The 65,142-nt window shown below is 39.5% G+C and overlaps 1 protein-coding gene across 1 annotated transcript; it reads left to right on the top strand.

The window, feature by feature from the left end:
* Positions 1-4,436: 4,436 nt before the first annotated feature.
* LOC122027430 (probable E3 ubiquitin-protein ligase LUL4) lies at positions 4,437-10,261 on the top strand. Its single transcript, XM_042586385.1, has 3 exons — positions 4,437-5,107; positions 9,377-9,860; positions 9,985-10,261. The coding sequence occupies exons 1-3, from the start codon at positions 4,614-4,616 to the stop codon at positions 10,096-10,098; spliced, it is 1,092 nt and encodes a 363-aa protein (XP_042442319.1). The 5' UTR covers positions 4,437-4,613; the 3' UTR covers positions 10,099-10,261.
* The last annotated feature ends 54,881 nt before the right edge of the window (positions 10,262-65,142 follow it).

Genomic DNA, 65,142 nt, shown 5'->3' with positions numbered 1-65,142 from the left:
GTTTGGTCTGTCATCTGGCCAGAAGTCTAGATGAACCCGTAGTTGGAAGGCATGGCCGTGCCATTTAGCATGGGTAGATAGTGCTATCTCTCTGTTAGATCTGAAGTAAAGTTGTAGATCTTGAAGTTGGCTACGTTTTAGTATAAAGATCAGCTAAAAACTCCAACCGAGCGCAAAGTTATGGTCATTTTATGATCGGTCTGCAATCTATCCAGAATTCAGCACGGCTCTGTTTTGGCGTGGCACGACCCTGTGGCACGGCTGTGTGGCATCCACACGGCTAGCTTCTTCATGGCCTCGGCTCTGGTCACACGGTCGTGTGGATTCACACGGCCTTACCCGACTTCCTCTCGTGTTGAGTCACACGGCCGTGACCTTCTTCTTCTCTGCCAAAGTCACACGACCGTGTCCTTCTTCGCCTTTGGAAAGTTGGCATTTTGGTTTCCTTGTGATGCCAAACGATGTTACATAGATTGCTTAGTTCCTATCCTCTATGTTCATGTTCTTGTAGGAAGTTAAATGCATTACCGACTCTCCCCTGCAGTGGATAAGCCGACATGATCTCCTACTCCATGTCTTATGCTGCTAAATGGAAGTGATTCCAATGAAGTCCGTTAGCGGGGCAACCTGTCACTAATGCCCCTCGGTTATACAACACTGAAACACACTAACACACAATAACATAGAAATAGAATAGTGATTATGCTCGATCCCCTACTTCCTTGTGGAGATTTGTGTCTCCTTTCAAGGTGATACCCTAGACGTCTGTTAGCGAGGCAGCCTGTCACTGACCCCTTCGGTCATACGGTCTAGGGTATCCCCCTACGGGATTAACAATTTTACACAACCATTTGATAAAACATGCAAAAGATATATATAAGCTTCACACACACATTTCATCAAACATGAACAAAATATTAAAAATTCATTGAATAGAAACATAGCAAATCCACATAGTTTTACATCTCCATCACATCACAAATACTCCCTAATCCTAGAAAGGAGATCTACTCCATTGAAAAGGAAGAACAGTCCCAAAACATAAAGTAAAACATACTTATAACCCTAGATGTGAGAAGAAGGGGAAGAAGAGATGCTTACCGATGTTTCCGATGTCTTGGGGTTGCCTCTTTGCTTCGGAGATGGGCGGATCGTCAAGGGATGGAGGTGAATGAAGCTTTAGGATTTTCCCCTAAGGGGAGAACCCTTCCCCAAGGAGAGGGACGAAGTCTCAAACCCAAGATGAGTCAAAGAATGAGGCTCTTGACCCTTTTATACCTCCTCCAAACTGCCCAGAAAAACTAGGATTATAGGGGTCCGGTAAACCGGGGGTTTCACCCATTAAACTAGATTTTCTCATGATTTACCCTGAACCAAAGTTATATCTCTTGAAATCATCTATAATCTGATATTTGGATCGAGTCCTGGATCGAACCGAGCCGAAAGTTATGGCGATTCAAAGTTTGGTCTGTCATCTGGCCAGAGGTCCAGATGAACCCGTAGTTGGAAGGCATGGCCGTGCCATTTAGCATGGGTAGATAGTGCTATCTCTCTGTTAGATCTGAAGTAAAGTTGTAGATCTTGAAGTTGGCTACGTTTTAGTATAAAGATCAGCTAAAAACTCCAACCGAGCGCAAAGTTATGGTCATTTTACGATCGGTCTGCAATCTACCCAGAATTCAGCACGGCTATGTTTTGGCGTGGCACGACCCCGTGGCACGGCTGTGTGGCATCCACACGGCTAGCTTCTTCATGGCCTCGGCTCTGGTCACACGGTCGTGTGGATTCACACGGCCTTACCCGACTTCCTCTCGGGTTGAGTCACACGGCCGTGACCTTCTTCTTCTCTGCCAAAGTCACACGACCGTGTCCTTCTTCGCCTCTGGAAAGTTGGCACGACCGTGCCAAATGGCATGACCGTGTACTGCCTGGCCACAGGATATTGACACGGCCGTGTGGTTCACACGACCGTGGCTTGATTTGCCTCTTGTGGAGGAGCACGACCGTGTGGGTCACACGACCTTGGCTTGATTTCTTCCAAAGTTGTTCTCGTGTACGTTTTTGCTCCATTTTTACTCCAATATGCGTCCTGTAAATCAAAATATACAAAGAGCAGATATCCGAATAGAATATAATGGAGGTATGACATTATAATGAAATAGGGTGCAATAAACATAGATTATGCTAATGAAATATAAGTAAATGTACGTTAAGATATGCATAAAAGTGTATATAATCTACGCACATCAAGCCATTGATAAAAAAATAGTTAAATAATTTTAATCGTTGAAAAAAATCTAAAAAAACCCCACTCTCTCAATAGTTAGGAACTTCTGGTTAATCGACGATTCCAACTGATAAAAAAAAGATTTTTTTTTTAGAGTGAACTGGTGGGCCGAACCAACAATTAACTGGTGGGCTGAACTGACAATTACCTGGCAGGCCGCTAGTTTTTGACCCTTGGAATCGGAACATGCCTAGCATCCTATCGGGCTGGTTTTGATTTGGCCTGGTGAACTGGGTCAATGAGTAATCGAACCGTTGATCTGATTACGGATCTAGTCCGTGGTCAGGTCCACTTACATGAACCATTTTAGATTAAAAGTAATTTCCTGAAAAATTATTAGATATCTTTCCATCTACAGCATAGTTTGGTCATCACTTGATAAATTTATAAAAATAAGTAAGGTTTATTTCCGATAAAGTCAGTGTAAAATATTCTCACGGGTCTCTTCGGTTTTCTAATTTATTTTCCTATAAATAACTGTGGGATCAATCGGATGCGACTTTCGGTTCAACGTACAAGTTACAAAATTAAGTTGGTCTTAGTTGACTTGGTTTCTGAGTCAATCATATACAACGTGGCCGTTAAATGCCATGCGCTCGTTGACCAGGAAAAGCAAACATGCGAAATTTGACGAGTGTTGAACACTCGTGAAAGGAAACAACGCATTGCATAGTTAAATTGGTACTAAGATCAGGAGTTGCGGCTTCATGTTCGAATCGAATAATTCTCATAATTTATTTCCTTCTAATTAATGTGTAATCTGTCTTGTAATATAATTCGTATTACATTACAAAGTTGATTATTTTATTTGATTTAATTTTAAATTTATAATGTAATGTAATCTGGATTACAAAAGATAATGAAATTTTATAATTTGGATTACAAAGTAAATACTAGGTTATCGGATTACATTATGAGGTCACCGTTTAACCAAAATTTAAATGTCGAATATACTCCTAGTCCACTATGACCGATATCCACTGTCGTCGGCTGCCGCTGCCCACCGCTGTCGGCCTCGCCTGTCGGTCAACCATCGCCGGTCGCCGCCGCCGGCGACCACCGTCGGCCGTTGCCGCCGGCGACCACCGCGGGTCGTCGCCTGCCGACCGCTGACCGCTGCCGCCGCCGTCGGCGACCACCGTCGGCGATCGTCGCCGGCGACCACCGGCGATCGTCGCCGGCGACCACCGGCGATCGTCGCCGACGACCACCGTCGGTCGCTGCCGACGATCGTCGTCGTTGCCGGTTGCCGGCAGAGGTGTCGCGGCCATCGATAGAGGTCGTAGGATATTTTTATTATTTTATAATAATACGAATTATATTCTTTATAAAAAATAATGGACACCAAACAAAAGAATATAATCATCATTATAATCAAAGATTACATACATTATATTATCAAACGTAGTAATGTAATCAAGATTACATTACATTACATTACAAATTTGATTATATTACAAGTAAGATTACATTACACCCAACCAAACGTAATCTAAGGGTAATCTTCGAAGGGTCTGGAACGAGGATTATCATATTTTACCATAATAAAGTCAAGATCGGTTATCCCGGATTTATGATGCAGTGGTAAACACATGTTGAAGTATCTTATGCACTCAGGGTTTAAAAGCCAAGGAGGATAAGAAATTCATCTTCTTCGTTTGAACTACTGTGATCGCTAGGTCTTTGTATGGATTGCCATTTGTATTTTCAAATTTACTGTGATAATAGCAAAGGGTAAGCTTAATAATTTTGGGACTTCATGCTTGATGATTCTCAATGATCTCATCTAAACTAGTTTAGTTATATTGCATTGATGAATCGATAAAGATCTTGTCAAACTAAGTAAAAAAAATTAATAAAAAAATCATTAAAAAAACTGCATAGGTCTAATTTGATAAAAATTTAAATTTATACGGTTTATAATAAAATTTTGAATATACAAATAATATTAATATAATTTAATACTGTAGTATCAAAAATTCGATATTTTTTATTAATAGAATAAAATCTCTTCTCATCATTTATTATTATTTTTTTAAAGAGATATGAGAGTTTGAATTGACAATCAAATGCTATAGAAGGTTCTTTCCTCGGTTAATCAATTAAAGATGATGACGTAAGGAAAATACCATCTGCTCTTTGTTGACAAGTCAATCTCTTATTTTCCAAGGTAATAACCGCAAAAGATTCATCTCCCCCAATCCGCCTGCTGAGCTTTTCAAGGCAGCAGATTAACCTCCCAAATCCAATTCCAAATTATTCCCACAGACGCTCTCCTGTTCTTCGTTTCTTCTTGCTCCTCGCCTCGATCGAGACAGGAAGCGGCATGGGGCAATCTTCAAGCCAAGGCAGAAGAAACGATCGCTATCCACAATCCCCGTCGGTTTACTCTACTCCTCCTAATCCGCCTGCTTCTGCCCCGAACCAGTCCGCCTCCATGGTCCCCTACGCTTCCTCTCATCCGCCGCCGCCGCTGCAGCCGCCGCCTCCTCCTCGCTTCTACTACAGCACGCCTTACCCTGAGTCCTCGCCCGCAAACCCTGGTTCTTCTTACTACCACCAACCTAACCCTTGGATGCCCCGCCCTTGTTACCCACCATACTATGCCCCCGATCGGAGCGGTGGCTGGTGGCAGCCGAACACTTACTCCCCCGCGATGACTAGTCAGCCGTCAGAGCCGCCCCCGCCGTCTGTGGAGCAGGCTAAGAAGGTGAAGAATGATGTCAACGTGCACAAGGATTCGATCCGGCTGGTGCCTGATGAGCAGAATCCAGATCACCTTCTGGTCTCGTTCACCTTTGATGCTGTGGTCAGTGGGAGGTATCTGTTTCACCTCGTTATCCTATTTTTAATTCTGCTTATTTTTGTTGAGTTGTGGTGGTTTCGTAGTAGTCAAAGTATCTGTTTGTTCCTTCTATTCTATTGTTCTTCGCATTCTCATGAGTGATTCCAGCCAACTGCGCTTTTTTGCCATTTGCTCTGGTTCAATGTCCTGGCTTCCATCATATATCCATCAGAAAGAAAGCGAAATTAGTAAATAAACTATAGTAGGATTAAGGGAGAGGGATTGTCTCAGCTGAGATCAAAACCATGAACCAGTTTGTTGAAAATTGAAATGTACTTCACTTTCTACGAGCATCTTACATCTTAGAATTTGTATGGAACAAAGAAAAAGCAAATAAATCTTTTTCTTGTTCCTTTTTTCTCCTTTCAACTATCATGAATGACTTTTCTCCTCATGATCTCATCCAGCTTTCAACTGAAGGAAGTAGAAGGAATGGAACTGAGATTCTTACAAGTTACAATCACAAAACAGGTTTGGTTAGACCAATTATCTTTCCTCAAGTCAAACCAACCATCTTCATCTCATGCATGATATTTTCCCTCTTCTCTAGGTACTCATAAAGCAATAACAGTTGTCCTAAGACACATCATGTATAAAAATTAGTTATCACATATCTTTTAGGAATGTGTATTATATCTCAATCATAAGAGCTACAATTACCAAGTTGACCATACAACTAGTGTTCATTTTTTTCCCCTTTTCTTTTCTTTAAAAGAGATTACCTATTCCTATTAGACCGACACCCTACAAGACCCTGATGTTATAGTTCCTCAAGGGTTACTTAATACTACTTTGTTGTTTTTCTAATGGTCTAAGAATTGTTGTTCATGGATCTTCTATATACCTAGTCAACAAGATCAGTTCCTTTTATCATGAATCTATTTTCCTTTGTTTCTCTAAAGAATCCACTTAGTTTAATTATTGCTTTTATTATACCCATGTAGATTAAATCATCCATTTTCTTGATTGATGCACTAAGTAGATCTATTGTGTTAAATTAAGAGCCAAAAGAAGTTGTGGTTACATGATTCAGAACATGATCCTAAATGTGTGTCATGTAACCAAGAATTTGGCAAATAGGAAAGGTTTACACTGCTTGGTCAGGTTAATTAATCTCCACATTTTATGAATTATGTGTAGCCTCCACTCTGTTCTCCAATGGATTGCATACTTAGTCTTAAATATATGATTGGTGATTGAAACCTGAAATATACTCAATGGCTTACTTGAGTTCTAAATTTAGAAATTCCTCTCAATGAAACAATAACCCACATATGGCCTCCGATTCCCAAATAGATATGGTGGAAGTTGAGACAATCACCTTATTCATCAAATGGCCTCATCCTGTTACATTGTCAAGCAACTTGGTTTTGATATTCATTCTCTATAACCCAAATTTTGTTTTCTAGATGATCTTTTGTGAGATGGTTGATCTGTCTACTTGTTGCACTTTATTTATATGCAAAGCTGATCATGCATATAAAGTGCTGTAGAAGGTGATTTTAATTCTCTTCCTTACAAGGCAGAGCCCCTCCTGTATATTTGAGTCCCTTCACTCCTCACTCTACAGGGTAAGTGATTATTGATAGCCAGCTGCCATTGAAGAGGTCGTAGATTGAATCATAGTGAGCAAAGAACCCTATCTACCATCTTTGTTCTAGAGATTATATAGATAAACCAAAAAAATCTCTTAATTGTGGCTTGAAGTAACTGCTTAATGCTCATCTTCATATTATTTAAGTGCCTTTGATACAGGTATAGATCTGGGTGCTTGACACCTCATTTTCTAAAAGTCATAGATGCGATTGATGGGATCTCAATGTCCAACTTATAGCATCAAGTTTTTGATAGTAGGGGGATAGATAAAGAGTTCCAATACCAAATGATAGATTGTTTATTCAAAAAGATAACAATCCTATATAGTATAGGACTTATCTACCATAGGTTGTCAGTGTTAAATAGATTTAGTAGTTACATAGTTATGTTAATAACATAGGCTCCTAGTGTAAAGCACATTTAGTTATAAGCGTTAAGAACATAAATCTATATGCATCTTTTTTTATGTATTATGTGGTAGATTTACAATTATTGTGTATAAGTTGCTTATGTTGATTAGTTCGATAAATTGTGGTAGATGTAAAAGATTCAATTTTATATGAATTGCTTAGGTTGATTAACCCAACATGTTAAGTAGTAGATACAAACTTGTACAAGTTTTTTTCATGAGCCTTGATCCAAGGTGTTTGGGCATGCACAAATGATATGGATGATGGGCTTCTTATCAGTACCTACATCTGTGCTGTGCTCATAGAATGACATTTGTGCTTGGCCTAGGTTGTCATGGCCAATGCATGAGAGTGGGAATATGCAGAGTGTTTTGCATTGAATGTGATGCCACTAGCAGATTCATTTAGCTGTTTTTTTTTTACTTCACATTCCATGACATCCTAGTGCACAAGTGATACATGTATTTTGTGTTTTCCAATGTATCAAATTGCATATTAGATAATGTAATTAGGGTATACAATTTGCACAAGCACTTGAATGTACAATATCATGCACGCAAAAGCTTTGGCATGTTTACCCTTTAGGCCTGCATTCAAGGTCAAGAAACTTAACTTCCAATCCACTGTATAAAATAGGACATATTTCAAGAGAAATCACATTTCTGTTTTCTTAATGCAAATTCTTCTCAAACTAACAACTCAACTACTTAGGATTTTACTTTAAAATATGGGTTAGGGTTCCTTGTTTAGATAATTAACTTGGCTGATAAGATAAGAATCCTATGATTAGTCAGTGAGCCTATTTAGTGCTAGAAATCCATGAAAAGGAATATCATCCACAAACCCAACACTCTGAATTTGGTTGAATGATATTTACCCTCTTGGCTTTTGCTTTATCTCCATTCTCTGACCATGTCATTTGGTCAGTCAGTTTGTTACATGTCAAATAGTTTCTTGTCTCTGCATTTTCTTAATTTTCAGCTTGCATCCATATTCTTTTTGTTCTATTTATTTAACATATATTTTAGGATTCTCCACTCTTCAAACCTTGATTTATTTGAAATCAAAAGACTGCATCAGCCACTAGTCTCCTGTATTCATTGGAAAGTTTCACTTAAAAATCACTAATTGATTGTTTTACAGTCAGATGGCTTAAAGATCACTCATTGAGATTTTTTTCAGGGAAATTGAAAAAAAAACTCAATGTAGGAAAGGATTTTCTTTTTGGTCTATTGTGTTTTACTCACGGTTTCCATTTTATCTAAAATTATTCGTAATATTATTGCTATAAAATGGGTTTGTAGATTTAGTCCTATCACTCAATGTTAAGGGATAATAAGTATTTAAACTATTAAAGTAGTGGCACCACATTTAATGGTCCACTAGTGGCTCTAGGTTGGATATTTCAGTCAATTCAACGGCATTGGCCAGTGCATTTTGTAACCATTATTTGTTACTCGATTGTACTAATTGGCACTGCTATATGTTGGACCATCACCAAATAGTTTGAGTCCGAATTGCTGGGTATTCTGTATTCTTGTTATGGTTCTCATGAGTAAATAATTGGACTAGATTCTAACAGATTATTGAGGTAAAAAAAATATCATGTTGCAAATTTAAATGATGATCAAATCATCAGAATGATCTATTTTTTGTTATATTATATTTTTATTTTTATAGCACTTCATTTATGATCAGCACATAAGTGCTACCTTCACATAAACACTACCTGTCCTAATTTCTAACTAGAGTAGAGTGCACAATAAGATTCCCTTTAGAATGTTACTTGAACATCTTAGTAGTCTATGAAGTATAAATTTGTGGACATTATAATTGCTCCAGTTGTGATTGTCTCAAGTCTACTATTTGGAGTTTCCGTACGTGATTGTTTTTTTTTTTCCTTTGTTGAACTCTATGCAAGGCTATATTCCCTTCATAAATCTTAGTCACAATATTTTTTTCATAAACCTTTCATAGAGCTCAATCAAGGAATAAAATTCATAGCTGACCATGTAACATGGCTGACTGACTGACCACAAATAATTAGGATCCACATGGTTTGATAATGATGATGAAGAATACTTCTGAACCTTTGTAAACTTATCATGGAAAACAAAATATGGTTTTATAAATTGCACATATGCACACAACATTTGTCCAATTATTTGCATTCATATTTAACTCTTATCAATTTTTTTAGTTTGTTAAAATATTTTTCATTGTTTTGTTTCTTATCAGCATCACTATTTGTTACTTCGCTAAGGAAGGACCCGAAGGTGATATTGTTCCTTTATATGCTGATGCTTACACTCCTAAGAAAATAGCCTTTGCAGAAGGTCATGGGTTAAAATTCATCCAACCTTCAGGATCTGGAATTGACTTGGGATTCTTCGATTTGGATGAGCTTGCACATCCTTTACCAGGAGATGCATTGCCACTAGTTGTATCTGCTGAATCAAGTCAAATGCCATCAAATTCTCCCCATTCGCAAATTACTCAAGCTGTCATAGAGAAGAATAGTAATGGGACTTTTCAAGTCAAGGTAGTAAAGCAGAAATTGTGGGCTGATGGTGAACAATATGAATTGCAAGAAATATTTGGTCTTGCAAGCTCCACAGAACCAAAAGTCGTTGGTGGTGTGGACGAATCTGATGATGGAAAGGATTGTGTAATTTGTTTGTCCGAACAAAGGAATACCACTGTACTTCCTTGTAGGCACTTGGTAAGAAATTTGGCAGCCTTATTATACTTTTTACTAATTTCTGAGCACTATTAAGTTCTTAATACAAGATGGATACTATCTCACCTTTCAGGCTAGATTTTCTGATAGTTTTTACTTCTTCCAGTGCTTGTGCAGTGAATGCGCCAAAGCTTTAAGTCGGCAATCAAATAAATGCCCCATATGCCGGCAACCTGTTGAACAATTTATGGAGATCGATGTTAATACTGTGAAATCGTGAACAGACTCTTTCAATATGTTAGTTCGCAAAGTTCTCTCCAAGTGTGTGTGCATACTTCTAAATAAAGTTAATTTCTTTGATGTGTATCAATGTTTATACCTTCATATAAGAGAAGTGTTGTAAGTATATTATTTATCTTTATTTGAAATATTATGCTTTGAAATGGTTAGGAAGCAACTTATAATATATATATATATATATATATATATATATATATATATATATATATATATATATATATATATATATATATATATATATATATATATATATATATATATATATATATATAGTATTATAATTATGATAAATTAAACTCTGAAAATTACTACAATCTAAGGTCATTTAGATACAATATTTCATAATAAAATAAGAGAAATAAATTAAGAGAGTTTGATTATATTTAAAGTTGATCAATAGATTGATAAATAGCTTCTTCAAATTGTAGGTGCAAGGACTAGAAAAACATTTAAAACTAAGTTCGCATGAGTAATAATTATCTAAGAAATGTGACTGTTGCTAAAGATGAAGCCTAGCAGTTAAGATTCATATAGTCGACCTAAAATGTGAATTATAATTATATATATAGAGGTAGTTCTAAACTATGATAGTAAGAGATATTATATTTAAGAGGTATTTTAAATATAATTAGATATTGTATTTGAGAGGTGTCTTAAAAGTAATAACCTTGAATATTATGTTAGACGTTTACTTTGTTGGACTCCATAGTTGTTTTGATGTGATTAACTAAGTTAGGTTATGTCCTATTTGTTATTTGATCCCTGTGTCTAAGTGTGCAGGAGCTTAGGAGCGTAGGAAGTCGAGCGGAAGACGCAGCTAGCGAGAAGGACTATATGAGAAGGGAGCCGACGAGCTCGGTGCGTTCGAAGGACAAAAGAGCTACGGAAGAGTACACCGGTGGACGAGAAGAACGTGTGCGATGTTCGAGGGACAAGAAGCTGGGATGGAAGCCTGCTCGAGGAGAAGGCCGAAAATTGGGTTCGGGTGAGCTCTATTTCGGTTGGCCGAAATCACTCAAGCAATCGAAACTTCGGAAGTTTTCGTGAAGATGAAGAAAAGTTAAAGAAGCCATTGGAGGTGCCCTCAACAGTGTTGATGGCGCCCTCAACATGGAAGGCACCTTCAACGTTGAAGGCGCCCTCGATATTGTTGAGGGCGCCCTCAACTGGGTCAACTTGACCGTTTGCACGTGGATAAAGTTTTATCCGCACACCTCGGCTGGAGGCGCCCTCAACCTCGTTGGAGGCGCCCTCAGGGCTCGAGATAAGTTTTCCAGGAGCTATATAAAAGCCCCTGGAGCTAGGAAATTATTCATTCAACTCTGTATCAACTTCCTAGCAACTGTTTGAGCTTCTAGTATGTAAAAGGCTTCTCCGCCTTTAGAGAAGGAGACTTTCTTAGTGCTCTTTCCAACCATCTTGGATTAACAACCACCTAGGTTGTAACCAAGTCAAAAGTCTGGATCTTTTCTCTTACTGTTTTATTTCTGTTTTATTTTATTATTGTTGCTATTCTTGAGTTGCAAGAACGAGGAGGGTTTTGTTTTATTTGCAGGCAATTCACCCCTCCCCTCTCGCCGGCCCAACTACACCAACATAATTAATAAGTTTTACTATTTGAGTGTACATTCTTTATATATATGTGATTTGATCTTAAATTAATTTATCAAAGTCCATAATACAATGTATAATATGAGAGAAATTGTAATTGGATCACAATTAGTGAGTATCTCATTATGTGAAATTATGAACATATTGAAATCTTTCCTAGTCAATAAATTGATAAGACTATATATCATCAATTCTGTGAGACTAGTACATATTATACTCCTTGATTTATTCAAATAGTTAATCCTCACTTGCTAGAAATATAGAGATGTTGAGAGCTAGCATATGAATGTTAGCTAAGGATAACTAGTTCATTAGATATGACCTATTATGAGACTTCATATATATGTCAATGAAGATCTCATTATAGCTTGAGTACAAATTTCTTTAGATTTAAGGTATTTAAATCATCTTGGTCATTGATGCTTATATTTTGACATCTTAGCTAATGTCTCCTAGGAGGTATAGATTTGGGATAATTGGGTATAAGTTAATGTGTCTAAAGATATTTGAATGACACATAGATGATTTATCACTCCTTTCATAAGAGATATATATCCTATGATCCCTTGTTAGGATTATTACTTAGATGTCTTTGGCCATAACAAACATCTCAAGAGGATGATCTACTTGAACATGTGTTTTAAGTAATTTGAATCCATAAGATAAGGAACTATATGTTGGAGCAGCGGGGCCGACAAAAGGGGGGTGAATTTCCTACAAGAAAAAAGATAAACCCTTCTCGTTCTTTTGATTTGATTAGTAGCACAATACAAATAATAATAATAACAGAAACAATAACTTAAAAAGAGTAGGTAAAAGACCATAGTTTTACTTGGTTACAACCTAGGTGATTGTTAATCTAAGACATTGAAAAAACACAAGAAGATCTCCTTCGTTGAAGGGAGAGAAGCCTTTTACACACATTGACAGCTCAAGAATGACTAGGAAAGTTAATATCGAAGTTGTTGATGATTTATTAGTTGCAGGGGTCTTTTTATAGCCCCTAGAAAAACTCTATCCGCAGCTTGAAAGCGCCTTCAATGAGATCCAAGGCGCCTTCCATCGAATAAGTTTTATTTGTTGCGGATAAAACTCTATCTGCGGCTAACGGCTATCGGAAGACACCTTCAAAGGCTGGAGGACGCCTTTGTACTGTTCATTGAAGGCGCCTTCTAGCCATGGAAGGCGCCTTCCATACGGCAGATCAGCTTATTTGTTGATCTCTTCGCGTGGGTGATGCTCTGGCTAACCGGAGTTGAGCTCACCCGAACCCAATTCCAACATTCTCCTCGAGCATTCTTCCTCCCTGGTTTCTCGTCCCTCGGACCGCCGCACGCGTCTTTTTCGTCCGCCGGTGTACTCCTCCGCAACATCTCATTCTTCAGATGCACCGAGCCCGTCAACTCCCTTCCCGTTCCATCCTTCTCGTTAGCTGCGCCTTCTGCTCGACGTCTTGTGTTCCTAAGCTCTGCACACTTAGACACAAGGATCAAATACAACAGGACCTAACTGAACTTAGTTGACCACATCAAAACTATCCCGGGGTACTAACAATCTCCTCATTTTTGATGTGCATCAACTCAAATTCAAGTTAGGGTTAAAAATACAATAATATAGTAAAGCAATGAATTAAACAAGTTAATTGTAAAAATAAATATAAGGATAAAAATTATGGGAATTAAGCGAGTTAATAAAAATCGAACTTAGTAAAAAATAAAAGAATGTCCTTACTTCTCTTTAACTTATACCTATTTCTTCCGCTTTGATCACATCAAAAAAAGAAGAAAACATAAACAGGTAGAAAATTTTGATATAAATTTCTAGGGATACATAACAAGAAATGTTAGTTTAATGGTATAAAAAGTAAAAGTTTTCAAATTTCTATTGACTTTGAATTTTTAATTTTTAATTTTTAATTTCTTTTAACAGATAATATTATATTTTATCACATAAAAATAAGATTTTCAAATTTTAAGTTTGTAAAATAATTTTAAATTTCAAAGTATGCTTTTCGTTAAAAAAAATTACTCAACAAATTTTTTAATTTTTTTTTAATTTTTAGATTAAATCATCGGATAGTATAAACGAATAGGAAAAAAAATATTTTTCTAATTGAGAACATTTCAAAAAAGATGAATTTTAATCTTAAAAAAAATTTTGGAATCCAATATAGGTTCCTACCTACTGGATTTATTAAAAATTTTGGAGATATATAATTTCTAGAGATTTTCCTGATCTACCCCTGGTGATTTCTAATGTACCAGTTGATTCTACCATAATTTCTAAATTTTGATTTTCGATAACTATTCTAATTCAAACATACATAATCATTTTCTAACTTTTCTATTTGTGCTTTCAATTTATCATTTTTTATTTTTAGATTATCATACATTATTATGGGACATGAATTAGCTAAGGTTAGTTTTATCTTAGCATTTTCTCTTTCTAGCTTTAATAAATCTTTGGAGAGTACCTTAATAAATTGAATGACTTTTCAAGAGGTAAGACACATCCCTTACTTATCTCATGTTCTAATGCTCCCCCTTCATCACAGCTTTTTTCTGGAGATCCTCCACCTTCATCAATGCTCATCTATGAACTACTTTCATTTTCTTCTTGGTGATCGGCCAGTAGGGCTAGTCCGGCGTAGGCCTCGATCTCAGACTCAAAGGACGAAGATTCATCCCATGTTGCCTTTAAATTCTTGAGCTTCGATCTTGTTGGTCTTTTGCCCTTGTCTTTCTCCTTTTTCCAGTTTGGGGCAGTCGTCCTTGATGTGCCATTTTTCTTTGGCAATTGTAACATCGAATCTTCCTTTTGCTCCAAAAGTCCTTCGTCTGTGACTTAAATTTATTAAATTTAATAAATTTATTAAATTTCCTTACCAATAATGCTACTTCATCTGCGTCGATGGATGCTTCGGAGTCTGAATCTAGTCTGCCCTTTTGGGCTTGCAGTGCTAGGTTCTAATTTGATCCCTTTCTTTGTCCTACACATCGAGACTCATATAATTTGAAAGTAGAAAAAATATTTTCAAATGTACTTACCTTGAGATCTTTGGAGATAGAGAAGGAGTCTAGTATAGATGTCCATTCTGGTGTTCTTGGGAACACATTTAAAGCATACCTTTGCACGTCTTGATTAGTTACTGTTTCTCCGAGGTTCGTTAATCCGATGATTAGCTCCTTGATTCTTCCGTGTAGATGAGCAACCGATTCGCCTTCTACCATCCGGAGGTTGCCGATTTGGTTCCGAAGCAAGTCCCGTCTCACGAGTTTTCTTTGGACGTTCCTTCATGTAACTCTATGAACTTCTCCCAAAGATCCTTTACTGATTCGTAGGCGCTAATTCTGCTGACTTCTTGTGGAGGTAGCATGCTCAGTAGATGGAATTCAACTCGTCCGTTAGCTACGAAGTTTGCTTGTTCTTTCTTTGTCCATGAATGCTCCTCTTTCTTAGCTCCTTGTTGTTCCGTGGGGGCTACAAAACCATATTTCATAATTAAGAGAATTTCAAAATCCATTTTAAAAAAATACCTTCATCCGACGTTTCCATTATGGAAAGTCTCCCTTGAACTTTGGCGGATAAATGCTCAGTCCAACCATCGTCTTTGTATTTCAGTCGGCGATTAGTCCTTCTGAAGTGGTTGGGCTCTGATACCACTTGTTGGAGTAGCAGGGCCGACAAGAGGGGGTGAATTGCCTATAAGAAAAAAGATAACCCCTTCTTGTTCTTTTGATTTGATTAGTAGAACAATAAAAATAACAATAGTAACAGAAACAACAATTTAAAAAGAGTAGGTAAAACACTAGAGTTTTACTTAGTTACAACGTAGGTGATGTTAGAATGTATACTAAAAGGCTAGCTTTTTGTATAAACATTTATTTTGAAATGAGAATCACATTGGTCAAATGTCTGCATTTAGTTAAATGCAGTTGTCCATTTAATTTATATTGTAGATAACATGGTGTGTGGTGTCACACAGACGATCATGTTATCAGTTCCTTATAAATTATAAATAGAAGCTCACAACCAAGATGGATTGGGACAAATCATTGGAATGGTTGTAGTGTAATTTGGTACTAGTTTATCTTGACTATAAAATTACACTAGTATACTATGTGTGTATTGAGCAGAACCATTTGAGGTTGTTCCTTTTATACTGACTGCATAAAAGAACAGAACCTTTGTTATTATGGATGTGCGTACTCTTAATCTCGATATAATAACAAGTACATGTACTTAGTATTTATTTCTTTAATTTATCAAAGGGTGAGATTTATTCGTTAAATCAATAGGCCCGATAAGTTGGGAATAATATTATTTATATGGTGTGTCGTTGATTATAGAAGGAAACTGTGTCATGTTTATAAGGATAATGATGTCCCCTTGAGGAGCTCATAAGGATTGTCATGTAAACCCTGTAGGTGGACTTAGTTCCGACATGACAATGAAGTTGAGTGGTACTACTCTTGGAGCTAGATGTTAATTAAGTAAGTTGTCAGTAACTCATTTAATTAATGGACATTCAATATATTAAACACAGGGAGATTAACACACTCATGATAAGAAGGAGCCCATAATGTAATATGGGATTGGTGCGATAGTTCAATAATAACTCTTTAGTGGTATGAGTTATTATTGATGAACTTGCGTTGGGTGTTCGGGTCGAACACATGAAGCTCAAGCTCATCAGGAGGACAAAACCAATTCCTCCTCTAGGTCCCTATTGTAGCCTCTATGTATAAAGCCTCATATCCAACCAAGTCCACTTCTTACCCAAATAATGGGCCGGCCACATCCTTGCTTGGTGCCCAAGCAAGGGCCGACCAAGCTTTGCTTGAAGCCCAAGAGGTGGCCGACCAAGCCTTGCTTGGTGCCCAAGCAAGGGGCCGACCGCAAGGGAATTAAAAGGGAGTTTTAATTTTTTAAAATCTTTCCTTTTATAGCCATCCTCCAAGGGATTTAAAAGAGAGATTTTATTTTTTAAAATCTTTCCTTTTATAGCCATCCTCCAAGGGATTTAAAAGAGAAATTTTAATTTTAAAATATTTCCTTTTATAGCCATCCTCCAAGGGATTTAAAAGAGAGATTTTAATTTTAAAACTTTCCTTTTATAGCCATCCACAAAGGGATTTAAAAGAGATATTTTAATTTTAAAATCTTTCCTTTTTTTGTAGCCATCCATAATGGTTTAAAAGAGAGATTTTAATTTAAAATTTTATTTTAATTATTGCCCAAATATGGGCCGGCCACACATAATAGAAAGATTTTAATTTTAAATCTTTCCTTTTTTACATTCACCAAGGATTATAAAAGAGAGGTAGATGGTGCCTTATGGTAGAACACAACCTAAGTCTCTTCTTTTAATCCTTGTTGTGGCTGGCCCTCTTCCCTTTCAATTCTCCCCTTGTTTCCTTTACCAAGGGCCGGCGACATCAAGAGGCTCTATCTTCTTATGGCCGGTTACTTGGAGGAGAAGAAGAAGAGAAGGAGGCTCCCTATTCTAGCATCCCTTGGTGGCCGAAAGTCTTGGAGGCAAAGAAGTGGTTCGGGTGGTGTTGTCTTGGTAGATCGTCGCCCACATGACGTCCAAGAGGAGGAGAGGAATACAACAGAAGATCAAGAGGTCTTTAAGATACAAAGAAAGGTATAACTAGTTAATTGTTTCCGCTGTGTACTAGTTTAGTTTTCCTTTGTATGGATCCTGAAATACCAACACAAGAGGCTAGCGATTTTGTACTTCGATTGAGGTTTCTGTAGTTATACCTAAGGTTACTGTAAGGAGTTTAAATATTCAATTTCTTTGAAAGGCTTTGTCTAGGAAGTAGTGGATGATCCCATACCCAAGAAGGCTGAGTGCCTCGCCAACGACCTGGAAGCTAATCCTTGAAATAGATATTTAATCAACTTCTGTAATATGGTTTAACTTCTGATGAACACATGGGTTGAACTTGGATTAATAATGTTAAGTTTCGTTTGCAATCCAAGTTTAACTTCTTAAAAGCACATGGATTGCTAGGAAAAGTTCTGTGCTTGTATAAATTTTTGTACAGGGGAAACAGAATGAAATTCTGAGTAGCACCAACAATTGGTATCAGAGCTAGTTTTCTGCCTCTTTGTGTTTGGTTTTCAGTTAAATTATGCACTTTTCATCCATAAATTTAGATAGGATAATAGCAGGATGTGCAAATAGATTAACTCTATGGTTGTAGGCATCCTAGTTCCAACTATTATGACCCTATTATGTTTGTGTATGATTTGGACCCTCGGGCATGTCGAGGGCATTTTATGTGTGTGCATGATTGTAATTATTAAATATAGCAGGAGCTGTATTAGTTTTAGGATTTTACATTCTGTTCAATCTAGATTACATGTACATTCCCTTGTGGAATATAGGATCGATAAATGTAAAATTTTATTTTTATCGCGGATCGTATCCTTGCGAGGCGTGGTGCTATTTGAGGACCAGAGGCGCAGTGGAAAAGGAGGCAAGATAGACGCGACAACATGACCCGTTGGCGGCGGCTAGGGTTGGTGGCACACGGAGGACAACTATGGATGAGGACATAATAGTTGAAAAATTATTTTCCATATTTATTGCCTTTTATGCTGTTTATATGTGCTATGTGTGTGTGCATGTTAAAATTCCTCATTTTAAATAACTAAGTGGGAGAGGAATTATTTAAATTCCACAGTCTCCATTATTGGTTTGTAAGTGATGCATTCAAACTTGCACGTTAGCTTTGAGTGTCTTCCTCCACATCGGATGAGTTTGTTTACGGATCACTAGATCAAACTTCCATTATGGATGATTATAGGAATTATTTAGGTTTGTGTGGTCTTCTCCATCTGAAGGGGTACAATCCTATTTAATGGACTAAGTATCAAGTAATGGTATACACTTAGGCGCATTTAATAGTATCCTCCCCATCGGAGTCATTGCTATTATTTGTGTGACCGAAGAAAAACTAACTATTAATTTTATTTGTCATAAAGTCAGGTTTACAAGATAATAAAATTAATGGGTAAACCCCCCTCTTACAAATGTTTGATTTTGTATACGTCCACACTATCGTTGTATACAAAATTTACGGTTTTTTGAGGTGCTGGTGAATTTAAATGATATTGTTTGAGGAATCAATATTATTTTAAATTCTAAAGTTTTGACCAAATATTTTGTGATTCTTAGGATTTCAAATGGCTTTCAATCCTCTTGCTACTATATTGAAAGAAAATAAACTTACTAGTCCCAATTATATTGATTGGAAACGAAACTTGGACATTGTCTTAACTGCTGAAGGATACAAGTTCGTACTTCTTGAGGGCTGTCTTAGTGTGCCTGATAAGGATTCTAGTGAAGAGGAGATAGAGAGACATAGGAAATGGGTCAAGGCAGATGAGATGGTGCGGTGTTACATTTTGGCGTCTATGTCAAATGTGCTGCAATATCAGCATCAGGCCCTACCCACTGCCTATGACATGATGCTCAATCTCAAGGAACTCTTTGCACACTAGAATCGGGTTGCCAGGCAGGAGGCCATAAGAAACTTAATGACAACCACCATGACTTAGGAGACATCCGTAAGGGATCATATCCTCAAGATAATGGCTATTTTGACAGACTGTCCTCACAGAAATAAGAACAATGAAGGTGTATCTTATTCATTAGTTGTCGAAATATGTTTAGCGGTGTTATCTACTAGTACCTGGTGTATAGATACGGGAGTCACTGATCATGTCTGTAAATCATTGTAGGGGTTCCAGGAAACCCGACGACTACATGAAAGGGAAATCACCGTCTACATGGGCACTGCTACGAGAGTGGCGGTTGTTGTAGTGAGAGATGTTTATTTATCTTTTGATAGGAATAAAACATTGCTTGTCTTTACGTGCCATGTTTTAGAAAGAACTTGATTTCAGTTTCTAAATTATTTAAGGATGGATATTCTGTTTCTTTTGATGACAAAGTGGTTGTCAAGAAAAATAGGATGGTTATCTGTTCTGGTACGTTGGTTGGCAATTTGTATACTCTAAATCCAATAACTTCCACGATACAATAAATGGAAATTAATAACACATCTTCTAATTCTAATAAGAGAAAGCAACATTCAGAAATAAACCAAACATATCTTTGGCATCTAAGGCTTGGTCATATTAACTTGAGTAGGATTCAAAGGCTAATAGTCGATGGACCTTTGGATTCATTAGTGGTGGAAAATTTTTAAACCTGCGAATCTTGCTTGGAAGGAAAAATGACCAAGAGACCTTTTAAGGCCAAAGGGTATAGAGCCAAAGATGTGTTGGAATTGGTTCATTCTGATTTGTGTGGACCTATGGCTATCTCGGCAAGAGGTGGTTTCGAATATTTTGTCTCTTTTATAGACGACTATTCGAGATACGGATACATTTACTTGATGCGCTACAAGTCTGAGTGCTTTGATAAGTTCAAAGAATACAAGGCTGATGTGGAAAAATGTCATGGTAAAGGTATCAAGACACTACGGTCTGATTATGGTGGTTAGTACCTCTTAGAAGAGTTTAGGAGTTACTTATCAGAGGCCGAGAATCAATCCCAATTGTTTGCACCTGGTACACCTTAATAGAATGGTGTGGCAGAACGAAGGAATATGATTCTTATGGAATTGTGTAGATGTGCTACAACGTTGTAGCAGGTACATCACCTTTAAAAATTAGCAGCACAGTGATTGTTGCATGCAATCAGATGAGAGAGAGATTAAAAATTTTTATAGTTGCATGCAGATGAGAGAGAAAAGTTGTTGCATGCAGATGAGAGAGAGATTAAAAAAATTAGGTTTTGGTCGCGTCAGATAACCCACATCAGATTTCGCTCACGGTCGCACACAAAATGTCGCTTATATATATATAAAATGAGTTAACAACATAATGATTTATGTAAATATCAATAGTTGATAGCATAAGGTGATATATATATATATATATATATATATATATATATATATATATATATATATATATATATATATATATATATATATATATAATTGGTATATTTGATACCTACTACTAAAACTATGAATAACTTGTTTGACTCTCTCTAAGGTTGTTTTTATCCATAGTGAATATCATACAATTTAAACATAATCCAGACTCTTAAATTAATTAAGAACAAAGAGTGTATTGTTTGAATATTTGAATAATTTAATTCATCTTTATTAAATGTTTATTTTGTATATCTAGATTGTTTGAAAAGTATGACTTCCATGAATTGGTGCTCGATTTTAGAAATAAACAAATTGACTAGACCTAACTTCTTGGGCTGACTTCAAAACCTGAGAATTATTCTCAAGGTTGAGAAGATTATCTATGTTATTTATGAGGCTTTTCCCAAACCTCTTGTTGACAATACTATTGATGACCAAATGTTGGCCTATCAGAAGCAATGGCTGATGCCGAGCTAGCAGGCTACATCATGCTAGCTTCGATGTCTCTTGAGCTGCAAAAGCAACATGAGCATTTGGATGCTTACACTATTGTTTATCATCTTCATGAGTTGTTTGATGAACAGGTGAGATTTGAATGATTCGAGTTCTCTAAGCTCCTCTTTCTCTCAAAGATGCAAGAGGGTTCATCTGTGATGCAGTATGCACTAAAGATGAATGACTACATTAAATGATTGTGATCACTTGGATTTACCATAGATTATGAGTTAAGTATTGACTTAATTATACACAATTTACCTGATAACAATTCATAGTTTGTGAACTATAAGATGAACCATCTCGAATCCACCATTCCTAAGTTGATTAATATGCTTAAGATAGTGGAGCCATCTGTCAAGAAAGAATAGAAAGTTGTGATGTTGGTTGACTCTTCCAAGAAAATTCTAATTAGGAAATCTAAGAGGGGAGAAGAAGGCCAAGAATGAAGAGCCAGCTCCAAAAGGTCCTTGCCACCACTATGGAAAGTTGGGTTATTGGAGAAGAATTTGTAAGTATTATTTTGAATCTTTGAAGAAGAAGAGGACATTTGATGCCCCATCTACTTTAGATATCTTTGTTATTGAATATCATACTATTTCTTCAAACACTTAGATATTAGATACAGGGTGTGTCACACACATATGTAATGACATGCAAGGGCTAAGGAATAATAAGAGACTGGTTAAGGGAGAAGAAAATCTACGAGTTGCTAATGAGGTAAAAGTTACGGCTACAGCCATAGGAACTTATTTGTTAAATCTTCCAAGTGGATTAGCTTTGACATTGGATAATTGTTATTATATTACCTCTTTAGTAAAGAATATTGTTTCTATTTTTACTTAAATAGAAAGGATTTTCATCTAACTTTTTGTAACAATTATTATTACGTTACATAGAATGATGTTCTTTATGGGGCTGGAACATTGTACAATGGGATGTACGTGGTAGACATATCCAATGATATATTAATATCAACATAAGTGGCAAATGCACTAAACGAGATGATCAATTAACTTCCTATACGTGGCATTATCGCCTTGGTCATATAAGTAAGAAAATCGAATTGCACAAGTTTGTCACTTTGGTGTCTTTTGAATTGGAATCATTTGACACATGTACTTCATGCTTAAAAGACAAGATGACTACCTTTTAAGAGAAAAGGTGAACTAGAGCCTCATGTACTGGGCCTTATACATACCGATTTATGTGGACTTATGTCAACTCAAGCATGAGAAGGTTACAACTGCTTCGTTACCTTCATCGATGATCATTCACGATTTGGGTATGTGTATTTGTTAAGATACAAGTCTTAGACCTTTGTAAAATTTAAGGAATTTAGACATAAAGTAAAGAAACAACTTGACAAAAGTATCAAAGCACTTCGATCAGATCAAGGTGGTGAGTACTTAAGTTAAGAAGTTCAAGATTATCTCAGGGAAAATGATATATTGTTTCAATGTACTCCACCTTATACACCACAACACAATGGTGTAGCTAAAAGGAAAAACTCAACCTTGTTGGATTTGATTAGGTTGATGATGCAATATGCAAATCTTCCTAAATATTTTTGGGATTTCGCATTCGAGACAACTGTTTACTTATTAAATAGAGTCTTAATTAAGGTAGTCTCTACTACTCCATATGAGATATGTAATGATAAGAAATCTCATTTGTCTTATTTAAAAATATGGGGTTGTCCTACATATGTTAAGAGAATAGAATCAAACAAGCTAGATGCTAAGTCTTACAAGTATCTATTTATTGGTTATTCTAAAGGAACAAGGGATTACTAATTCTATTGATCCGGTGGTAAGAGCCCGGGACCCCTAACGAGGGGTCAACGACACGTGGAGGTTAAAAGGCCAGGTGGTCTGTCGAAGAAGGGTGAGCCGACCGGACTCATGAGAAAAGGGCAGGCCGATCTGTCTACCAGTAAACATCTGATAGTAAAAGGCGCCCTGACAGGGATCGGGGTTCTGACGCTCAATGAAATAGTAAACAATGGCCGAGCGGAAGGCCTAAGAGAAGGTAGGACGTAATGGGCGCGCCGCCTGGACGACGCTCTTCGTCTAGCCGGCCGGGCGGATGTCCTGGCCGGCGGTGGGTAAATAGGGACAGGAACATCTGCTGACAGCCGTCAAGTCGTATGACTAAGCCATACTCCTAGTCTGACAACGGGGTGTCCTGTTGTCCCATCGAAGGCGCGATGGGACTGTTGCAGTATGACGTCAGGTAAGCTTTCTGACAAACACATACCGAGGTATGGGCTGCGGACACGTACACGCCTCGATGGGCGTGTAGAAGCTCTTTCACCACTTTATATAAAGAGCCGCAGACTTCGCCGGAGGTACGCGTTCAACAAGCTTTGGAGCTACTTTTTCCACCACTGGCTTACCTGACTTGAGCGTCGGAGGGTCGCCGCCGGGAACCCCTTCCCGGCCCGACTTCTGTGCAGGTTCGCCGGAGCTTCGTGAGACTAGCCGAAGACCTGCATCAGTAACCCGGAGAGCGCCACGTGCCCAGCGTCCGTTGAGTCAGCATTCGGATAGGATCAATTTGGCGCCATCTGTGGGAACGCTCCTGCATCCGATCGGCAGCAATGGACGAGGCTGGACGACAACACGTGGTGACGCTCTCGAACGAGGAACTCGACGCTCTGATTGAAATAAGGGCCGCCAAGCTCGTGGAGCAAAAACAGAAAGCCACAGCCGAGCGGCCGGAGCAGCAAGCAACATCAGCATCTGGTGGTCGAGCGGAAGCACCACCGACCACCGTTGCATTTCATCGAGCCCTATTCCGCACCCCTGAAGCCGTACCAGCTCATAGAGATAGGGGATCTTCTTCGGATGAAATGCCTAGACGAGATGACAGAAAGGGGAAAGCCCCCCGAGCGGACGCATCACCCGAGAGGATTAATCGCCAATTTTCAGAGGCTATTCTGCGAGATCCTCTGCCGAAGCATTATGTGCCTCCGATGATCGACGAGTATAATGGGAAAACCGACCCAGATGATCATCTGGGTAAGTTTGATAACACAGCTACGCTCCATCAATACACAGATGGAGTAAAATATCGAGTTTTTCTTACCACTCTCTCGGGATCGGCTCAACGGTGGTTTCGGAGGTTGCCGGACGGATCCATCACTAGCTTCAAGGAGTTCCGAATGGCCTTCCTCCACCATTTTGCGAGCAGTCGACGCTACCAGAAAATAAGCGTGAGCCTGTTCGCCATCAAGCAAGAAGCCCGTGAATCGCTCCGAGCTTACATCCAGCGGTTCAACAAAGTGGCAATGGACATTCCAACGGCCACCTCGGAAACCATGATGAATGCCTTCACACAGGCCTAGTGGATGGGGATTTCTTCGATCACTCATCCGAAAGCCGCCCGAGACTATGATCACATGCTACAAACGAATACATCAACGTGGAAGAAGCGCAAGCGCCCAGAAAAAGAAACTCCAAACGAGCGGGCTCCCCTCGCGGAAGACGCCGCTTATCACCGCCTAGAGGGCCAAGGGTCAAGCAATCCGATCCCCACGCCAGTCCCATGTGCAAGAGGCAGCCAAGCCAAAGAAGAGATGGACCCGATGTTCCGCTCCTTCCACCGGACGGATACGCACAACACAAGGGATTGTCGAAGTCTTCCTTCGTGACTCATCCTGCGCCCGCCGGACGACGGTCTCCCTCGGTCGACGGCGACAGAGAACTCATGAAGCCGATCGGACGCGAGTTGATAGGCCACGGCAACAGACTCCCGATCGGCATCGTTCTCCAAGGCGGGAGAATCGCGGGCGTCCGAGAACGGTCTCGGCCGTCCGCTCGGGAAGAGGAAAATAGAAGCAATACTTCCCGAGGCGAGATCAACGTTATTGCTGGCCGAAGGAGACTCCAACCGAGCTAGAAAGGCGGGCGTCCGATAGCTCGATTCATGCGGTCGGCTGTAGCCAAGAACGAGCGGAAGGACCCGAAATTAGTCTCGGGGACTTGGAAGGAGTTGAAGTACCGCGATGATGCTCTAATCATCAAAGCGGTAATAGCCAATTACACTATTCATCGCGTATTTGTTGACACAGCTCGATCAACATCATATTCAAGAAGGCGTTCGATCAGCTGTAATCGAGCTGTTACCCATGACAACTCCACTCTACGGGTTTACGGGTTGACTGGCTACCTCGCTGGGAGAAAAGCCGCTCAGGAGGACAAGGACAACAAACTTCGTGGTGGTCGACTCTCCCTCGTCCTACACCGTCATTTTGGGACGACCAGCGCTCAGCGAATTCCGAGCGGTCGTCTCAACCTTCCATCAGAAGATCAAGTTCCCCGTGGAGGACAAAGTGGGAGAAGTACGGGGAGATTAGTTAGCAGCTCGACGATGCTACATCGAGATGGTCCGAGCAGAAGCCAATTCCGCTCGGAAGGCGCCCCCGATTGGGGTAAACGCCATCACTGAAAAGCCACCCTCTTTAATTTATGAAGAAAAAGAGGAAGTGCAGATTCACCCAACCCGACCGGAGGAGAAGCAGAAAGAGGAGCTGATCCAATGCCTCCGGAGAAATCATGATGTCTTTGTCTGGTCGACACATGAGCTGCCCGGAATTTCACCAAGTATTGCGCAGCATGAGCTCCACGTCCGACCGGACGCTCGGCCAGTCAAGCAGAGAAAAGAGATTTGAGCGTAATGCCATCATCCCAAGTGAGGTGGAAGCTTCTAGAAGCAGGCCATATCTGTGCGCTCCCGAGTGGTTGGCGAACGTAGTATTAGTCTCCAAGCCGGCAACAAGTGGAGAGTATGCATAGATTTCGGATCTCAACAAAGCTTGCAGAAGATTTTTATCCTCCGGATAGATCAATGGTGGACTCTACTAATTAATCAGATGCTCGACGCCTACAGGGCTATCACCGCCGCCTGAAGATCAAGAAAAGTCACCTGATGCGACACTTATTGCTATAATGTGATGCTGTCGGATTGAAGAATGCGGGGCCACATATCAACGCTTGATGAATAAAGTATTCAGAGAGGCGGAATCTAGAAGTTTATGTGGACGACATTCTCATTAAGTCCGTCTGAGCGGCCGATCTCTACAAGGACATGGAAGAAACCTTCCGAACGCTACGCAAATATGGAGTCAAGCTAAATCCCCAGAAGTGCCTGTTCGGAGCAAAAGGAGGGCGTTTCTTGGGGTACATAGTGACCGAGCGGGGCATCGAAGAAAATCCCAGCAAGGTGAAAGCTCTGCAAGATATGTCGCCTCCAAGAAATACAAGAGAAGTGCAGCGTTTGACCGGTCGGATAACCGCTCTGTCCAGATCGAGCCTTCCTTTTTTCAAGATCTTACGCAAGGCTACAAAATTTCACTGGGATGAAGAATGCGATCAGGCGTTCGAAGATTTAAAGGCATATCTGAATTCGCTCCCGGTATTAGCCAAGCCGACTATTGGTGAACCACTTTGTATTTATCAATCCTCGACCGAGCAGGCAATTGGCTCAGCACTGGTGAGGGCGAGCGGAGAGGAGCCTGTGTATTTCCTTAGTCACATTTTAAAAGATGCTGAATTTCGCTACACTGGGCTCGAAAAATTAGCCTTCGCTCTGGTCCTCGCCGCTCGGCGCCTTCGTCCATATTTCCTGGCACATAAATCCAGAAGCGTCTGGGCGGCTCATCAAGTGGATGACAGAGTTAAGTGAATTCGACATCCAATACCATCCCCGCTCGGCGATCAAAGCGCAATCCTTGGCCGATTTTGTGACTGAGGTGCAAAAGCCGGAGCCGGAAGCTATGTGGAGAATATATGTGGATGGGTCGTCCACTCGACTCGGAAGCGGGATTGGAATATTGCTGCTCTCCCCTCAAGAAGAAAAGATGCACCTATCCGTCCGGATGGATTATAAAGCTACCAATAATGAGGCGGAGTATGAGGCCCTCATAGCCGGCTTGCAGGCAGCACGGCAGGCTGCTCAGCAGCTCTCTGGTACCTTCGAAATCAATAGTGTTCGACTCAAGCTCTACGCTGAAGCCTTCGAGAAGCTCAAAGCCGATTTTAGAGAAGTTATTGTTCAGAAGATACCCAGAGCAGAAAATCAAGCGGCTGATGAGTTAGCCCAGCTCGCGAGCTCAATAACGCTGATCGCCATTCAGCAGCCAATTGAAAAAGTATTGTTGGTGGCGCACGTCGACCGGATGACAGGCCTCACGTTTCCGAGTGACTGGAGAACACCCCTCACGGAGTTTTTGCGCTCGGGAGCCAGACCGTCCGACCGGAACGAAGCCCAGTTGTTAAGGAGGAGGGCCGGTCGGTTCACACTCATCGGCGATCAGCTTTACAAGAAGGCTTTCTCTCGCCCACTGTTGAAATGCGTGAGCTCGGAAGACTCGGCTTACATCCTCCAAGAGGTACATCAAGGATCGTGCGGAGGACATCCGGGCGGACGAGCACTAGCTAAGAAGATCCTGCTAGCTGGATACTTTTGGCCGACTTTACAAGCAGACGCCGCTCGGACCGTGTCGACGCCATAAGTACCATAACTTCAACCACCGACCGCAGAGGAAATGAAGGCATCAACGATGTCATGTCCGTTCGATCAATGGGGAATGGATATTGTCGGTCCATTTCCGATGGCGACGGGCAGTGGAAATTTTGCTAGTGGCGTTGATTATTTTTCCAAGTGGGTGGAGGCCGAGGCAAAATCACCGAACAGATGGTCAAAAATTCATCCGGCAACACATCATCAGTTCGGCATCCCTCGCCGATTGGTTTCCGACAATGGGCGGCAATTCACAGGGAAGGTGCTAGAGGATTGGTGCAAAAGCTACGGCATCGAGCAACACTTCACGTCCGTGGCTTATCCCCAAAGCAACGGTCAAGCCGAAGTAGCCAATCGGGAAATTCTTCGTATTCTGCGCGCTCGGCTCGACCATTTGGGAGGAAGTTGGCCGGATGAAGTGCCGGGCGTCTTGTGGGCCATCCGAACGACTCCGAAGGAAGGGACGGGCGTCACACCGTTCCATTTGGTGTATGGCGGTGAGGCGGTTATTCCGGTTGAAGTCGGCGTCGAGTCTGTCCGGATCCAGAGCTATGATGATGGCAATGCCGAACGGAGGAACATGGAGCTGGATTTGGTTGACGAGGAGCGAGCCAAGGCGTCCGTTCGGCTGATGGCGTACCGGCAGCGGATGAAGCAAAACTACAATCGCCGCATAATCCCCAGATCATTCCAGGTCGGCGATCTTGTCTGGAAGAAAGTCAAGCTGGTCGGCGATGTCGGCAAGTTAGAAGCTCCTTGGGCGGGCCCCTTCAAGGTTATTGAAAAGCTCCGCTCGGGAGCCTATTATTTGGAGGATGAAGACGGGCGGCAGCTGGATCGGCCATGGAATGCGAATCATCTCCAGCCTTATCGAGCTGGATGAAAGGTGCACTAATGTAAATCATTTTTGTATATGTTAGTCACCCATGTCCTTGTAATGCAGGAAGCGAAATTAATTCAAAGGATGGCCAAGGGTTCCGCCGATCCGTAGTATCGAAGTTAGCCGTAAAGACCGTCAAGCTCCGACGTTAAATATCGAGAGACGAGCCGGCGTCTATAAATGCCCGAGCGGAAGACCGTCGAGCTCCGACGTTAAATATCGAGAGACGAGCCGGCGTTTATAAACGTCCGAGCGGAAGACCGTCGAGCTCCGACGTTAAATATCGAGAGACGAGCCGGCGTCTATAAACGTCCGAGCGGGAGAGCCATCCATGTAATATATTCTGGCGGTAAGAAGCCGATCGACGACAAAGCTCGTTCTTTAAGACCCCTGAGTAGCTGAGCGGCTCGCATAGCAAAATCTATGGAAAACCCCTTTGAGGGAAGGCGCAAAGCAAAAGATGGTTAATTAGAATTAAAAATGCGAGCAAGTGAACGAGTGACGTTCGCGTGCCGAGCGGCTGCTTAATTGCGCGGCGAAAGACGTTATTGAAGGCAGGCGGCTTGGGTCCACGTCAGAGTGTGAAGCCGAGCGGAGGAGTTTTAAAGAACACTTCACACATGACGAAAGAAAAATTTCTTGCCAAAACAAAAGTTGAAGGAAAGGAAAAGGTTATCTATTAAGCACAGGGCTAACCAAAAAAGTTACAGCAAAAATAAGTTTGGCCGAACGGCGGGGATACAAAAAAGTTCATAAGAAACACTCCTCATGCGTCGAAATCAAAAAGATCATCAGGGATGGCGCCCATCACGGTCGCGAGGTCCTCGGGAGGGATGGTCAGCTCGGCGGGCAAGTGGCCTTTGGCCTTTAAGTGATCCACAGCCGCTTTGATCGCCTCTTCAAAGGTGAGGGAGATCTTGTCAGTAAATTTCTCCCCAAAGGCATCTGAGCGGACGAATGCCTTCCTCACCTCATCGGAGCGAGCCGACTCCCCCTCTTGATACTCTTTGAGCTCGGCGTGGGCGGCGTCGCTGGCGGCTTGGAGATCCTTCAAATCTCCATCAAATCTTTGAAGATCGGCCGAGCAGCTCTCCTTCTCGGTGGCCAGAAGAGCATCCAGATCCTTGATGCGTTGCTCCAGCCCTCTGATCTCCACCTTCATTCGGTCCATGTCATCGATGGCCTGGCGCTTCCGGGTGGTCGCCGTCTTGACCTCCTTATCTCGTTGTTTGATCATCGCTTCGAGCTGAACGACCTTGCTCGCTAGATCGTAAGCTCATTTCCGTTCGGCTTCCAGTAATTTTTTGGCCTTCTCCAGAGCGGCCGTCGACTGTTGGCTGTCCCCCGCGGCCTTGAGTTTTTTCAATTCATCCTCCAGCTCGGCCAACCGATTGCTAACGGCAATTTGCTCCACCCAGTTCTACGAGCAAAAGTGAACAGGTTAAAAACTTAATTCAAATACACGAACAAAGAAAAAGAGCATACCCCGGTGGCCTGTTGAAGGTTGCTGTCGCCGAGCTGCCCGGGAGTCATAGCTTTTATTTGGCGCCGAGCGTCCTCCTAAGCTTTTGCAAGAGGGCCCGTCAAGGTGATCTGCTGCTCGGGGACTACTGGCCGATCAGCAGTAGCCATGTATTCCTCTGAGGGGAGGCGCAGGACGGTTTTAATTAAATTTGAGCCGCTCGGCTCGCTCTGAGAAGCATCGGCCTTACCGGACGGCCCACCAGTGGACGAGGAAGGAAGCTCGCCCAAACGCCTGATACGGCGCAGAGTTCTTGAAGGGCTGGACGGCGGCACCTCAGAGCTGTTGGAGTGTATACTGAGAGCCTAAGCTTTGTAAACATTCATTATGAATAAAGAATCACATTTGGTCTAATTATCTACATTTGTTTGTAGTTGTTCATTTAATTTATATTGTAGATAACATAGTATGTGGTGTCACATACAGAAGATGATGTTATCAGTACCTTATAAATTATAAACAGTAGCTCACGACCAGAATGGAAAGGAACAAACCATTAGAAGGTCGTAGTGTAATTAGGTATTAGTTTATCTTGACTATATAATTACACTAGTACACTCAGAGTGTATTGAGTAGGACCATTTGAGGTCGTTTCTTTTATACTGACTTTGTAAAGGAACAAAGACCTCAGTTATTATGGAAGTGTGTGCTCTTAATCCTAATATAATAACAAGCACATATGTTTGATATTTATTTCTTTAATTTATCAATGGGTGAGATTTAGTTCGATGAATCAATAAACCCGATAAGTTGGGAAATGGTATCACTCATAGTGTGTGTTGTTGATTATAGAAGGAAACTGTGTCCTAGTGATGCTAGGTTGATAATGTCCTCAAGAGGAGCTCATAAAGATTGTCATGTTAAACCCTGCAGGTGGACTTAGTCCGACATGATAATAAGGTTGAGTGGTACTACTCTTGGACTTAGATATTAATTAAATGAGTTGTCAGTAACTCACTTAATTAGTGGACATTCGATATCTTAAACACAGGGAGACTAACACACTCATAATAAGAAGGAGCCCAAAAATGTAATTTGGGATTGGTGCGGTAGTTCAATGATAGTTCTCTAGTGGAATGAATTATCATTGATAAAATTAAGTTGTGTGTTCGGGGCGAACATGGGATGCTTAATTTTATCAGGAGACCAAAACCAATTCCTCCTCTCGGTCCCTATCGTAGCCTCTTATTTATAGAGTACTATACCCACATATACCCACCTTCTATACCCACCTAAAGGGGCCAAGCTAGCTTGGGAACCAAGCTAGGGCCGGCCTAAGCTTGGGTTTAAGGTGGCCGGCCCTAGCTTGAACCCAAGCTAGTAGGGCCGGCCATAATTAAATTAAAAAGAAATTTAATTTTAGATTTTATTATTATGTGGAAGATATATTTTAAAGAGAATTAAAATTAAAATATCTCTCTTGTAAAAGTTTTACAAAAGATTAAAGAAAGAGATTAGATCTCTTTCCTTATTTGTAGATTGGAGAGTTTTTATTTTCTCTTTAAAATTATTCACATGTTAATAAAATTAAAATTATAGATATTTCCTTTTATTAACCATAAAGAGATTTTTAAAGAGAAATTTTATTTTTAAAATTTCTGAAACAAATAAGGAAAGTTTTAATTGTTGATTAAAACTTGTCCAATTTGTTTCCTCTTGATGTGGCCGCCATCATTGTTTAATTGGGAAATATTATTTTATTTTTCTCAATTAAATCATGTCAAGGAAATTAAGGAAGATTTGTTGTAATTAAATTTCCTAATTTACCTAGGCCAAGGAATATAAAAGAAGGGGTGAGGGTGCCTTCACAAGACACAAGATCTATTATTCCTCTCCCTCTTTTGCTCCTTGGTGTGGCCGGCCATCATCTCCTTCTCTTCCTCTTGTGGTGGCCGAACCTCTCCCTCTCCCTTGGAGTTCTTGTGGTGGCCGGATACTACTCGGAGAAGAAGAAGAAGAAGGAGAGAAAGCTAGCATCTCTTGGAGCTTGGTTAGTATTTTGTTTTTCTTCCTTGGTGAAGTTTCCCTTTGTGGCCGAACCTTGCTTGGAGGAGAAGAAGGTGGTTGGTGGTTTCTCATCTTGGAAGATCGTTGCCCACACAACATCCGAGGTTAGAAGAGGAATACGGTAGAAGATCAAGAGGTTTTTCTACAAGGTATAACTAGTAATTTCTATTTCCGCATCATGCTAGTTATTTATGGAAATAATACCAAATACAAGAGGCTTACGTTCTAGTATTTCGAATATGGTTTTTCGAAGTTGTGTTCTTTTGTTTCTTTCTTTTCCTTGTGATTTGATTGTTCTCTTTGGTTAACCTAAAGTTATTTTAGGAAATTAAATATTAGCTTTCTATTAAAGGTTTTGTCTAGTCGGTGGTGGTTGCTCCCATATCCAAGAAGGCCATGTGCCTCGCCACGTCAGTACTGGGAACCTTTTATGGAAATTGATATTTAATGGAATTAATAACTTAAGGAGACTTGGGTCGAACGTGTTAAGTTCCGCAGGAGATCCAAGTCAAAACCTAAAAGAACAAATAGATTAAGTTTTGGATCAAACGTGTTAAGTTCCGCAGGAGATCCAAAATTTAATTTAAAAGAACACATGGTAGCTAGGAAAAGGTTCAGACCTTTGTACAAAATTTTTGTACAGTGGAACCTATAGGCTTTCCGAGTAGCAACCAACAAGAGCTTGCCCTCGGAGAGCCATGTGGGGTCGGGGTACTCTCTAGGGAAACCGTCCCGGACAACACCAGAGCATCCGCGCCCCGCTCGAGCTGTGGCTCATCAAGTGGAGTTGAAGCAGAGGCAGATTCCGGTCGTCGGCGCTTCCGAGTGACTAGCGGAACATCATCGGCCGAACGACCCTCTACCCCGGCTTGGGTAGAAGGTTCTATGCCGCCCGCTGCCTCGTCAGGAGAGGTAGTAGCTGCTAAGGCTTCAGGGGCATCCTGAGTCCCCTCGCCTAATTCGTCGGTCGGATCGGCTGGATCAAGGCCCCGCTCGGCGACCTCCTTGTTCTTCACCGCCTCAATCTGAGCGGCTTTCAATTTGAGCTTCTCGGTTGCCTTAGCACGCCACATAACTTCAGCTGCAGAAGCAAAGATTAAATCAATTATAACAAAAGAAAAAGGAGGGATGAGAATCGCTTACTCATGCTGCAGGGCAGATCGGCTGGGGTGGAAGACAGGCCGAATATATACATTACTCCTGGGAGGAGTAGCCTGTCAATGTGATAGCGCTGACCCACCAACCGCTCGGCCGCATGAAGGTAGGCCGCATCACCTCTAAATTTGCCGAGCTCTGGTTGCGCCGGCATCGCCGTCTGCCACTTGGTACGAAAAGTTGGCCGCTCGGGAAAACACACATAGAAAAAGTGCTCCTTCCAATGTTTGTTGGAGCTCGGTATATTATCAAAAAAGACGAAACCTATCCTAGATTGGAAAATAAAGGTACTCCACTCGGCTTGCTTGGGATAGAAAAAGTAGTGAAAAATCTTAGGCTCGAGGGGGATGTTGTTCAGTTTAAAAAGGACTATCACTCCGCTCAACAGCCTAATGGAGTTAGGGACTACCTGGCCGAGCGGAATGCGAAAATAATTGCAAATTTGTAAGAAGAACTTGTGGGGTGGGAAACGTAGCCCGGCCAAAAATTGGTCTCGGAAGAATAGAACGGTGCCGGGCGGCGGTTCGTGAGGCCGATCGGCCGGTGTGGCTAACACTATTTGGTGGTCGGTCGGTAGATCATAGGTTCGAGTGAGGCGCAAGGCGTCCTCCTCGTTGAACCGGCTTTCCATGGTCGAATACCAAAGACCCGGAGCATCGCCGGTCGGCTGTGAGGTGTTGGTCATGGTATAAGGCTAGGGATGGACGCGCGATGGAAGGAGGGAGAAGTAAAAACAGGGAAAGAATGCGGGATGATGAAAGAAATAGCTAATAGAGAGAAAAAAGGAGAGGCAGCAAGGAAAAGGAATCCTTACGGGCAAAGAAGACGATCGAAGGGGGCTGTAGAGTCGTCGGAGAGCTGAAACGCAAGGTCGCCGGAAAAAAGGAACAGAGGGATGGCTGGAGACGATAAGGTCGAAATGCGGCGAAGAGCTGGGGTCGGGAGCTTTATAAGGGCGGCCGCGATCAATTTACACCGTCCGATCCAGGTCGTCGATAACGAGGTCATCATCCAGCCGTTCATTTCAAACGGCGGCTGTCCCATCGGAAGTGACGCCACCGCCATACGCTGACAAACGCACGATCGCCACGTGTCAGCAGGATACTGGCCGCATTTAATGAGCTCCCCTTACCGTGCGCAGCGCACGTGATGGGTAGTAGGGGAGAGCATCGGACATGGATTCCAAGAGAACACAAGGCACGGACAAGATACCGCCGAACGGATGAGTATCCCTATGCCTGGCCGAGCGGCCTAATGCAGTGATCATTGCTCAGTCAGATCGGCAGTCCAGTCAGTCGGACTTCGCCTCCTTCGACTAGACTCGAGGGGAAGGCAAGTGATCCGGTGGTAAGAGCCCGGGACCCCCTAACGAGGGGTCAACGCCACGTGGAGGTCAAAAGGCCAGGTGGTTTGTCGAAGAAGGGTGAGCCGACCGGACTCATGAGAAAAGGGCAGGCCGATCGGTCTGCCAGTAAACATCTGATAGTAAAAGGCGCCCTGATAGGGATCGGGGTTCCGACGCTCAATGAAATAGTAAACAATGGCCGAGCGGAAGGCCTAAGAGAAGGTAGGACGTAATGGGCGTGCCGCCCGACCGGCGTAGGGAATTAGGGCCGTCCGGACGGCGCTCTTCGTCTAGCCGGCCGGGCGGATGTCCTGGCCGGCGGTGGGTAAATAGGGACAGGAACATCTGCTGACAGCCGTCAAGTCGTATGGCTAAGCCATACTCCTAGTCTGACAACGGGGTGTCCTGTTGTCCCATCGAAGGCGCGATGGGACTGTTGCAGTATGACATCAGGTAAGCTTTCTGACAAACACATACCGAGGTATGGGCTGCGGACACGTACACGCCTCGGTGGGCGTGCAGAAGCTCTTTCACCACTCTATATAAAGAGCCGCAGACTTCGCCGGAGGTACGCGTTCAACAAGCTTTGGAGCTACTTTTTCCACCACTGGCTTACCTGACTTGAGCGTCGGAGGGTCGCCGCCGGGAACCCCTTCCCGGCCCGACTTCTGTGCAGGTTCGCCGGAGCTTCGTGAGACTAGCCGAAGACCTGCATCAGCAACCCGGAGAGCGCCACGTGCCTAGCGTCCGTTGAGTCAGCATTCGGACATGATCATCTATTATCCCTTGGAACAAAAGATATTTATTTCAAGGCATGTTATATTTCTAGAGAAAGGGTTTCTCTTACAAGAAAATAGTGAGAGTGAGATTGAACTTGGGATAGTTCAAGAGACTCTAATAGATACGAAGAGATGCCTAGTCAAGTATTACAACCAATTACTTATAAGGTCGAGGTAATGGCTGAACCTATTGATACACCACATCTTCATAGATCTAGTAGGACATGTCAAATTCTTAGGAGATATATGATGTGTGATAAATCTATAAGTGCATGGAAGTGTCATCAAGTGATAAAAGATTGAATCCATAGGGACTGTAATCAAGTATTGGCCTATTATCCAAATTTGACCGTCTAGATTAGTCATGGATTTAAAGTGTTGAGAATGAGAAATAGTGAAGATAAGAGATGGAAAGAGATAGAATGCTGACTCAAGAAGGCAGTAGAAGGTAGTAGAAGGAGGTAGAGGTTAGGCAGTAGGAGGGTAGAAAAAAATAATCAGGGAAAGTAATTCTTGTTGGGACACTCAGGGAGCTAGAGGGGGGGGGGGGGTGATTAGCTTCGTTCGCTTTGTCGATAATGATTTGCAGTGGAAGACTTGAAGCAAATGCTAAAGCATTGATTTTCTTATTATTCACCTCAATGAGGTGACTAATCCAAGAATATGATCCTCTCTCACACATTGACTATAAAATAACTCATTCTCGGAAATACTCTAGACGTGGAGAAATCCCGTACATGCTCTTAACAAGAATACAATACAAACAAGAAGTAAATACAAGAATATAAATGGAAAACCTCTTCTTACTTGATCTCTTGTAGCTTGTAAATACCTTTGAACCTTGGAAGTGTAGTAATAGTTATCTCTAAGAAGCTTCAAGAACTGGCGACAATGATGGAGATGATTTTAGAGAGAAGGTTTTCTAAGAGTTGTGGCGAAAACTCCCTTTATTTGCGCACTTTAGGTTCCCAATCGATTGGGCTTGAGCCCAATCGATTACCACATCGGATTCCCATTCAAACTTGCACAATGGTCATATCCCAATAGATTGATCAATCTATGGGGGAGACTTAATCAATCGACTAATCAATCTAGAGTGTCTCTGTGCTCTCGCGGAAAACTTTGGAATCAATTGGGCTCTTTCCCAATCTCTTTTCCACATCATCATAAGAAACCAATCCCAATCTATCACCTGATTGAATGAAGTGGCTTAATCGATCAACGGATCAATCCAACCATATTCTATGCTCTAGCGAGAAAAACCTTCAATCGATCAACTGATCGATTAGAGTAATCCCAATTGGTCAGCTGATCGATTGGACCACCTATTCTTGCAATACTTCCCCAATCGATCATTGGGACTCTGGCTCAATTGATTTTCCAATCGATTGACTAACCTTAACTTACCTAACCAAGTCTAAGGTTCCCTTGCCCAACATCCAATCAATCTTGACTTTCTAGGATTTTGTCACTAAGTGTCTGTTCAATGCTTTGACCCACTTAGATTTTATCTTTTTGTGCCAAGTGTCCCGTCAACCTTGACCCACTTAGACTTGCCATATCATGCCAAGTGTCCGATCCTTCACGACCCACTTGGACTTCCAAATACCAGATGTCTGGTCATCCTTGACCCACCTGATTTCCACTACCTGACTTTACTCACCAGGACTTCCTCACTGTCTAGCTTCACTCAGTAGGACTTTTTACCACCTAGCTTTGCTTACTAGGATTTTTCCACTTAGCTTCATTTACCAAGATTTTTCCACTGCCTAACTTCACTCATTAGGACTTTTTATATTTGCCTAGCTTCACTTACTAGAGCTTTTCACCCGGCTTCAAGGACTTTACCTCACCAAGTGTCTGATCAACATTGACCCACTTGAATTCTCCTTCTTCTTCTAACCTTCCTGTTAGTCTTGCCCTTGCCTAACCTCTAGTTAGAACTTTCCCAGTCAAGTATCCGGTCAACCTTGACCTACTTGACTTTTGGTCAATCTTTAACCATCAATTCCTAAATGGATAATTGCACCAACAATCTCTATATATTATCAACCATCAAAACTCAAACATTCAGACTCAAGCTTGAGCCAACTCAAGCCTAGTCAATCTTGTCAACTTTAACCCAGGGGAAATTACACCAACAATTCTAGGATGTCCATTTCACTATATTGTTAGTAAACACTTGATCTTTGTTTGAAGTTCTATTTTTCAATGGTAATTAATGTTGGTAGACTAACTTATGGTATTCGATGTAAACTTTTAGAACTACATCGGCGTATCAATTCCAATTATCGCCTATTTTTGAAATGGTCAAAATTAGAGATTGTTTACTAAGGAGACCGTGTCACAAGATCTCACAATCCCCAATTGTCCCCTCTCCTACTATGTGACGATAAATTAAGATTGATCCATTAAGCTCTATATTAGCCTAGAGTTCCTCATGACATATCGATATACTCTCGTAGCTGACTCTCCATATCTCGGTTGTTTATAGGTCGAAGGATCGGGTTCTCCCCCGGTCCATACATGAATCCTTGTGAGATATGAATCTAGTACCTCTCGACATTGAGATCATGTTTACAAAGTAGATCCGGACCATTAATCAACAATTCATTAAAATAGAAAGATCAAACATACATATATCAAATAAAATAGTGTTTACATCACAAAGGGATAATTCCTAATCATGGAATCAAGAGTTTACCCCATAGGGATGGGGTTACAACCACAAAATATGTTAAGATCAATTACAATGTGAATTAAATTTAGAAATTTAGAGAAAGAAGAGAAAAGCTTAGGCTCGATGTAAAGAATTCTCCTCCAAGCAACTCTCAATCTTCACTCCTCATGCAAAGGGCATCGGATTTGGTCTATAACACCTCCTGGAGCTTCCTTGGGATCTTTGGGCAACCCTAGTCAAGATCCCCAATCAAAGAGGTAGGATTGGATTAAATAGGCCAAGGGGTGATCCCCTAACACGGGCCATGCTTGTAGACATGGGCACCTGTGTCGGCGCAACGGCTTCAGAGTGAGGGCAAAACATGGTTTGTGTCTTTGAACATGGGCACCAATGGTAGGGCACCAGAATGAAGTACGGTCCGTGTCTCTAGGCATGGGCGCATGTGGTAGGGTGATAAGCCTCAAACTTTGATCTTTAGCTTTCATTTTCACTTCTTTTAGCCCTCTATCACAAAAATTCACAAGAGCAGTATTCTAAAATAGGAAAATATTGAAACAAAGCTTAAATATATAATATCATGAGATTTATACATGCAAAGTAGGTCAAAAGGTAAGTCAAACCATATATAAAATACGCACATCAATATATATTCCCCATAAGTGAATCGAAAAATGTGTTGCTTATACAAGATGAGGAGCCTACTAGTTTTGAAAAAGTTCTAAATAGTTTAGAAAGGGACAAGTGGCTAACAACCATAAATTCAGAATAGATTCTATGTATGAAAACTAAGTTTGGAATTTGATGGATTTACCCAGAGTCATAACGCCTATTGGGTACAAATGAGTTTTCAAGAAAAATAAAGACATAGATAGTAATGTGATTATTTATAAAGACAGATTAGTGGCCACAGACTATCATCAAAAGTAAGGTGTGTTTATGATGAGACCTTTTTCACCAGTAGTCATGCTTAAGTTCATTTGGATACTCCTAGCCATAGTAGCTCATTATGATTATGAAATATGACAAATAGATGTAAAAGTAGTTTTTCTCAATGGAAATTTGTCCGAAGATGTGTACATGATACAGTCTGAGAGTATCATGCCCATTGATAAAAATAAAGTATACAAGATTCAATGATCTATTTATGGATTGAAGCAAGCATCCAAAAGTTAGAATATTTGTTTTGATGATGTAATCAAAGAGTTTGATTTCTCATAAAATCCAAACGAATCTTGTATATATAAGAAGGTTTGTGGGAGTGTGGTCGTGTTTATAGTGTTGTATGTCAATATCATATTGCTCATAAGAAATGATATACCTATTCTATAGTCAATCAAAGTTTGATTGTCCACAATATTCTCCATGAAAGATATAGAAGAAGCAACTTATATCTTGGGGATAAAGTGTTAGATCGAATGGGTGCGATAGAGGGGGGGGGGGGTGAATATCGCGCCTTTTTAAAAAATTCTCTTTTCCTTTGAAATCATAGTTATGCACAGTGGAAAGTAAATAGACAAGTTTGTTTACTTCGTTCAGAGTCTAGGTCGATTCCTACTCGAAGGCCCGCGGTCTTTGACCGCACCGATGAGCAATCCACTAAGATTCTTCTTCCCGAAAACCTTGGAAAGAAGTAATGGTACAAAATACAATGATATAAGATAGTAGCAACCTACTATCTTATATAAGATTAAGGGCAATACAAAATAATAAAGTATACCGACTGTGTGTAAGAGTTGAAGCTTAGTCGACACTTGTTTGCATGTAGAGGAATTGTAGAGCAGTCGCATGAGCAACACTAGCATAGAATTGAACCACAACAGATTACATTGTTAGCCTTAGACCTCGAGCTTCAATTTATAAGATCGTCGATGTTCGGTCGACCGATCCCTGTGTTCAGTCGACCAAACCAGCTCCCTTCCTTCCTGGCTGAGATCTGATTGTTGATTCAATCTTCGACATTAATTGTCCATTAAGGGTTCGGTTGACCAATCCCTTTGTTCGGTCGACCGAACAGGCTCCTTCCTTGTTCGTCGAGATTCACTGAGATTCATATTTACTGTTCATTTAATATTGATCGTTCGGTCGACCGATTAGTGTAGTTTCCTTCTGCTCTTGATCGTTGCTGTCTGTGCTGAGTCTATCAGGGTTCGGTCGACTGATCTTACTATTCGGTCGATCGATCATGGATTGATCGGACTCGGTCTATTCTGGTCTGATCTAAACACTACTTTGATCTCTTCTTATTCGGTCGACCGATCCTCCGATTCAGTCGACCGATCTAGCCGGACCTACAACACAGTGTTAGATAGAAAAGAATCCTGCAAAATAGATGTTAGCACAATAATATAATAATGCATGAGTAATGTAGGATAGTAGAACTGTCTTGATCTCAACTTGGAAATCTTCCCGATTTCTTCAGTTGGATCAGCGACCTTAGGTTGTTCCCTTCAGGAACCCAACCTCACTATCGCTCCTCCAGTTGTTTACCTTAACTTACCTGCCAAACATGGTCCTCCAGACATGTTTGGATTTTGCCTGCTCAGTGTCTGATCACCTGATCCACTAAGGCCTTTCCTGCAATACTATATTAGCCAACAACAATAATAGTAATACATAATATAATGATAAACCTAATCCTAGATTTACCGAGATCCGCTGGTCCGGTCGACCGGAAACCATCCGATCAACCTTGCTTGGAGTTCACTCCTCCAATACTTCTCGTTACCTAAGGTTACCACCCCCTAGGGTTTTCTCCACCTGGCTTCACTCACCAAGACTCAGTATTCGGCTACCCAGGGATCAAGTCCTGTAAACCTATCCACCTGGCTTCCACGATATATCGAGATTTCCCTTGCCTCAGTATTCGGCTACCTAGGGATCAGGTCCTCCAGACCTATCCACCTGGCTTCCATGATATACCGAGATTTCCCTTGCCTAGCCTACAACTAGGACTTCCCTTGCCTAGCCTACAACTAGGACTTCCCTAGATCAAGCTCTATACTTAAACATACTTAAATATATTTGTCTGACATTAAAACCTTGGAGGTCGATTGCACCAACATAAAGATCTATAGAGGTAGGTCAAGTCGGTTGCTTGGTCGTTTACACTCTACTTACATAGATAAAGTGTTAGTACGATTTAGCGTGAATGAATCCAAAAAAGGTTCTCTACCTATGAGGTATGTAATTTACCTTTCAAAGTCTATGTGCCTATGCATAGCAGACAAGAGGATTCACATGGAAAAGATCCTATATGTGTTAACTATAGGATTAATCAAGTATGCAATGTTATATACTAGACCCGATGTATCATACACATAGAAGTCTTTTTCCAAAGGAAACATATCAAGAGGATGATTTTCTTGGACATGTGGTTTGGGTAATTTGAATCCATAGGACAAAGAACTATGCTTGGGTTAGGTATGATATAGACATCCTAGTGGGGTCTAACATAAATACCATGTTCTGAACTAAATGGGTACAAGAGGAATAAAAGGAACATAAATACTAATAACTGAAGCTGTTAAAGGATTTAGAATAAATTCTAATGCAACATCGACTTTTCGATGAATTGGGGGTCATGATGTACTGCTAGGTATCATTCATAATTTATTCATAATTAATGGTTAATTATAAATGACTAATATAATCAAAAACCTATTGGATCACACACACTACGGGTATTTTAAGAAAATTAAAACAAGTATGAGAATGATATTCTCAAAGAGAAAGGGAGAGATTAAATCTGATTGGACCAGGGCAAGGGCCTACTCCTGTAGTATGGGCATGGGCATGGCCCTCATTAAGAGGTATAAATAGACCTCTTGTGAGAAAAAGAAACCGATTATTTTTCCTAAAAAACCTCTCTCTCTCTCTCTCACTCTCACTCTCACTCTCACTCTCACACTCTGTGTGTGTGTGCGCGCGCGCGCGCGCGTGTGTGTGCGTGTGTCATTTCCTCCCTTGGCTAGCACCAATAGAAAATGAAACTTATGGAGAGATCCTAATTATGAAGAGATCTTGGCATGAATACTAGTAGAGGCAAGGTTCACGAGGCTTGCTATTTGACTTCCTATTGATTTCATCATCCATAGAATGTATAAATCATCTAAACTCTTTATTAATGGTTATGTCACACACTTGTATGGTCTTGGTAGTATGGGATGTGTAAAGAAAAATTTGTTACTTTCGTTGCATGTTTGCCTTAAATCCCAACAAGAGGTAGGATAGGCTTTTGTGTAACAAGGGTTTGAAACTCATGTAGATCATCTCATACGTCCCCGGTGTTTAAATCACTCATGATGTTGGGATATCCACAAGATTCCATCTGTGCTTCTCAAATGTATCTTGGTGGTTGGTGAAAAACTTCCATATGTCAAATTAACCACCTTCAAGATTAGTGGGTTCAAAAAATTAGATATCTAGATTAAAAAAATTGATGGCTTCTTTTTCTTTCTACTCGGGCTCCTCCTTTTCAACAAACTTTCCTCGATTATAAGGAGACAAGATCTGAGATGGCAACACAAGTTAGCATTAGGCTGGCTCCTCCGGTACGACCCTTCCAATGCTTAAGTTAGTAATTGATCAAGAAAATAAGAAAAGAATAATAGGAGAAGAAGAAGGAGTTGCCTCCACTAGTTAGAAGAGAAAGACCATTATACCTAGGAGTTCCATCCAAGGTGTTTATATAGCTGTTAGAAAAGGAATCTCCACGTCACCCCTCTTGCACCCTCCCATTTCTTCCTACCTAAGTTAGTGAAGACACAATTTCGATAGTTCATTATCATGCACCAAATCTGTGACTGTCACGAAAGACAAAGGGGGTTTTGAGAAAACCATCTCTACCAACTAATGCTCATTCACCATTCACTAGTTGCCACGTATTCTGAAGAAGCAATCAAGGGAACTATCTCTAGCATCCCTCCCTTTAGTTATCGCCACATGTTAAGGGAACCGTCTCTAACATCCCTCCCTTTAGTTATCACCACATGTTAAGAGTCGAATGCCTGATGATGAGGTACTTACTTAACCATACTGCTCTGTGGACCCCTATGTTATGGCCTTGAGAGCTCTTCAGCCTGGCCAATCCAAGAATATCGATTGGTGATCCTTCATAAGGTTGCTCAGCGGAGAACAAAGCTATTGTTTGGCGCATCTCTTGCGAAGTTTCTATGCTCATTATAAATGATATTGCCTAGCAAACCTTCAAAATATTGCTATGTGGAAATCCAACTATATTGCTTGGCAATCCTTAATAATATTGCTCGGCAAAAATCTAACTATATTGCTTGGCAATCTTTAATAATATTGTTTGGCGGAAATCCAACTATATTTGTAGGACCGTTAGATTCGATAGAGGGGGGGGGGGGTGAATATCGCTTTGAAAATTTAGAGTGTAAACGCAGCGGAAAAGTAAAATAGACACAAATGTTTTACTTCGTTTGGAGCCTGTGACGACTCCTACTCGAAGGCCCGTGGTCCTTGACCACTTTCGTTGGGCAATCACTAGCAATTCGAATATAATTACAAAATGAATACAGAAAATGCTAATGAAACAAAGTAATACCGACAAGGAAATTAACCAAAAAACGAAGGAGCACTTTTTCAGAGCTTTGTTAGCGTCGCAGGAACGTAGAGCAGCAGGACCAGCAGTCTAAGAGTTCTCAGTTGATTATTGAAGAAGCTCCATCCCTGGGGCTTCTTTTATATGCTGCTCCGGGCGCCTGGATCCCTTCCGGGCGCCCTGGTACGACGTGGCAGGTCCAACCAGTGAGCTCCACGTGGCGACGCGCAACCAGGATAAAGTTTGCCTCCCGGGCGCCTGGATTCCTTCCGGGCGCCCGGACCCTGTTTTCCCGCAGAATCCGTCCTGCAAGACAAACATTAGTCCGGAGGCAAATATATATCCTGTAAAACGGATTGTTAGCACAATTAAAGTTCAACAAAGTAATAGCAAAGAGTATGACTTAGATTCCGTCTTTCCGAGACCGGAATCTAGTCACGATCTCGACTTAGATATCCGAAATGGATCTAAGCCGGATCGACGCCTAATGTTCCCTTCCCGGGAACGCGTCCTCGCAGTCACTCCCCTCCAGTGACTTACCTGCCAGACGTCCGATCAGCCCTTCGACCCGTCTGGACTTCTCGCCAGCTATCCGGTCAGCCCGTCGACCTAGCTGGACTTCTCGCCAAGCATCCGGTCAGCCCGTCGACCCGCTTGGACTTCTTGCCAGCTATCCGGTCAGCCCGTCGACTTAGCTGGACTTCGTGCTAGACATCCGGTCAGCCCGTCGACCTATCTGGACTTCTCCTGCACACTGGATCAAAGTGTCAGACAACAACAAAACTAACTTAACCTGATTTGTCATTCATCAAAACCTGGGTTAAATCGTTAGTGCTAACCGCACCAACAATCTCCCCCTTTTTGATGGAATGATAACCTGGTTAAGTTGGTGAAAACATATGCAAGAAAAAACAAGCATTTAAAGGGTTTTTAAGTTAGTTTGTATTTTCAATTCTGGTTTAGCTAACTTAACCACCTAACCCTCCCCCTTTGGCATTCATAAAAAATAAGCATGGATTAAGTAAGCATAGACTTCAAACAAAGAAAAAGTGTTAAGATAATCTAGGGGAGTTTAAACTTTTGAAAACTTGTTTAAAGCATTAGCTTTTAGATTTTAGAAAAATAGCTAAGTTTAGATAAACAAAATCTCAAACACAAGTGTATAAGTTCTAAATTTCAAGATCAAATTTTAAATTTTCAAACCAAGTTTCAATTTTGAAATGCTTTTCAAATAAGTTTTCAAAAATTCCAAGACTGAGTTTGAAAAATTTATTTTTCAAAACTGATTGAAAAATACTAGAAAAATTCAGTTTTCTAGAATACTAGAAAAGTACTAGTTTCAAAACCATGGTTTAAAATACTAGAAAAGTTCAGTTTTCAAGGACTAAGTAAAAAGGATAAAAAGTTTGTGATTTAAAACAAACAATTGTGAGTTGATTTAAGAAATTTTTCACAATTTTAAACAGGTTGATTTTGAAAATTGATTTTTAAACTTTGATTTTCAAAATTAAGTTTAAAATTCGATTTGAAAAACTGAATTAGTTTTATTTCTCCCCCTGAACCTGACATAAAATTTTGAAAATATTTGCTAAATATATTCAAAGTAGAAAAAAAATCGAGGTAGAATTTTATAGAGAGATTTTAAAGAGAAGATTAAAAAATAACACTTAAGGAGATAATTAAAAACCTCCCCCTGAATTTGATACTCCTTTAATTTATTAATCCTTCTTATTTATTACTCCCCCTTAATATAAAATTTTACAACCGTAACATATTTTCGTACCTAAGTGTTTTAGGCGATTGTATAATTATCTTTATAAAATTGTTCATTTAAATTTGACTAAACGTAATTAACGTTAGATTCAGTTGAAATGAGTTAACCTTTAGTGTAATGTTAAGTAAGATAAATTGTTATTAATTCAATAATTAATCAATATTAATAATTTATTGATTAAATTTTGCTTGATTCAATAATTTAATATAATATAAATTTTGTATTAATTGATGAAGGTGTTAGTTATAATTTAACTTTTCATTTACTTCCTTTTAAGTTGGATTAACTTAGTTTAAAGTTGGTAGTCGTTTGAAGTTAAACTCGTTATTAAACAAGGTTAAGTAAGATTCAATTTAAGTCAAACTTTAATTATGTTTTTAAAAATAATTAATATTTTAAAGGTTGATAAAAAAAATGACTTAAAGTAATTTTAATATTTTTACTAAGGTTAAACCTAGGTTCTAATCAAATCAAGCTTAGTTCTCAAATAAAGTTAAACTTAAATAGTTAAGTTCTGCTTATTAATTACATAATTAAGTTTAAAGTTAAAGTTAATGGAATTTAAGCTTTTAAGTTAGGTGTCTAAGTTTTAAATGAATTTAAAAGAATTATAATTATTATTCTTTTTAAGGGATTTCTAACAAGATTTTAAAATGAATTTTATAATTATTTAATGACAATTAATATACGTTCAATTCAGTTTTGATTTTAGATTAAGATTAATATCAGTGATTAATTTAGGTTTAAGTTTTAAGTTTAAGTTAAATTTTTAAGTTTTAATTAAGTTGAAAAGTAATGTTTAAATTAAGTTTTAATGAGTTTTAATTTGATATCTAATTTTTAGTTAAGTTAAATTAAAAAATAAAATGATGTTTAAGATTAAAAATGAGTTTAAAGTCAAAATAATAATTTTTAAAGTGACAATAGTCTATAGAAATAATTTATTATTATTACTATTTTTTTTTAAATTAAAAGAATTTTATTATAGTGAAAAAATAAGAAGAATTTTTCAAAATGATACATAATTTTAAAAATAGTTTTAAAATGATTTTTAAAATAGTTTTTAAATGTTTTTTTAAAAAGTTTTTAAAATAGTTTTTGAAATAATTTTTAAGTTAAAATAATTTTTATGTTAAAATAATTTTTAAAATGACAATAATTTTTAACAGGTTTTAAAAGAATTTTTTAAAGTTTTTAAAATTATTTTTAAAAGAGTTTTTAAAATAATTTTTAAAATGTTTTAAAATAATTTTTAAAAGAATTTTTTAAAGTTTTTAAAATGATTTTTTTTAAAAGAGTTTTTAAAATAATTTTAAAAATGTTTTAAAATAATTTTTAAAAGAATTTTTAAAAGTTTTTTAAATGATTTTTAAAAGAGTTTTTAAAATAATTTTTTAAATGTTTTAAAATAATTTTTTAAAGTTTTGAAAATGATTTTTAAAATAATTTTTTAAAAATATTTTTTAAAGTTTTTTTTTAAAATGATTTTTAAAAGGGTTTTTAAAATAATTTTTAAAATGTTTTAAAATAATTTTTAAAAGAATTTTTTAAAAGAGTTTTTAAAATAATTTTTAAAAGGTTTTAAAATAATTTTTAAAAGAATTTTTTAAAGTTTTTTTTTAAAATGATTTTTAAAAGAGTTTTTAAAATAACTTTTAAAATGTTTTAAAATAATTTTTAAAAGAATTTTTAAAAGTTTTTAAAATGATTTTTAAAAGAGTTTTTTAAAATAATTTTTAAAAGGTGTTAAAATAATTTTTAAAAGAGTTTTTTAAAGTTTTTTTTTAAAATGATTTTTAAAAGTGTTTTTAAAATAATTTTTAAAAGGTTTTAAAATAAATTTTAAAAGAGTTTTTTAAAATGATTTTTAAAAGAGTTTTTTTTAAAATAATTTTTAAAAGGTTTTAAAATAATTTTTAAAAGAGTTTTTTAAAGTTTAAAATGATTTTTAAAAGGGTTTTTAAAATAATTTTTAAAAGGTTTTAAAATAATTTTTAAAAGGTTTTAAAATAATTTTTAAAAGAGTTTTTTTTAAAATGATTTTTAAAATTGTTTTTAAAATAATTTTTAAAAGGTTTTAAAATAATTTTTAAAAGTGTTTTTTAAAGTTTTTTTTAAAATGATTTTTAAAAGAGTTTTTAAAATAATTTTTAAAAGGTTTTAAACGAATTTTTAAAGTTTTTTAAAATGATTTTTAAAAAATTTGAAAATAAATTTAAAATAATTTTTTAAGTTTAGAATAAAATTTTTAAAGTTAAATTTTAAAATAATTTTTAAAGTTAATTTTTGTTTTAAAATAATAATTTTTTTTTAAAAAATATAATTTAGTTTTAATTCGAAATTTAATTTTTAATTAATTGGAAATTTAATTTGAAATTCAAAGTTTAATTTTAATTAATTTTAATTTAATTTGAAATTCGAAATTTAATTTTAATTTGAAATTCAAATTTTAATTTTAATTTGAAATTCGAAATTTAATTTTAATTAATTTTAATTTATTTTAAAATTTGAAATTTAATTTTAATTTGAAATTCAAAATTTAATTTTAAGTAATTTGAAATTCGAATTTTAATTTAATTTGAAATTCAAAATTTAATTTTAAGTAATTTGAAATTCGAATTTTAATTTTAATTAATTTAGTTTGAAAATTAATTTAATCCTTATTCATCTCACCCGATTTAGATTATCAATTAGGAAATCCTATAATTTTGTGAGATGAATTAGATTTAATTGCAGAGTTTGGTTTAACTTGTGTTAGATTCAGGTTTAGCTTTGGTCTCAACAAATAGACATTCTTCGGATAAACTTCTAAGCTTGGTGAGTCACCTGGACATCATTAGAAGTAACCAACCCTTTGAAGTTTTCCAAATAGTTCTATCCACGGAGCTTAGTACTAAATCTTGGTCTAACTAGTTAGAATTCATTTAAGGGTAGCTTCGGTCAGTTCCACTTGGCCAAATGCACCAGATCGAAACCATATCTTTCTAGACATGCGATGCCCAAGCTTCCCTAACGTACTATCATCCAAAAATTTCACCAGTACCATGATTCAAGTTAAACTTGATCTCTTTTTAACTAATCCTAATTACCCTGCCGGGTTAGTTTGTTTAGGTTACCCTGTCGGGTAAGTTAGTTTTGGAGGTGCCAGCTATTCTGGAGCCTCCCCCTGAGTTATTGACCTTTAATTTAAGATTTTTGTATAATTAAAGTTGATTTTAGTTAAGTTTTAATGTTTTATTTGTAATTTAAATTTAAGTTTTTAATTTTGAATTAATTAAATTGGTCAAATTATCTTTCTTTAAGAGAGTGTATTTAATATTTGAATTTTCTTTCAATTTCAATTTTATTGGGTTAATTGAATTATCTTTCTTTAATAGTTTATTTTTAAAGTTTAAGTTTTTATTTATTTTTAAATTTGAATTAACTAAACTGTTTGAATTATATTTTCTTGACGGTTTATCTTTTAGCTTTTTATTAATTGTTGATTTTGAAATTTCTAGATTATTTTTGTTTAATATGTTATCTTTAACATTCAATTTTAAGTTTGTTAAATTCCGTTTTGATTTTATCAAAGTGTTTGATTTTATCCTTATATTTTCTTTGTCTTTTAAATTGATATGGTTAATTAAATTTATTAGATTAGTTTTATCTTTAAGGTTTAATTTTTTATTAATTAAATTATCTTGGTTTTGGATAGTATTTTCTAGACTGATTTTATCTTGATTATTAAATATTTTATCAAGATATTTATTGATTTTATCCATTTTCTCATTCTTAGCATTGAAATTCAAATTTATTTTAATGTTTGACTTATTTATGTCTAAATGCTCACCTAATTTCATATTTTCTGAATTAATTAAATTATTTGAATTGATTTGGTCATTGTTCAGTTTGACCAAGTCAATGTTGATGTCAAATTGATCAGAGTCTTGATTGACTTGATCAGAGTCTAGATTATTTTGTGATTTTGAATTTAAATCATTTAAATCTAGATTATCATGCACCATACTTGGACTAATTTCATACTTATCATCATGCTGATTATTTAAACTACTATTAGTAGGGGTATTTTGGTAAATATTACTAACCTTGAGCGCAACTCCTAATTCAGTAGGCTTCTCCGTTGAATTAGACTCGAGTCCATATTTGACTTTAACTTGATCTTCTAGCTCCATCGGCGTCTCGTGAAGCTTGATCAACTGGGTCCACAGCTCATATACATTCTTGTACTTTTCTAATCTGCATAAAATATTGTTAGGTAAAACATTACAAATAATGTTACTTACCTTTTTGTTCAGTTCCAAGTTTTGAGAAGGTTTCCTCAAAATTAGCATATAATCGATGTCTACGCTTCTTAAGAAGCATTCCATTAATCGCTTCCAGTAGTTGAAGTCTTCATGATCGTAGGGAGGTGGTTCGCAGGGGTTCCGTCCTTCTAGAAGAGTCATAATTTCTTGCACACAGAGAAACAAACAAAAGATCCCAAGACTTGGTCTTGGATTAGCAGTGCTGGAGAAAGAAAATAATATTGCACTAATTTTGAAAAATAATAAAATATTAATAAAATATTAATAAAAAAATATTATTCCAAAATTTTTGAAAATGTAATATTTTATCAATACTAAACAACGGTGAAAAGATGATGATGTGTTTTTCAAAAATGGTTTTGGAGGGAAAAAACGAAAGGCGTACCTGACTGGTGGTTGCACCAAATCAGAGCGGTACCTGCTCTGATACCACTTGTAGGACCGTTAGATTCGATAGAGGGTGGGGGTGAATATCGCTTTGAAAATTTAGAGTGTAAACGCAGCGGAAAAGTAAAATAGACACAAATGTTTTACTTCGTTCGGAGCCTGTGATGACTCCTACTCGAAGGCCCGTGGTCCTTGACCACTTTCGTTGGGCAATCACTAGCAATTCGAATATAATTACAAAATGAATACAGGAAATGCTAATGAAACAAAGTAATACCGACAAGGAAATTAACCAAAAAACGAAGGAGCACTTTGTCGGAGCTTTGTTAGCGTCGCAGGAACGTAGAGCAGCAGGACCAGCAGTCTAAGAGTTCTCAGTTGATTATTGAAGAAGCTCCATCCCTGGGGCTTCTTTTATATGCTGCTCCGGGCGCCTGGATCCCTTCCGGGCGCCCTGGTGCGACGTGGCAGGTCCAACCAGTGAGCTCCACGTGGCGACGCGCAACCAGGATAAAGTTTGCCTCCCGGGCGCCTGGATCCCTTCCGGGCGCCCGGACCTCCGGGCGCCTGGATTCCTTCCGGGCGCCCGGACCCTGTTTTCCCGCAGAATCCGTCCTGCAAGACAAACGTTAGTCCGGAGGCAAATATATATCCTGTAAAACGGATTGTTAGCACAATTAAAGTTCAGCAAAGTAATAGCAAAGAGTATGACTTAGATTCCGTCTTTCCGAGACTGGAATCTAGTCACGATCTCGACTTAGATATCCGAAATGGATCTAAGCCGGATCGACGCCTAATGTTCCCTTCTCGGGAACGCGTCCTCGCAGTCACTCCCCTCAAGTGACTTACCTGCCAGACGTCCGGTCAGCCCTTCGACCCGTCTGGACTTCTCGCCAGCTATCCGGTCAGCCCGTCGACCTAGCTGGACTTCTCGCCAAGCATCCGGTCAGCCCGTCGACCCGCTTGGACTTCTTGCCAGCTATCCGGTCAGCCCGTCGACCTAGCTGGACTTCGTGCCAGACATCCGGTCAGCCCGTCGACCTATCTGGACTTCTCCTGCACACTGGATCAAAGTGTCAGACAACAACAAAACTAACTTAACCTGATTTGTCATTCATCAAAACCTGGGTTAAATCGTTAGTGCTAACCGCACCAACAATATTGCTCTGTGAACTTTTTCTAGATTGCTTTGCTAACATTAAGGATATTGCCCTATGAACTTCTGCCAGATTACTCTGCGAACCTCAAGTAATATTACTCTATGGACTTTAAGGATATTGCCTTGTGAACCTCTGCTAGATTGCTCTGCAAACCTCAAGTAGTATTGCTCTACGGACTTTGAGTATATTAGCCTTCGAACCTATGCCAGTTTGCTCTATGAACATCAAGTAATGTTGCTCTGCGGACTTTGAGAATATTTCCCTATGAACCTGCACCAGATTGCTCTACCAATCTCAAGTAATATTGCTCTACGGACTTTGAGGATATTACCCTACAAACCTCCACCAGACTGCTTGTGAACCTTAAGTAATATTATTCTGCGGACTTTGTGGATATTGCCTAGAAAACCTTCATAATATTTCTCCATGGAAATTTAACTATATTGCTTGGCAATCCTTAATAATATTTCTCTACAAAAATCTAACAATTTTGCATGGCAATCATTAATAATATTGTTCAGTGGCAATCCAATTATATTGCTTTGTGAACCTCCACCAGATTGCTCTACGAACCTTAAGTAATATTGCTCGGGAGACTTCATTACCCGTACAGGATAAATTTGGCTACCATCAAATGTTGTTCCTTTAAGTCAGACTGAAGAGCAAAACCGAATGAAGTCTGATTGTATATATGAGAAAAGAAAGAAAAATTTGGCTACCATCAAATGCCCCTCCTTTAAGTCAGACTGAAGAGCAAAGTCGAATGAAGTTTGATTACATATATGAGAAAAGAAAGAAAAATATGGCTACCATCAAAAATAAAGAGCACACTAACTTATTTTTTTTAATGAAAGATAAATTATAAATAATCAAAAGGTACAATGAGATATATGCCAAAAGATAGTCATTCATTTCTTGATGATGAAGTATCAAATCTGAGTAGCTTTCTAAGATATGAAATCATATATATGTATGTGTACTCTCATGAGTATCAACCTCACAAAAAGGATCACTATCAAATATATAAACTCAAACACCAACCACTCAATCAAGCAATTGAGCTTGCCATGATTGGCCTACCATATGTAGTAGACAATCTGAAGCATCCTCTTTGTCATCTCTAACATATATATCAGTTGTCAGTATGTGGTCGTCTATGCATTGAGCGTACCCCTCATCTCATCTACCAAAGCCAATGCCCAATATAGTGTAGATCTCTACACTAATCTTTACAATGACTGATACTACGCATATAGTAATCAATTGTTCTCAATGTATTTGCCCTCCCATCCCCTAAGCTGCACGTGTCTCTATAGGTAAGAGACTGTCTATCCTCTTTCTTCCCTAGGGTCATCAATGATACTGTGCATATGCAGTCCAAAGCCTTAATTGTCCTCAATATACCTATCCTCCCATCCCCATTTTGCTTCTCCACATATATCTGACTGTGGCAATACCTAGCAGACTACTGATCTCCATCTCCTCATACCATATTGATCGGTGTATGTGGGAGGATGCATAGTATCCTCGATCTACCCCTCCTCTTGTCCTCCCAAGCTCCCGACCCCGCAATGCCTCCTGCACCCAACTGAGGAAGGCTCACACCATGATTATAGTACCTTGGACCAGATTGATGATTTACAGAGGTAAGTCACATATTTAACCCAACGTATAACAATGACGACGTGAAATCTTGAAGATCGTGAGATACATGGTCGAGGGGATCAACATGGAGACCTCAGATGTTGAGTTGATCACCCAACTTTTTTGAAATGTCACAAATAGAGAATTTTATTGATTTGATCAACAAAATGGAGTGAATCTTTGACTATAAAAAAGTTCTAGATCAGATGAAGATGAAGTTGATTACCATCAAACTCAAGGGTCAATAATCCGTTGGGTGTTTTTATGCACGTTTTAAAATTTTCATTTAAAAAAATAAGCAATGGAAGCATAACAATTTTCTAAATTATTACAACATGTATTACACATATAAAGGATTCACACATGTATACATAATCGTAAAAAATAAAAATTTTTATAAAGAAATTATATCTGTCGTATGACGTGTAGAGAAAACAACATCAACTAACAAACTTAACCAAGTTTTCTTACTATCGATATCAGTGCCTAAATATCTTCAAGACGGCTTCTCAAAGCCACAAGTTTCGTATCCACTTCGGTACTAGTTAAAGGGAGGAGACAACGCGATCTGACAGAGTTCCCCAGCTCTACTTTGTGCCTAGTGGTGAGGGAAACTTAGTGGCACAAAGCGAGGGAGAGGAGCAGCTGGAGGGGTTGCTGTCTAGCGGAAAAGGCTGCTATCTGGTGGCCTTTTGTTGTTGTCTGGTGGCTGGAGGTCAGCGGGAGGTAGCAGTGATGGCCGAACAAGGGAAGTAGCTCCGACCCAAAGACAAAGTTTGACCAAGCAAGATGACCAGTGGTCCTTCCTTGATGGGCGAAGGCATAACCACAATTCTGGCTAAACCTTTCAACCGAAAGAGCAGGGAAGGTCGACCAAATCAAGGCCACCCAAAGAGGAAGAACCGTCCAAGGAAAGGTTGTAGAAGAAGGAGCTTCGGTTGTCTTTGGGCGGCAGCAACAAAAAAGAAGTTGGTCGGCTCTTCTTTTGGTAGGCAGCACAAAGCTTGGGAGAGGGGGTGGCAACCACATAAGAGGAGAGGAAAACCCTTAACCAAAACTTATCCCTCTTGTTCTATAGGGGTATTTATATACCTCTTCATTATGACTTAGGGAACAAGTCATAACACAAGCCCAAAACCCAAATCTCTATAAGCCAACCTAATCCACTATCAATAAGCTTGGTTCAAAATCAAACTAACTTGATTCAAAACTAAATTAATTTTAGTTCATTATAAACTAAAACAATTTTGGTTTATAACTAAACCGAAATAGATCCAACATCGCCTACAAGAGGCTATTGGTGCAATCGACTCCAGGATTTTGATGTTTATTTGATAATATATTTAATAGAATCTAGTTAGGTCAAGGTTGACTGAATGACTAGAGAGGGAAGGGTGAGTAGTCGACCGAGGGACTAATCCTAACTATGATTAGGTAAGGAAAGCCCTAGCTGTGGTTAGGCAAGGGAAGTCCTAGTGGCAGCTAGGCAAGGGAAATCTTGGCAGATCTTGGAAACCAGGTAGGATTTGATAGGTCTGGAGGAACCGATATCGAATCCTTGGCAAGCTGATCCGATGAAGCCAGGTGGTGAAAACCATAGGGGGAGGTAATCCTAGGTCTTGGTGAGTGAAGTCAGGTGGTGAAAACCTTAGAAGGAGGTAACCCTAGGTTATGGTGAGTGAAGTCAGGTGGTGAAAACCCAAGGGGGAGGTAACCTTAGGTAATGAGAAGTCTTGGAGGAGTGAACTCCAAGCAAGATTGATTGAAAGATTTCCGGTCTACCGTGTGAGGTCAACCAGACCAACGGATCTTGGTAAATCTAAATTTAGTTTTACCATAGTATTTTGCATTAATATTATTATTGTTAGCTAATTTAGTATTATAGAAAAAGTCTTACTAGATCAGGCCATCAGATACTGACCAGAGAAAGTTCAAACAGGCCTGGTGGACCAAATATTTGCCAGATAGGTTAAGGTAAGAACTGGAATGGAGCGATGGGGAGGTCGTGTCCCAAGAAGGGACAAACCCTAGGCCACTAATCTAACTAAAGAAACTGGAAGGTTTCCAAGTTGAGATCAAGATATGTCTTACTGTCTTTTCTTACTCGTGCATTATTCATACTGTGCTAACTCTGTTTTGTAGGAATATTATTGTTATATCGAATTAACTTTATTTTGTAGAAATTGAAGAGATTAGTCTACTGAACAGGAGGTTCGGTCAACCAAACCTAGCTGATATGTCAGGTTCAGATCATGTAGAGCGGACTTGAAAGTCAGGCGGATCAGTCAACCAAACCCAAGGATCAGTTAACCAAACCTATGTGCAAAAATTAATATTATAGAAATTTCCAAGTTGAGATCAAGATATGCCTTACTGTCTTTTCTTACTCATGCATTATTCATACTATGCTAACTCTATTTTGTATGAATGTTACGCTTCCGCAAGTGCACAGATTTATCGTCAGTAATAAAAATATCGATCCCATAGGGACTGGCTATAAGCACTAGCAATCACTCACTTATGGTTAGCTAGACTACCAACGGTCTTGATCAGGCTAAGGGAAAGGAAAGGTCGAGGGAGAGAGTCGAGAGTCGCAATGTCGAAATATTACTTAGTGATGAGGAGTTCTAGGGGGTCGGTTTTGTCGTGGTAGTATTGATGTGTCTCGATTTGTCTTATTCTCGCTGTCCTTATTCCTGCTATTGCCGGAAGCTAAGTGGGTATTCTCAAGAGCCAGAATAGGGTAATGCCCTAAGAAGTCCTGTCACAATTTACCCTTGTCACTAGGGCACCTCGACAAATCTTGAGGACAAAATTCTAACTGGTAAATTAAGAATGGTGAGTAGAGCTAAGCCTGGTCTCTCGCTCCCTTGGGGAGAATTTGCCTTCCTCTCAAGGAGCTATCCTAGATGTCCGTGAACAGGTTACCCCTGTCACTAGGACCCCTCAGGTGTACGATCTAGTGGTAATCCTCTATGAGGCTGACAAGTTCTTCACAATCAAAAGTAAGCAATTAACAATTGAAACAAAGCATGAAGGTTCATCCAGCAAGTACAAACACAATTCGAGTCTTACATCAATCCGTACCACGACTACTCCCTAATCCTAGAACAAGGGGATCTACTCCATGAATGCTAGAGAGATATCCGAAAACATAGTATAGACAAACATACAATTCTCAGAAAGTAAGAAGGAATATGCTTATCGGGTGTCTAAGAGTAGCCTTCGGATCCAACTCTCAGCTTCTGGAGTCGATGTGGTGGCGGAAGTCCGCTGAATGACGGTCTAAAGTGGCGTAGAATTGCTCCAAGATCCTTTTCTCCCTGACGGCTCGCCTCCCCCTTTGGCAAAAGGGGTTAAAACCCTTATATAGCCTTAGGGTTGAACGACCATGCCCTTCTTCGGTTCGGTGCGTGGCTGCACAGCCGTGCAGGGTTGCACGACCGTGTAGCCCTTGGGCTCTGTCTCCTGGGGCACGACCGTGCAGGGTTGCACGGCCATGTTGTCTGGTTGGTTCTAGTGCATCAATACCCTCTGGTCAAGCTCCGAAAAGCTTTCCTGTCAACATAAAACCAAACAAAGAGCAGATATTCAAACAAAACAATAGATATAATGAATACAAGATAAAAGATGCGATCATGTGAAGAATATATGTGCATAAGTCACGTGAATGTGCGCTAAAACATGCGTAGAAGATCATAATATTTGTGCACATCACACCCCCAGACTTGAACCTTTCCTTGTCCTCAAGCAAAATGCTACAAACTATGTTCATGAAATCCTGTAGTGTTTCATAATCCTTAGTGCATTCGCCTAACTCTATCATCTAGCTTCACTGATAAGCATGACTGTGGAGTAACCTAAATATGGCCTAAACATAAGTCCTCTGTGCTCGGTGCAGTAAGTAGCTCAAGCTCTTCAAGTTTCCATTCTCTATCCTAGTTAAGTCGTCATACAATTGAATTCCTAATGTTCCCGGTGATAGACACTTACCTGCCACACACTTGGTTTGTTTTCCTTAAATTACACAAGGTCTCAAAAGGTACTTCTTGGAATCAAGAGAAACGTAACATTCATTTCCCCAGTAACCTAACTCGATCTCAAAGGGGTGAATTGTTAGTTTCCACTCACGACAACTGTTTTTTATCCCTTATTATTTTTTTATTTTTTATTTTTTTTATTAAGCATAGTGCTATAGAGTAGCACTTATTACACATGCGATGCATATTGGGATTTAGATTTTTCCGAATGAGCTTCCATGATCCGAGGTTATCCAGTAACCAAAATGTAAATAAGGAATCACCATGGGAACATAAGTACTAAACAATTTGGATGAATCATAGCTATTTCAAAAGTATATCTACCATTCAAGCTTAAGTACTTAAGTGTAGTGAAAGTAAGTCCTTAAGGTTAGGCCAAAAACTTATACCGAACTCCGTACAATACTTAGCTTATTTCATGCTACTAAAGATAGAGAAAGGGGATACACTAAACATACTAACACAATCTGGATCACTCATGAACTAAGAAAAAGTTAGACATTTTGCTATTGGACAAGTGGCCGAAAAAGTGGATGGTTGATGTTTTCAAATATGACACATATAAGAAAATGCAAATAATGTGCAAGCAGAAATAAATAAAATGCAAATAGATAAAACTAAACTAAACAGATAAAAGAAAGCAAATAACATATGCAAAAAACAAAAGAAAGACTCTCAACCAGACTCAGGTTGTGCAACAACATCCCCCTAGACTTAGACTTTTCATCGCCTCGATGAAATCAATATGGTGGCGGGGGTAGGGGATAAGGAGGTCCTTGATGTGGCCCCGGGGGGAATCTAGGAAAACTAGGGAGATGACCTATGTGCTGATGATATTGATATAAAGCGTCTACTTGCTGTCGAGTGATATCCATATCATCCATAAAGTTCCTCATTCTCTCCTGGTCCACCTCATAATCTTGTACGAACCCCGTCGCCTGACTATGGAAGTCTCTAGTGAACTAAAAATGATCTCGCACCTCCCTAAATTGGTCGTCAGAAAGCTTGAAGCGACCCTCCAGTAACTGTTGTTGGGCATTGTGCTTCTCGTGAAGGGATTCGAAGGAGGTACGGAAGTCAGAAAAATCAAAACTAGAGGGTCCCCTGCCATAGGAAAAAGAGTGCCTAGGAGGTTCCGGATGTCTGGAAGGCTGCGAGAAACCTGATGGCGAGGGTTCCTGGTGGTACTCGAGTTCTTCTACTATGGGAGGCACATTCTCGGGGGCTGGATCAGTGATCACCCAATTTGCAGGATTGCGAACTGAAATGCGCTCGGGATAAGGAAGGGGTAGAGGGAAACCAAAGGCCCTAGGAAAGGCAAACCCATTCTCATCCCGACAAATCATCTTCATTGCAAGACAAGAATCAATGCCGATCTTGTCATTGCCATGAATAACCTCTAGTCCATCAAGCTCACAACCTAAATTATGTGCTATTGGAGTAATCAATCCACCAAACACAATTGTCCCCGAAGACACCCTAGCTGCTCTTACTAAGGTTTGCATAAAATGGAACCCGGAATCAAAATCAACTTTCTTCAACATTGCCCAAAGACAATAAAGTTCAGTCTTTTTAATTACCCCGTCACTATCTCCTCGACCAAAGATTGTTTTGCTCATCTCTCGGTGCATGTATCTAAAGGTCGGGTTTTGGATGCGGGATGCCTTGGCTCTAGGTCGTTCGATCTGGTTATTGACCTCCAAAATTCATTCCATCTAATCCCACTATCAAATCCTCGGGCACCTCCACTAGGTAAACCAAAACAATAATTAAAATCATTAAAAGTCCACTGAACCTCTTTGTTCATCATCCTAAAAGTTATGATCCCTATGTAGTCCTCTTCAGATGAATATTTAACATCAAGCGAACTCAAAAATTCAAGGACTAGACGAGGGTAAGTCGGTGCATGACAGTACATTATATCATTCCAATCTAAAGAGCTAATCATCCAATCAATATCATCCCTAATTCCTAGCATATCCATAGTGGCGGGATCCATATATTTCGTGCATACAATTTTCCTAGCGACAAGGTTATCATATCTAGCTTTTTGATCTTGATTTATAAAACAATATTAAATGTATTCTCGTTACCTTTGTCGCGTGCTACCCTCTTCCCTTTGCCTCTTGATGATGAAGCTTTCCCTTTTCCTTTGTCACCTCCCGGTGCATCTCCTTCTCCAGATCCACCACTTCCTCGACGAAGTCTCTTCAAGATTTGTGACATGGTGAGAGGATAGGAGTAGGGGAGAGGAGGAGTAGGGGATTAGCTTCCTTTTCCAAAGTCTTGGCTTGGGAATCTATTAGATCTAGATGTAGATCTAAGAAAAAGTGGACTCTAGAGGGAGAAATTAGGGTTAGATGAGGTGTATTGGGGAGGGGGAGGTTTTTGGGAGAGAGGAAGGTAGAGGCTAGGGTTTCTTGGAGGAGGTAGGCGGCGCCGCACGGGGTGGGGCACGACCGTGTCTTATAGACACGGCCGGGTTGTTGGTTGCTACTCGGAAAACCTATAGGTTCCACTGTACAAAAATTTTGTACCAAGGTCTGAACCTTTTCCTAACTACCATGTGTTCTTTTAAATTAAATTTTGGATCGCTTGCGGAACTTAACACGTTTGATCCAAAACTTAATCTATTTGTTCTTTTAGGTTTTGACTTGGATCTCCTGCGGAACTTAACACGTTCGACCCAAGTCACCTTAAGTTATTAATTCCATTAAATATTAATTTCCATAATTGGTTCCCAGTACTGACGTGGTGAGGCACATGGCCTTCTTGGATATGGGAGCAACCACCACCGACTAGACAAAACCTTTTATAGAAAGCTAATATTTAATTTCCTAAAATAACTTTAGGTTAACCGAAAAGAACAATCAAATCACAAGGAAAAATAAAACAAAAAAAACACAACATCGAAAACCATATTCGAAATACTAGAATTGTAAGCCTCTTGTATTTGGTATTATTTCCAAAAATAACTAGTATGATGCGGAAAGAAAAATTACTAGTTATACCTTTTAGAAAAACCTCTTGATCTTCTACCGTAATCCTCTTCTAACCTCGGACGTTGTGTGGGCAATGATCTTCCGAGATGAGAAACCACCAACCACCTTCTTCTCCTTCTAGCTAGGTTCGGCCACAAAGAAGCTTTACCAAGGATGAAGAACAAAACACCAACCAAGCTCCAAGAGATGCAAGCTTTCTCTCCTTCTTCTTCTTCTTCTCCAAGTAGTATCCGGCCATCGCAAGAGCTCCAAGGGGAGAGAGAGGTTCGGCCACCACAAGAGGAAGAGAGGAAGAGGATGATGATGATGGCCGGCCACACCAAGGAACAAAAGAGGGAGAGAAACAATAGAGGTTGTATGTCATGAAGGCACTCTCACCCCTTCTTTTATATTCCTTGGCCTAGGCAAATTAGGAAATTTAATTACAATAAAATTTCCTTAATTTCCTTGACATGATTTAATTGAGAAAAATAAAATAAAATTTCCCCAATTAAATTCTAATGGCCGGCCATATCATGAAATCAAATTAGACAAGTTTCAATCAACAATTAAAACTTCCTAATTTGTTTCCGGAAATTTTAAAATTAAAATTTCTCTTTAAAATCTCTTCATGGTTGATAAAAATAAATTTCCATAATTTTAATTTTACAACATGTGAATAATTTTTAAAGAGAAAATAAAATATCTCACAAATCTACAAATAAGGATTCTCTTTAATAAATTATATCTTCCACATAATAAAAATTAAAATTAATTTTTTTTTTTAATTTAATTTGGCCGGCCCCTCTAGCTTGGATTCAAGCTAGGGCCAGCCACCCCAATTTATACCTAGGCCGGCCCTAGCTTGGCCGGCCCCCTTTGGGTGGGTATAGAAGGTGGGTATAGGTGGGTATAGTACTCTATAAATAAGAGGCTACGATAGGGACCGAGAGGAGGAATTGGTTTTGGTCTCCCGATAAAATTAAGCATCCCGTGTTCACCCCGAACACACAACTTAATTTTATCAATAATAATTCATTCAACTAGAGAACTATTATTGAACTACCGCACAAATCCCAAATTACATTTTTGGGCTCCTTCTTATTATGAGTGTGTTAGTCTCCCTGTGTTTAAGATATCGAATGTCCACTAATTAAGTGAGTTACTGACAACTCATTTAATTAATATCTTAGTCCAAGAGTAGTACCACTCAACCTTATCGTCATGTCGGACTAAGTCCACCTGTAGGGTTTAACATGACAATCCTTATGAGCTCCTTTTGGGGACATTATCAACCTAGTATCTCTAAGACACAGTTTCCTTCTATAATCAACAACACACACTATAAGTGATATCATTTCCCAACTTATCGGGTTTATTGATTCATCGAACTAAATCTCACCCTTTGATAAATTAAAGAAATAAATATCAAATATATGTGCTTGTTATTATATTAGGATTAAGAGCACATACTGTTGGTGCAATATCCCTTAGGTCAAGGTTGACTGGTTTGACCAAGCTTGAGTCTTGGTCATAGTTTCGATGTTTGACAATACATGTAGACACATGGACAATGCAGGTGCAGTTGTTCATATGGGGAGATTCTGATCAGGGACTGATCAGTGTGAATGAAGAAGAGTCAAGTAGGTCAAGTGACCGAATACCTGACTGGAAGGAAATCTTGGTGAGTGAAGCCAGGTGAAAGTCCTAGTGAGTGAAGCTAGGCAGAATGGAAAACCCTGGTGAGTGAAGCCAGGTGAAAGTCCTAGTGAGTGAAGCTAGGCAGAAGGAAATCCTGGTGAGTGAAGCCAGGTGAAAGTCCTAGTGAGTGAAGCTAGGCAGATGGAAAACCCTAGTGAGTGAAGCTAGGTGAAAGCCCTGGTGAGTGAAGCCAGGCAAGGGAAACTCCAAATGGATCAAGGATGATCAGACATCTGGTGTTGGGAAGTCCAAGTAGGTCAAAGGATTGACGGATACTTGGCTGAAGAAAAGTCCAAGTGGGTCAAAGGTTGACCGGACACTTGGTGGGAGTTCTGGCAGGTCAAGGGAGTGACCGGATGCTAGGTATGATGTACCAACAAGGTTGACCGGATGTTGGTTTGAGAGGCTTGTGACTTGGTTTTGGGCAAAACCAAGAGCTGGATCGATCGGTGGATCGATCCGGCTTCTTCGCGGGGACTCACCAGATCGATCGGTGGATCGATCCGAGGTCCCAATCGATCGGTCGATCGAGACGGCAGTCTCCCGCGAGCAGAAGCTGCCGGATCGATCCGTGGATCGATCCGGCGTTCGAGCAGAGGCGCTCGGATCGATCCGTGAATCGATCCAAAGCCTCCCCGATCGATTGGGAGTTTTCGAATCGATCGGGATCCGACCGTTGCGTCGTATTTGAGCTGCAGGCGGGCGTCTCCTTCAACACTTCTTCACCGATTCATTTCAGATCTTCACCAGCTCCTCCACAGCTCTTCTCAAGCTCGAGATCGCCAGTTCTTGAAGGTTCTTGGAGGTTCTTCCAAGTCAAGAGGCGGATCAAAGCAAGGAGAAGAAACTAGGGTTAGGGTTTTTGCACTCATTGTAAGCTTGTGAGCTTGTGTTTCATTACCTTTCCCTTTCTTCTTGTATTGAGTCTTGTAGGGCTTCTCCGCCCTTGGTAGTTACCATAAAGGAGAGTTTTATTAGTGGAGGGTGTGTGTGTAGGTGTGGATCCTTGGACTAGTCACCTCTTGTGAGGTGGATACCAAGTAAACCAATCGTGTTAGCGTTGTGTGATTTGTTTCTATATTTTCCGCTGCACATCTTCAAAGAAACAAGCAACGACGAGCATCTAGCACGCGACGAGCTATTCACCCCCCCTCTAGCTACTTTTCGGTCCAACACATACTTCCATAATAACTGAGGTATTTGTTCCTTTATAAAGTCAGTATAAAAGAAACAACCTCAAATGGTCCTACTCAATACACTCTAAGGGTACTAATGTAATTATATAGTCAAGATAAACTAATTCCTAATTACACTATGACCTTCCAATGGTTTGTTCCTTTCCATTTTGGTCGTGAGCTACTGTTTATAATTTATAAGGTACTGATAACATCATCTTCTATATGTGACACCACATACTATGTTATCTACAATATAAATTAATTGAACAACTACAAACAAATGTATATAATTTGACCAAATGTGATTCTTTATTCAAAACAAATGTTTACAAAAGCTTAGGCTTTCAGTATACACTCCAACAATCTCCCACTTATACTAATGACTAAGCTGCCATATCTTCTACCATACATCTGATTCCCATTCCCTCCACATGCCGATCGAAAGCTTTCGCCGGAAGGGCCTTAGTGAAAGGATCTGCCAGGTTATCCGCTGATGCAATCTTGGCGATGACAACTTCTCCTCGCTTCACGATATCTCGTATCAGGTAGTACTTGCGCTCTATATGTTTACTTGCCTTATGAGCTTGTGGTTCCTTCGAGTTTGCAACTGCACCGCTATTATCACAATAAATTGTGATGATTTTGGGCAAACCAGGACTCATATCTCACTCCATTAGAAAGTTCTGAGCCGTCTGCTTCTTTAGCCTCGGAGGCTGCTACATACTCGACTTCCATGGTTGAGTCCGATACGCATTTCGCTTAACACTCCTCCATGAAATGGCTCCACCTCCTAAAGTAAACACATAGCCTGATGTAGACTTACTATTGTCCCTATCTGATTGGAAATCAGAATCCGTGTAACCCACAGGGAGCAAATGCTTGGTAAATTAGCATATAATCTCTAGTCCTTCTCAGGTACTTTAATATATGCTTTACCGCAGTCCAATGTCCTTGTCCAGGGTTACTCTGATATCTGCTGACCATGCCCACGGCAAAACAAATATCAGGTCTCGTACATAGCATTGCATACATAAGGCTTCCTACAGCCGAAGCATAAGGAACTACTTTCATGTCTTCTATCTCCTTTGATGTCTTTGGAGACATCTCTTTAGATAGAGCTATTCCATGCCTGAAAGGTAAGAAACCTTTCTTGGAATCCTGCATACTAAAACGAGCAAGGATTGTATCTATATATGAAGCTTGGGACAGACACAACATTCTTTTCTTGCGATCCCTTATTACTTTGATCCCAAGAATGTGTGCACACTCTCCTAAGTCCTTCATATCAAATTGTTTGGACAACCATACCCTTACGTCTGATAATACCTTGACATTGTTGTCAATTAACAAAATATCATCTACGTATAGTACAAGAAATACTACCACGTTTCCGTTACACTTCTTGTATACACAAGACTCATCCGGACACTGAATAAATCCATATGACTAGATTACTTCATTAAACCGGATGTTCCAAGACCTTGAAGCTTGCTTCAGTCCATAAATGGACCGATTGAGCTTGCACACTAGATGCTCTTTGCCTTTTTCAATAAACCCTTCTGGTTGCTTCATATGGATGTTCTCTTCAAGACTTCCATTAAGGAAAAGTCTTGACATCCATTTGCCAAATCTCATAATCCATATGAGCTGATGGATAAGAGTATCCGGATAGACTTAAGCATAGCTACCGGTGAAAAGGTTTCCTCATAATCGATTCCCTCTTTCGGAGTATTCGTAACAAGCATAGCTTTGAAAGTTTCTACCTTCCCGTCTGTCCCTCTTTTCCTTTTGTAGATTCACTTGCATCCAACGACTTTTACACCATCAGGTGGTTCTACAAGCTCCCAGACCTTATTAGAGTACATAGACTCTATTTCAGAATTCATCGCCTTTTGCCAAGATGCTACATCTATATCTTGGAGTACTTCGTCATATGTTCAGGGATCAGGTTCATGTTTACCCGGGATCAAGTCCGAAGACTCTCCCAAAAACATGAATCTCTTAGGCTGCCTTACAACCCTCCCACTACGACGAGGCACTGTCTGTGGTTGTGTATCATGTGTGACACGTGTTGCAGTCTCTTGTGGTACTTCATCTTGTACTGTTGGTACTAAAGTAGACGTGTCCTCTCTTAGTTCTTCTAAAACAACTTTACTATTGGGCTTGTGATCCATTATATAGTCTTCTTCTAAAAACTGGGCATTGGTGCTAACAATGATCTTCTGGTCTTTAGGACTATAAAATAAACCACCTTTCGTTCCTTTGGGATATCCTACAAACACGCGAACTTCTATACGGGATTCTAACTTATCAGCATCTGGTTT

The sequence above is a fragment of the Zingiber officinale genome, chromosome 10A (genome assembly GCF_018446385.1).
Source record: "Zingiber officinale cultivar Zhangliang chromosome 10A, Zo_v1.1, whole genome shotgun sequence".
NCBI lineage: Eukaryota > Viridiplantae > Streptophyta > Magnoliopsida > Zingiberales > Zingiberaceae > Zingiber > Zingiber officinale.
Note: the sequence above shows the minus strand (reverse complement) of the source record. Positions and strands in the feature narration are given on the sequence as shown.

Coding starts and splice junctions, on each gene's coding strand:
- LOC122027430 (XM_042586385.1), top strand. CDS start 4,614: ATGGGGCAATCTTCAAGCCAAGGCAGAAGAAACGATCGCTATCCACAA. Junction 5,108..9,376: donor GATGCTGTGGTCAGTGGGAG/GTATCTGTTTCA, acceptor GTTTCTTATCAG/CATCACTATTTGTTACTTCG. Junction 9,861..9,984: donor TACTTCCTTGTAGGCACTTG/GTAAGAAATTTG, acceptor TACTTCTTCCAG/TGCTTGTGCAGTGAATGCGC.